The sequence below is a fragment of the Staurois parvus genome, unplaced genomic scaffold (assembly GCF_062004578.1).
Source record: "Staurois parvus isolate SC_StPar_1 unplaced genomic scaffold, SC_StPar_1.0 ptg001242l, whole genome shotgun sequence".
NCBI lineage: Eukaryota > Metazoa > Chordata > Amphibia > Anura > Ranidae > Staurois > Staurois parvus.
Window position 1 is genome coordinate 365220 of NW_028319038.1, and position 72089 is coordinate 437308.

Here is a 72089-nt window from a genome sequence, read left to right on the forward strand (position 1 = left end):
TACAACCAGCCTGTTCATGGATGGATCAAAATTTGTCCAGTTCCTGCTGATGTGTCTATGGCCAGCTCATTAACCATGTCCTGCTGCCAGCCTCTCGGCAGGCGGGCTTTAACCCCTCGCCCTCCAGAGGATTCCCCCCCTTCCTGACCAGGCCATTTTTTTGCGATACTGCGCTGCGTTTCTTTAACTGACAATTGCGCGGTCATGCAACACAGCACCCAAATTAAATTTATGTCCTTTTTCCCCACAAATAGAGCTTTCTTCCAGTGATATTTGATCACCTCTGCGTTTTTAATTTTTTTGCACAACAAAAGACCAACAATTTTGAGAAAAATTATGACCCGGTGATTGACAGCCAAGAACGCGAATGGCGGTGCGGGTAGGTTGAGTGCGCGCCCCCTACCAGGAACTTCAAAATCACATATATAGATATTTACACGTGGTTTTGCGCACCCATTGCGCCCTGTACCAGTATTTCTCCTGAAGCAGTTAAAGTGATAATAAAGTCTTTTTTTTTGTTTTGTTTTTTGTCATGTTATACTTTCCTGCTCTGTGTAATGGTTTTGCACAGAGCAGCCCGGTTCTTTCTCTTCTCGGGTCCCCCTGATGGCGCTCCTGTCTCCTCCCTCTTGCTTGGTGCCCCCAGAGCAAGCAGCTTGCTATGGGGGCACCCAAGCAGGCACACTTCACACACAGAGCCATGTCTCGCCCCCTCTCTCTCCTGATTGGCTCACTGGCTGTGATTGACAGCAGCCAAGGGCCAATCAGGAGTGGGAGTCCCCGGAAAGCCAAGACTGTCGTGAACATCGCTGGATCAAGAGGGGGATCAGGTAAGTATTGGGGGAGAGGGCTGAAGGTATTTTTACCTTCATGCATAGAATATTTGAGCCTTTAGAGCCACTTTCAGGCTCCATGCACAGTGGGGGGGGCGGGGGGGGTGGGGGGGTGGAGTTTTAATAATGCTGGTAACGTTAGCTGTGTGAAGTCATGTTAAAAACATGCGTTTTTTTAGTGCTTTTGTATTAGCGTTTTGCCGCGTTTTTTCGCGTTTGCGGTTTTTAGCATCTTTTAGAGTTTTTGTATTAGCGTTTTGCCGCGTTTTTTCGAGTTTGCGTTTTTTAGCGTTTTTTAGAGGTTTTTTTTACCATAAATTTTTTTTTGGTCAAAAAAGGTCCAAAAACTTTGGTTTGATGTGAGTAACCGCATTTTGCCGCGGTTTTCAGCAATAGAGTGTCTTTACAGCTAAAAAAGCTCACTAGTTTTGGGGCTTTTTTTCCAGCCAAAAAAAGTTGATTCCGGTCTATGTGTGTACGGACACCGAGGATAACATGCTGGGGGGGTTTACTGGCTGTAGAAAAAAATGCCAATCACCAAAAACGTCCCGCGTGCATGACAGCTAACGCCGAGCGACCACATATATGCATCTATTTATAAACAGTTTCCTGCGCTCAGAAGGCGCTCCCTGCACAATCCCAGCACAGCAACTAAACTGTAATGGAAAGCTCCCAAATTGGGAGGTGTCAATCATGTGACCGTTGTCACAGCCAATCCCTGCGGTCACATGATCGGAATTCCCGCCTCCGCCTCCCAGCATTTTAATCCACTTAAAGGGCTGGAAAGCAGCGGTGGGAAAATAATAGAGGTGTACCTCGATTTACGAATTTAATGCATTCTGCTGGATGTTTTGTTTGCATAAAATTCATAAACCAAAACGCGGTTTCCCATAGGAATGCATTGAAAACCAATTAATCCGTTCCGGAGGTAAAAAAAAAGTCGCTGTTACTATAGGTCAGTGTCGGTTTTTAAATGTAATTACTGGCTTTTTTTTTTCTTCAATATAGCTCAGAGAATCAGCTGTCACTTTCCCCCAGCTAAAAGAAACAGTTTCCTTTTAGTTTGTTTCCCAAGATAAAAGAAACAACATTTCTTTTTAGTTTGTTTACCCCGAGATAAAAGAAGTAAAGTTTCCTTTTAGTTTGTTTCCCCGAGATAAAAGAAGTAAAGTTTCCTTTTAGTTTGTTTCCCCGAGATAAAAGAAGTAAAGTTTCCTTTTAGTTTGTTTCCCCGAGATAAAAGAAGTAAAGTTTCCTTTTAGTTTGTTTCCCAAGATAAAAGAAACAATCTTCCTTTTAGTTTGTTTCTCTGAGTTAAAAGAAACAAAGATTCCTTTTAGTTTGTTTCCCCAAGATATAAGAAACAAAAAAAAAAGCTATCCATTGCATTTAAAAATCGGCACCGACATACACTTCGTATTGCGAAATAAATTTGTAAAAAAAAATGTGTAAACCGAGGCGTTATTTTCAATGGATTTTCATTCGCAAACCGAAAACGACGCTAATTGAGATGTTCGTAAACCGAGGTACGCCTGTAGTTACAAAAATGTGTGCAGATCAGGGGTAGTGAAGCCGGGCTCATCCGGGGAACAAACATTTTCCTTTTAGTTTTTTTCCCGAGATAAAAGAAACAAAGTTACCTATTAGTTTGTTCCCTGAGATAAAAGAAACAAAAAGTTTCCTTTAATTTGTTTCCCGAGATAAAGGAAACAATGGGGTTCATCGGTGGCCGCCGCCCTGTTTTTCTCCCGTTTTGGGTTTATTGAATAGCGGAGCTCTGACGAATGGAGATATTTTTGCACAGCGCCCCCCTCTGTTCCTGGGAAGCATTTCACCAGTCATCCCATCTCGTTATTATGTAACAAATTCTTCTTCTATAGGTTGACTTTTTTTGTGAACTAATTTGATTTCCGTTCTTTCTACAGCCCTGCAGTCATTCGGTGTCGATGGGCAATGTAAGTGTCTTGTTGTTAAGCCGGCCACACATGTCACAATCTGGTTGTAGAAAATCTCTACAAATCTCTAGGGTCTACCTAAGCTGGGCCAATCACAGATGCCGTACTACGGCTTCCACCAATGACACGGGATCTGTGAATGGAGGGTGGGTGAGTGGGGACACCTGATGCAAGGGGGCACTCTGATGGGGACACCTGATGTAAGGGGGCACTCTGATGGGGACACCTGATGTAAGGGGGCACTCTGATGGGGACACCTGATGTAAGGGGGCACTCTGATGGGGACACCTGATGTAAGGGGGCACTGTGATGGGGACACATGATGCAAGGGGGCACTGTGATGGGGACACTTGATGTAAGGGGGCACTGTGATGGGGACACCTGATGTAAGGGGGCACTCTGATGGGGACACCTGATGTAAGGGGGCACTCTGATGGGGACACCTGATGTAAGGGGGCACTGTGATGGAGACACATGATGCAAGGGGGCACTGTGATGGGGACACCTGATGTAAGGGGGCACTGTGATGGGGACACCTGATGTAAGGGGGCACTCTGATGGGGACACCTGATGTAAGGGGGCACTGTGATGGGGACACCTGATGTAATATATATTATAAAGTGCACTTTAAAAGGCATAAACACTGTACAGGGACATGATTAAAAAAAAAAATTCACAAATGCATTGAAAACCAATTAATCCGTTCCAGAGGTCAGAAAAAAAGTCTTTTATCTGTTTAAAACTCTTTATAAAGTGCATTTTAAAGGCATAAATACTGTACAGGGACATGACTTAAAAAAAAAATTTGTAAATGCATTGAAAACCAATGAATCCGTTCGTATTGCAAAAAAAATGTGTAAACCGAGCCATTATTGTCAGCGGATTTTCATTCGTAAACCGAAAATTACATTAACCGAGGTGTTTGTAAACCGAGGTGCGCCTGTATCTGTATTTACATGGAATTTAAATTTAAATGAAATTGAAATAAACAAATTGAAATGATTAAATTAAATAATTAAAATATTGCTAATTAAGCGTTATAATAATAGTAATAGTTGTTAAATTATTACTAATGACATACTTACAGAAAATGAACTCATTAAATCAAACAAAAACAAAATATATAGTCTCTGCCTTGCTTCAAGATCAGTGTGGGGCGATTAATTATTTGTTTCACTTTTTAACCTCTTGCCGTCCGCCTGCTGTTTATAAACGGCAGGGCGGTGGCAGTCCAGGGGCAGGTTGCCGTTCATAAACGGCACCTGCCTTTTCTAGCTCCCAGGGAGCGCGCACCACCGCGATTCGGTGCCCGCTGTGTCCTCCGGACACAGTGAAACACCGATCGTCGGACGGGACCTCTGTACGAGGTCCCGATCATGTGATCACTGATTGGCAAATCAGTGATCACATGCAAAGTAGTAAGCAAGATGTCACTTGTGACATCATTGCTTACTATGTGTGAAATCTGTGAATGATCACAGAGGTCACATGGTACAAGGCTATTCACAACAGCCTTGTACCGTGTGACAAGCTGTGACCAATCACAGCTCACTCAGTAATTCTCAATGACTGCAAGAATGCAGTCAGAGAGAAAGAGAAATGATTGCTTTTACATCCTACATGGGTGTAAAAGCAATCAGTGTAAAAAAAAAAAAAAAAATCTTTATCACCCCCCACAAGTAGTACAGTGTCACCATGGTGACACTGTACTGCTAGGGTGACAGTATGTAGAAAAAAAAATTAAAATAAAAAATAATAATATAAAAAAAATAAAATAAAATGTAAAAAAAAATGTTTAAAAATTATAATTTTTGGTTATAAACTAATTTGGATTTTTTTTTTTTACTAAAAAAATAATGGAATAAATTTTGGCCAAGATTTATGATTTATATCTATATTTATTTGCAAAATTTTATTAAAAAAAACACTTTTTTTCAAAATGTTTGGACTTTTTCATTTACATAGTAAAAAAAATAAAAATCCCAGCGGTGAATAAATACCACCAAAATAAAGCTTTATCTGTCTCAAAAAAATGGTAAAAAATTAATATGGGTACAGTGTTGCATGACCGCGCAATTGTCATTCAAAGTGTGATAGCGCTGAAAGCTAAAAATTGCCCTGGACAGGAAGGGGGGGGGGAGAGTGTCCGGACTGGAAGGGGGGGAAAGTGTCCGGACTGGAAGGGGGGGAAAGTGTCCGGACTGGAAGGGGGGGAAAGTGTCCGGACTGGAAGGGGGGGAAAGTGTCCGGACAGGAAGTGGTTAATGATGTTATAATTGCCGGGACGTGTGATACTTTATTACTGACCTTCCGCTGTCTATTTCTCCTCTCATTTTCTTCAGCCAAAAATGGTGGACTAAATAATTCCTACTCAGGGGCGGACTGACCATTTGGAAACTCGGGTACTACCCGAGGGCCCGGGGTCAGTGGGGGGCCCCATGAGATGCCCCTGGTACCTTTTTCATAGGCTTTTTTGAGTTTGGGCAAGGACACAGGGGCCCCATGATCCCCTATTGCCCGGGGGCCCCATGAGTTGTCAGTCCGCCCCTGCTCTTACTCTACGTGTGGAAGCCTCTGTCAGCCGACCTGCCAAAACCGTGAAAAGCCTAAAGTGTGCGCTTTAATGTGCGTTCCCGGGTGTGTCTGCAAACCACCGTACATCCTGCGCTCATTCAATGATAAGAGATGCATTCCGCAGAAGAATTGCCCAGATTAACTAAACCATGAACAATGGGACAAACATTAAAGGGGGAGAGGATGTGAAATGGAATTATGAATTGTTTCATGAATTTGCTTACCTTTAATTGAAACAATTGAGTACTGTCCGTGATACTTTTTTTATTTGCACTAACATACAATATATTGTATATTAGTGCAAATAAAAAAAGTATCACGGACAGTACTCAATTGTTTCTGTTGCAAATGCACTAATACGGCTACAATCACCTTACCTTTAATTAAATTTTAAAAAATTTCTTTTTTTATGATATACATATATATACTGCTCAAAAAAAAAATGAAAGGAAAGCTTTTTAATCAGAGTATAGTGTTGTCATATATCAATATATGGAGGAGGATGCCCATATGGAAGAAAAATAGATTTTCAAAATATTCTTCCCAAATATATTGACCTATAGTGGAAATACTATACTGCACTGCGGCCGGCCAGTTCTGAGTGGACGTCATATGACGTCCCCCCAGAACGCGCTCTCCTGCGGACACAGCTGATCACGTGATGTGGTAAAAGGCCAATCACAGCGGCCTTTTACCACCTGATCAGCGGTGTCCAATGACACGCTGATCAGAGGGAAATGCAAGTGCCGGTTCTCGGCTGCACTTTCCTCACGCTGTCAGATTGTGAGGAAAGTACTGCCGAGAACCGGCAGTTGTCAGAGCGGGGATCGGCACCGATCATCAGGGCACTGATGATCAGTGCCCTGATGATCGGTGCCCAGCAGTGCCACCCGCAAGTTCCGCCCACCTGTGCCCAGCAGTGTGCCCACTAGCTCCGCCCACCTGTGCCCAGCAGATCACCCACCTGTGCCCAGAAGTGCCACCTACCTGTGCCCAGCAGTGCCACCCACCTGTGACCACCCACCTGTGCCCACCAGTGCCACCCACCTGTGCCCACCCACCAGTGCTGCCCACCAGTGCCACCCACCAGTGCAGCCGAGCAGTGCTGCCAGTCAGTGCCACCAGTCAGTGCCCAGGGGTTGTGCCAGTCAGTGCCGCCAGTCAGTACCCAGCAGTGATGCCAGTCAGTGCCGTCTATCAGTACCCATCATCAGTGTCACCTATCAGTGCCGCCTATCAGTGCTGCATATTAGTGCCGCCTATCCGTGACACCTCATTAGTGCTGTCTATCAGTGCCGCCTATCCGTGCCACCTCATTAGTACTGCCTATCAGTGCCCTTTAGTGCTGCCTATCAGTGCCCATCAGTGCCGCCTATCAGTGCTTATCAGTGCTGCCTCATCAACGCACATCAGTGAAGGAGAAAAATTACCTGTTTAAAAAATTTTATAATAGAAACAAAGAAACTTTTTTTTTTTTTCAAATTTTTGGCAATTTTTTATTTATAGCGCAAAAAGTAAAGCGCCCAGTGGCGATTAAATACCACCAAAAGAAAGCTCTATTTGTGAGAAAAAAATGATCAAAATTTCATATGGGTACAATGTTGCATGACCGCGCAATTGTCAATCAAAGTGCGGCAGCGCTGAAAGCTGAAAATTGGCCTGGTAAGGAAGGGGGTATAAGTGCCTGGTAGGCGAGGGGTTAAAAAAAAAATATTATGTATATATATATATATATATATATATATATATATATATATATATATATATATAGCCTATCAGGAGTGAGAGTCCCTGGAGAACCAAGGCTTTTGTGGACATCACTAGATCAGGTATGTGTTGGGGGAGTGGGGGGGCTGCTACACACAGAAGGTGTTTTGCCTCCATGTATAAAATACATGAAGGTAAAAAACCTTGAGACTTTAGAACCACTTTAAACCCACTGCCAGGGTATTTTTTGCTGTCTGTGCCCACATGATAGAAAAATATATTTAAAAAATATTCTTCCCAAATATTTTGACATCTATTTGAAATACTAAAATTTTGGCCGTATTCAATACATTTCCAAGTATATTTCAACATATATATATACACACACACATACATACATATATATATATACACACACATACATACATATATATATACACACACACATACATACATATATATATACACACACACTGCATGTTGAAATGCGTTTTTATTAGAAAATATGTATATGCACATTAGGGACTGCCCACCTCTGGAGGGGTGACACCACGTGTTGCCGCAGATCCATGGTCTCTTGCGGGGATCGTCGGCTTGCTTTAAAACTTTTTGCAGTCACCCCATGCGATAGGTGTCACCCTAGTACAGTGACAGCGTACAGTATTAGCACTGATCACTTCATTAGTGTCACTGGTGATGTCAGTGACAGTCAGTTCCCCTCAGAATCAGTTAGTGTGAGATTGCCATCCGTACTATCACAGTCCAATTATAAGTCGATGATCCTCACCATTACTAGTTTAAAAAAAAAATCAAAAATTCCAATATATACTATATTGCCAAAAGTATTGGCTCCGCCCTCCAAATCGTGATTCAGGTGTTCCAATCCCCTCCATGGACACAGGTGTATACAATCCATCCCCTAGGCATGCAGACTGCTTCTACAAACATTGGTGAAAGAATGGGTCGCTCTCAGGAGCTCAGTGACTCCAAGCGTGGTCCCGTGATAGGTGGCCACCTGGGCAATAAGTCCATCCGTGACATAATTTATATAATACATTGTATACAGTCCGGGGGAGGGGTGGACTCACTTGTGGGAGATACTATATATATATATACATTGTATACAGTCCGGGGGAGGGGTGGACTCACTTGTGGGAGATACTATATATATATATACATTGTATACAGTCCGGGGGAGGGGTGGACTCACTTGTGGGAGATACTATATATATATATACATTGTATACAGTCCGGGGGAGGGGTGGACTCACTTGTGGGAGATACCGTAGATTTTCTGTACCGTTCCTATATACAGTACACAGTTACATCACACACCGTCCAGCTATACAAATTGCAATACGCATGAAAACCCTCAATAACCAATCACAACTCTGATTTTAGGAATAAATTACCAATTAGAAAAACTGTACCCTGTTCCTCACCGGTACACATAGCAATTCATCTGAGCCATAATATTTCCTGCAGCAACTGGAGCGAGACTGACACATCCTGGATCATAGGGAACATAGCTACACGTGACACAGAAGTCAGGTTTAACCACTTGTATACCAGCCTGTAATACCCCTTTGTTACCAATCATTATTCAGTTTTCAGTGCTGCAGTCATTTGATTGACAATTGCTCCATCATGCAACATTGTGTGCGAATTAAAGTGATATTCAACCCAGAAACAAAACATTTATTATATTGCAGCTTAACAATTCTGCATTTGTTTTCTTTTTTTTAGGCTTTCCTTCCTCTATTTTCATCTGTTGATCTGGCCGGTACTTCTGTTGACTTTCAAAAAAACAAGCTCCCCAGCAGATGTAGCAGTTACAGAGATGAGACAAACCATTTTCTACTGCCAGGCGTGCTTTTTTTTTGGAGTATCCCACAGCTCCCTGCACTCCATACAAATTCAATGTGCAATAAAGCACAAAAAAGACAAACCCCTAGACCAGAGGCGTAGCTTGAAGCTTGGAAGGCCCAGTGCAAAAGTTGACTTGGGGTCTTCTCACTGCCACCCGCCACTTCCACAGCACGCTAGCCCCATCACCCTCTGTAGGTAAAGCCAGAAATTCAGAGGGGTGGTCAGGGGCAGACTGACAACTCATGGGGCAACCAGGCAATAGGGGATCATGGGACCCCTGTGTCATCGCCCAAACTCAAAAAAGCCTATGAAAAAGGTACCAGGGGCATCTCATGGAACCCCCTACTGACCCCGGGCCCTCGGGCAGTGCCCGAGTGCTCAAATGGTCAGTCCGACTGGCCCAGGGCCTCTGAATTTACTGAATTACCTATGCAGGGTGACGCGGCCAATGCTTTTCTCCAGTGGCACACTGTAAAACTGGAATAGTCAACCTTTGAGAGGTGGAGATCTACCTGAACAACACGAAAAGAGATCAAAGATCACCAGAAAAGCAATGGGGACAGGAGGGGAAGTGGGGGCAGTATTTGCTAGACCGGGCCCCTCATGTGCTCTCCTGGTTCCCGAGCAGCGCTGCAGGATCCCTCCTCCCTCTCTTTCGCCAGCTGCTGAAGGGGATGCTTTCAAGATTGAGAGTGGGGGAAGGGGCCTGTAAACTGTGTTTACTTGTTTACTATGCTTCAGTTTGTGAATGAAATGGAAGACACTCAGTACAAAGCATTTCTCATTCATTCACTTCATTCATTCATTCATTCACCGATACTAAAGGCTCAGTTTTTTTTCTTACAATAACAAATATGTCTATACTTACCTGCTCTCTGCAGTAGTTTTGCACAGAGCAGCCCTGATCCTCCACTTCTCAGGTCCCCCGCCGGCTCTCCTGGCTCCTCCTTCCTGTTGGGTGCCGCCATAAAAAGCAGCTTGCTTTGGGGGCACCCAAGTAGGCGCTCTCCCACGATGCTGCTTCGTGTGTCCATGCACACATGGAGCTGCTGCTCGATCCCGCCCCCTCTATCTCCTCATTGGCTCACTGGTTGTGATTGACAGCAGCGGGAGCCAATGGCTTCCACTGCTGTCTCAGCCATTGAGGAGGCGGAGGCCCGGGACATCCAAGGTTCTCGTGCACATCGCTGGATTGTGATGGGGCCCAGGTAAGTACTAGGGGGGCTGGGGGCACTGCTGGACACAGAAGGTTTTCTACCTTCATGCAAAAAATGCATGAAAGTAAAAAAAACCTCAAGCCTTTACAACCACTTTCACTGTCCAGTGCAGTTGAGGCTGCAGAGAAGAGGATTGGGGAAGTTCCTTTTCCTGTCTCAAAAGAGTGACATCAGGGGTCTGTTTAGACCATAATGGGGCTCCTAAAAATGTAAAATAAAAGTGTAAAAAATAATTTAAAAAAATTAAAACTACCCACACCATCCACTGCCCCACTGACACCATCCACTGCTCTACTGACTGACTATTTCTTCCACTGACACCAGGAACAGGACACTATTCCTCCCACTGACATCAATGATGGGGACCTATTCTTCCCACTGACACTAATGATGGGGCAGTATTACTTCCACTGACACCAATAATGGGGCACCATTCCTTCCACTGACACCAATGGTGGGGTACTATTACTGCCACTGATGCCAACAATTGTGAAATTGGGCGCTATTTCTCCCAGTGGAATCAACAATGGGGCAATATTCTTCCCACTGACACCAATGATGGGGCACTATTCCTCCCAATGGAATCAACAATGGGGCACTATTCCTTCCACTGACACCAATGATGGGGCACTATTCCTTCCACTGACACCAATGATGGGGCACTATTCCTCCCACTGACATCAATGATGGGGACATATTCTTCCTACTGACACTAATGATATGGCAGTATTACTTCCGCTGACACCAATAATGGGGCACTATTCCTTCCACTGACACCAATGGTGGGGTACTATTACTGCCACTGATGCCAACAATGGTGCAATTGGGCACTATTCCTCCCAACTGAATCAACAATGGGGCAATATTCTTCCCACTGACACCAATGATGGGGCACTATTCCTTCCACTGACATCAATGATGGGACACTATTCCTCCTACTGACACCAATGATGGGGTACTAGTCCTTCCACTGACATCAATGATGGGGACATATTCTTCCTACTGAAACTAATGATAGGGCAGTATTACTTCCGCTGACACCAATAATGGGGCACTATTCCTTCCACTGACACCAATGGTGGGGTACTATTACTGCCACTGATGCCAACAATTGTGCAATTGGGCACTATTCCTCCCACTGGAATCAACAATGGGGCACTATTCTTCCCACTGACACCAATGATGAAGCAGTATTCCTTCCACTGATACCAACAATTGGGTACTATTCCTTCCACTGATGCCAACAATGGGGCACTATTCCTCCCTCTGGCACCAATGATGGGGCACTATTCCTCCCACTGGCAGCAACGAATGAGGCACTTTTTCCTTTCACTGACACCAACAATGGGGCACTATTTCTCCCTCTGGCACCAATGATGGGGCACTATTCCTCCCACTGGCAGCAACGAATGAGGCACTTTTTCCTTTCACTGACACCAACAATGGGGCACTATTCCTTCCACTAACACCAATGATGGGGCACTATTCTGCCCTCTGACACCAACGAATGGGCAGTATATCTCCCATTGACACCAGGAATAGGGCACCATTTTTTTCTTAGCTTCCTATGGGATAATTTGATAATGTTGACTGCTAAATATTTTTTTTACCTTGAAATTATATGAATCTGCACAAATTTTTGATTTGAAGTCCATTAAATACCAACATGAGCTGCGGGAAAAGTCCTTGGCGGAATCATTTTCCGGGTGTCTTTGAGCAGTAGGTCAGTAACGGAATCCAACTCTATCAAAGTAAACAACGTATCAGCTTTAACAAAACTTTTTTTTTTTTGGCCAAATATTTTTTATTGCTTCCTGTGGGACCATTTAATAATGTTGACTGCAAAATATTTTTTTTTTTACATTGCAGGTGAATCTCCACAAAATTTTGATTGCATATAAAAGCAGAAGCCCATTAAATAACAGCTTGAGTTGCGGGAATAGTCTTTGGCGGTATCATTTTCGGGGTGTCCTTCCATGTAGAGGAACTCTTCTACTTTAGCCTCTCCTCCACGGCTTTCCAGAATGGGTGAAAAAAAAGAAAGACATAAAATACATAAAAATAAAAAAACTCAAATAAATGAACTGGAATTGATGTAGACCTAAATCCCTGGTGCCCAACCTGCTGTCCGAGGGTGGCCCTTTGGTATAGGATGTGTGGCCCTTAGACCTCAGCAGTCTGTAGTGGGAACATTGATTAGGGCAATAGCATTGATCTCTTCTAGCCTCATGTTTCCTGTTGTCTTCTGCAGGATATCCCCAGCCAACAATGTATCCTGTCCAGGGGTGGACTGACAACTCATGGGGCCCCCGGGCAATAGGGGATCATGGGGCCACTGTGTCCTTGCCCAAACTCAAAAAAGCCTATGAAAAAGGTAACAGGGGCATCTCATGGGGCCCCCTACTGACCCCGGGCCCTCGGGCAGTGCCCGAGTTTCCAAATGGTCAGTCCGCCCCTGATCCTGTCCACACTCTCTGACCCTCATTTCCTCTATTAGGTGTACAGTCTCTGACAGTCATCTCAAACATTCCATATATTGAACAATTTGTGCGACCCTTTGGTGTCAGGGGCCACATTCGAGGTCCTCTACAGCTCATACAGTAGGTTGACCATGACTGACCTAAACCCAAACCAAATCTCTCAACCTTATTGTAATATCCTTTCAAACATTATTTTTGGTCATTAAAACTGTGGTCTCCAAACTGCTTCCCAAGGGCCCTCTGCTTGCCTTTATCTAACCCATGGGGCACTGATCCATCCATTGACATCAACAGTGGGGCACAATTCCTTCCACTAACACCAAGAAAGGGGCACAAATCCTACCACTGATACCAATAGTAATATACTATTCCATCCAATGACACCAATGATGGGGCACTATTCCTCCCACTGAAACCAACAATGGGGCACTTCCTTCCCACAGCCAACAGCTTGGAGTGCTCTTAAACATAAATCCTTTATAGGCTACATGTAAAAAAACACAATACTGTAGATCAGGGGTCTCCGAACTTTTCAAAGGGCCAGTTTACTGTCCTATAGATTTTAGGGGGGTTAGATTGTTGACAGTGGGGATCAGGGGTGGACTGACAACTCATGGGGCCCCCAAGCAATAGGGGATCATGGGGCCCCTGTGTCCTTGCCCAAACTCAAAACAGCCTATGAAAAAGGTACTGGGGGCATCTCATGGGGCCCCTACTGACCCCAGGCCCTCGGGCAGTGCCCGAGTTTCCAAATGGTCAGTCCGCTCCTGGTGGGGATAGAAAATTTTCCTGGGCCCAGCATTAGTGGGGGAAAACATGGCCTCAGGGTTGGGGGTCAGTTGGAGAAGGAATAATGCCCCATCATTGGTATCAGTGGGAGGAATAGTGCCCCATCATTGGTGTCAGTGGGAGGAATAGTGCCCCATCATTGGTGTCAGTGGGAGGAATAGTGCCCCATCATTGGTATCAGTGGGAGGAATAGTGCCCCATCATTGGTGTCAGTGGGAGGAATAGTGCCCCATCATTGGTATCAGTGGGAGGAATAGTGCCCCATCATTGGTGTCAGTGGGAGGAATAGTGCCCCATCATTGGTATCAGTGGGAGGAATAATGCCCTATCATTGGTATCAGTGGGAGGAATAGTGCCCCATCATTGGTATCAGTGGGAGGAATAGTACCCCATCATTGGTGTCAGTGGGAGGAATAGTGCCCCATCATTGGTATCAGTGGGAGAAATAGTGCCCCATCATTGGTGTCAGTGGGAGGAATAGTGCCCCATAACACTGGGAAGAATAGTGCCCCAAGGGTCGGATAAAGGCTAGCCAAGGGCCGCATTCAGCCCTCAGGCTGCAGTTTGGAGACCCCTGCTGTAGATGCTACAGTATTGTGTCTTGATACATGTAGACAATAAAGGAGCACTCCAAGCTGCTGGATGTACTTGACAAGGATTTGCTACAGTGGGAGTTGACTGCTCAATCGAGAGCACCGGTCTCCAGTTTCTGGACCTTGAATATAGTGGTAGAGCTTGGGTAAATCTATTCTTTAACAATAGGGCACTATTTCTCCTACTGACACCAATTGTTGGGCACCAGTCTTCCCACTGACATCAATGATGGGGCACTATTCCTCCCACTGACACCAATGATTCGGCACTATTCCTCCCACTGACATCAACAATGGGGCACTATTCCTTCCACTGACACCAATGATGGGGCACTATTCCTTCCACTGACACCAATGATGGGGCACTATTCCTCCCACTGACATCAACGATGGGGCACTATTCCTCCCACTGGCACCAATGATAGGGCACTATTCCTCCCACTGACACCAATGATTCGGCACTATTCCTCCCACTGACACCAATGATGGGGCACTATTCCTCCTACTGACACCAATGATGGGGCACTATTCCTCCCACTGACACCAATGATGGGGCACTATTCCTCCCACTGACACCAATGATGGGGCACTATTCCTCCCACTGACACCAATGATTCAGCACTATTCCTCCTACTGACACCAACGATGGGGCACTATTCCTCCCACTCACACCAATGATGGGGCACTATTCCTCCCACTGACATCAACAATTGGGCACTATTCCTCCCACTGACACAAACCATCAAACCATTGGGCACTATTCCTTCCACTGACACCAATGAGGGGGCACCATTGCTCCCACTGACACCAATGATGGGGCACTATTCCTCCCACTGACAACAATGATGGGGCACTATTCCTCCCACTGACACCGTCCATTGGGCACTATTCCTTCCACTGACACCAATGATGGGGCACTAATCCTCCCACTGACACCAATGATGGGGCACTATTCATCCCACTGACACAAATGATGGGGCACTATTCATCCCACTGACACCAATGATGGGGCACTATTCCTCCCACTGACACCAATGATGGGGCACTATTCCTCCTACTGATACCAAGCATGGGGCACTATTCCTCCCACTGACACCAATGATGGGGCACTATTCCTCCTACAGATACCAAGCATGGGGCACTATTCCTCCCACTGACACCAATGATGGGGCACTATTGCTCCCACTGACACCAATGATGGGGAACTATTCCTCCTACTGATACCAATGATGGGGCACTATTCCTCCCACTGACACCAATGATGGGGCACTATTCCTCCCACTGACACCAATGATGGGGCACTATTCCTCCCACTCACACCAATGATGGGGCACTAATCCTCCCACTGACACCAATGATGGGGCACTAATCCTCCCACTGATACCAATGATGGGGCACTATTCCTCCCGCTGACAACAATGATGGGGCACTATTCCTCCCACTGACACCAATGATGGGGCACTAATCCTCCCACTGACACCAATGATGGGGCACTAATCCTCCCACTGACACCAATGATGGGGCACTAATCCTCCCGCTGACAACAATGATGGGGCACTATTCCTCCCACTGATACCAAGCATGGGGCACTATTCCTTATGCTGACATCAAGCATGGGGCACTATTCTCCCCATTGACACCAAGACATTTTCTATTTCCACTGGCCACAGTCCAGCCCCCCTCAAGTGTAAAAGACAATAAACTGGCCCTTTGTTTTGGATACCCCTGCATTAAAAAAAAAATCCCTGTGGTCCCATCATGAAGATCCTTGTTCATTCACTTCCTGCTATTGAGTGACAACTGTCTCCCAATTGTGTTCCTCTGTTGTCACCCAGTTACATGCTCCCCTGGTGGGCACTACAAGTAGCAGTGCTTATTAAGTTACTTATTAATCTATTAGGTTGACTAAATTATTGATCACAACTATTTTTATTGATTGTTAACTCGTGTAATTGTTACAGCACACCAATGATGTTATTTTATAGTGCTGGTGTTATGTTGGTGTTCTTCGCAAGCGAATAACTTACCTGAATGCCAAACCTGGGGCAGAATTTTGGATTGATACACTTTCCCTTGTGTATGGCGAGCTTCCTATTCTGACACACACAGCCACGGGAACATTTGTTGGCGCAGTCACTGTCAGGGGAACAGAATTGCTTACATTTTGCACAGTCAGCCCATTTTGTGCCTTTGGGACACGATTTAACTATAAAGAGAAAAAAGAAAAAATAGTGAAAGGGATACTCCTCTCCTTTCTTTTCCTTTCCCTTTCCTCTTTCCTTTCCTTTCTTATTCCTTTTTCATTTTTCTTTCATTTCTTTAAGTTTTCCCTTTCTTTTTATTTCTTGCTCCTTTCCTTTTCTTTAACTTTTCTTTTCATTTGTTTTTTTCTTATCTTTTTCCCTTTCTTTTCCTTTTCATTTTTTGCTACTTTTCTTTTCTATTCCCTTCCATTTCCTTTTTGTTTAATTTTCCTTTCCTTTTTATTTTCTATTCCTTTCCTTTTTCATCTAATTTCCTTTCTTTTTCCTTTCCTTTTCCTATTCCGTTCTTTTTCTACTTTATTCTATTTTATTTGTCCTTTTCTTTTCATTTCCTTTATGTTTATTCTTTAGTTAATGAAATACCTGGGTTATCAGTCACATTTTCAGTATCTAAGCAGCTCAGATACAGCGGAGGGGAACAGAGAGCGGACGACTTGAACACCAGTTGATCAATTCTTTTTCTTTCTCTTTCCATTTCTATTCATTTTTCCTTCCTATTTCATTTTATTTTCCTTTATTTTCCCCTACTTTTCCTTTTAATTTTCTTATCCTTTTTTTCCATTTCCTTTTTTTTCCCTTACATTTTCCTTTCCCATTCCTTTTTCATTTTCCTTTCCTGTTTGCTTTCTTTTCCTTAACTTTTCCTTTGCTTTTTAGTTTGTGCTCCTTTCCTTTAACTTTTCTTTTCTTTTTATTTGCTTTCTTATCTTTTTCCCTTTCTTTTCTATTCTCTTTCATTTCCTTTTTGTTTTATTTTTCTTTCCTTATTATTTTCTATTGCTTTCCTTTTTTTTGTTTAATTTCCTTTCTTTTTCCTTTCCGTTTTAATTCCTTTTCCTAGCCATTCCTTTTTCTATTTCTTTTGTTGTCATTTTAATGTTCCTTTTCTCTTCATTTAGTTTATTTTTTATTTAATTAAATAACTGGGTTAACAGTCACATTTTCAGTATCTAAGCAGCTCAGATACAGCAGAGGAGAACAGAGAGCGGACGACTTGAACATCAGCTAATCAATTCTTTTTCTTTCTCTTTCCATTTCTATTCATTTTCCTTCCTTTTTCATTTTGTTTTCCTTTATTTTCCCCTACTTTTCCTTTTAATTTTCTTATCCTTTTTTCTTTTTTTCCATTTCCTTTTTTTTTTCCTTACATTTTCCTTTCCCATTCCTTTTTCATTTTTCTTTCCTGTTCACTTTCTTTTCCTTAACTTTTCCTTTGCTTTTTAGTTTGTGCTCCTTTCCTTTTTTTTAACTTTTCTTTTCCTTTTCTTTTTATTTGCTTTTCTTATCATTTTCCCTTTCTTTTCATTTTCTTGCTCCTTTTCTCTTCTATTCTCTTTCATTTCCTTTTTGTTTCATTTTCCTTTTCTTATTATTTTCTACTTTCCTTTTTTTGTTTTGTTTCCTTTATTTTTCCTTCCCTTTTTAATTACTTTTCCTATCCATTCCTTTTTCTATTTCTTTTGTTGTCATTTTAATGTTCCTTTTCTCTTCATTTCCTTTATTGTTATTCTTTATTTAATGAAATACCTGGGATAACAGTCACATTTTCAGTATCTAAGCAGCTCAGATACAGCGGAGGGGAACAGAAAGCGGACGACTTGAACACCAGTTGATCAATTCTTTTTCTTTCTCTTTCCATTTCTATTCATTTTCCTTCCTATTTCGTTTTATTTTCCTTTATTTTCCCCAACTTTTCCTTTTAATTTTCTTATTCTTTTTTCCATTTCCTTTTTTTTCCCTTACATTTTCCTTTCCCATTCCTTTTTCATTTTCCTTTCCTGTTCACTTTCTTTTCCTTAACTTTTCCTTTGCTTTTTAGTTTGTGCTCCTTTTCTTTTTTTATTTGCTTTTCTTATCTTTTTCCCTTTCTTTTTCTTTTCTTGCTCCTTTTTTTTCTTTTCTATTCACTTTCATTTCCTTTTTGTTTCATTTTCCTTTCCTTTTTAATTCCTTTTCCTATCCATTCCTTTTTCTATTTCTTTTGTTGTCATTTTAATGTTCCTTTTCTCTTCATTTCCTTTATTGTTATTCTTTATTTAATGAAATACCTGGGTTAACAGTCACATTTTCAGTATCTAAGCAGCTCAGATACAGCGGAGGGGAACAGAAAGCGGACGACTTGAACACCAGTTGATCAATTCTTTTTCTTTCTCTTTCCATTTCTATTCATTTTCCTTCCTTTTTCATTTTGTTTTCCTTTATTTTCCCCTACTTTTCCTTTTAATTTTCTTATCCTTTTTTCCCTTTCCTTTTTCATGCTTACATTTTCCTTTCCCATTTCTTTTTAATTTTCCTTTCCTGTTCACTTTCTTTTCCTTAACTTTTCTTTTGCTTTTTAGTTTGTGCTCCTTTCCTTTTTATTTGCTTTTCTTATTTTTTTCCCTTTCTTTTCCTTTTCTTGCTCATTTTCTTTTCTATTCTCTTTCATTTCCTTTTTGTTTCATTTTTCTTTCCTTATTAAATTCTATTGCTTTCCTTTTTTTTGTTTCATTTCCTTTCTTTTTCCTTTCCGTTTTAATTCCTTTTCCCATCCATTCCTTTTCTATTCCTTTTGTTGTCATTTTATTGTTCCTTTTCTCTTCATTTACTTTATTTTAATTTTTTATTTAATGAAATACCTGGGATAACAGTCACATTTTCAGTATCTAAGCAGCTCAGATACAGAGCAGGGGAGCAGAGAGCGGACGACTTGAACACCAGTTAATCAATTCTTTTTCTTTCTCTTTCCACTATTCATTTTCCTTTATGTTTCATTTTATCTTCCTTTCTTTTCCCCTACTTTTCCTTTTAATTTTCTTATCCTTTTTTTCCCTTTCCTTTTTCTTTTTTTTTCCCTTACATTTTCATTTCCCAGTCCTTTTTCATTTTCCTTTCCTGTTCACTTTCTTTTCCTTAACTTTTCCTTTGCTTTTTAATTTGTGCTCCTTTCCTTTTCTTTAACTTTTCTTTTTATTTGCTTTTCTTTTCTTTTTCCCTTTATTTTCCTTTTCATTTCTTGCTCCTTTTCTTTTCTATTCCCTTTCATTTCCTTTTTGTTTCATTTTCCTTTCCTTATTATTTTCTATTGATTTCCTTTTTTTGTTTTGTTTCCTTTCTTTTTTCTTTCCTTTTTAATTCCTTTTCCTATCCATTCCATTTGTTGGCATTTTAATGTTCCTTTTCTCTTCATTTACTTCATTTTTATTTTTTATTTAATGAAATACATGGGATAACAGTCACATTTTCAGTATCTAAGCAGCTCAGATACAGCGGAGGGGAGCAGAGAGCGGATGACTTGAACACCAGTTAATCATTTCTTTTTCTTTCTCTTTCTCCTTCCACTTCTACTCATTTTCCTTCCTTTTTTCATTTTATTTTCCTTTATTTTTCCCTACTTTTCCATTTAATTTTCTTATCCTTTTTTTCCCTTTCCTTTTTCTTTTTTTTTCATTACATTTTCCTTTCCCATTCCTTTTTCAGTATCTAAGCAGCTCAGATACAGCGGAGGGGAACAGTGAGAGGATGACTTGAACACCAGTCAATCATTTCTTTTTTAATTTCCTCTTTCTTTCTCTTTCTTCTTTTGTTCATTTTCCTTCCTTCTTTCATTTTCTTTTCCCCTATTTTCCTTTTAGTTTCCTTACCCTTTTTTTTTCTTTTATTCATTTTCCTTCCTTTTTCATTTTCTTTTCCCCTATTTTTCCTTTTAATTTCCTTACCCTTTTTTTTTTCTTTTATTCATTTTCTTTCCTTTTTTCATTTTCTTTTCCCCTATTTTTCCTTTTAGTTTCCTTACCCTTTTTTTTTCTTTTATTCATTTTCCTTCCTTTTTTCATTTTCTTTTCCCCTACTTTTCCTTTTAATTTCCTTACCCTTTTTTTTCTTTTATTCATTTTCCTTCCTTTTTCATTTTCTTTTCTCCTACTTTTCCTTTTAATTTCCTTACCCTTTTTTTTCTTTTTTCCCTTTCGTTTTTTTTTCTTTTTTCCTTCTATTTTCTATTTTTTTACCCTTCTTTTTGTTCTTTCCATTTCAATAAACCCAATTAACTTTTCTCCATCTCTTTATTTCTCTCTTCCTTCTTTCCTTCCTTATGACTAAACTGTTCGCTTTGCTACAAATGTATTCCATCATCTTGGTAAATAGTTCACATGTGCAGGGGAAAAATTGCTTGCATGTGATTGGCTAATTGAAGTAAATACAGACTTATCTGTCTTCAAAACCCTTTTTCTTTGGTAAATCAATCTCCATCTCTTCATTTACATTTTCTCTCTCTTCTCTCTATAAGTTACCTTTTTTATTAATTTAATTTAATTTGGCTAAAGAGGGCAAACCGGTGGGGGGGGGGGGGATTTAAAACCTTTCTATTCTTCAATTACTGTAAAGTGATGGCTTCTCTTTAGCCCCCTAGAAGGATTTGTATTACATGGGGCCGGAGCTTACACTGGGAGTGACGTCATCGTCTTTGAACCCAAAAGAAGGACTGGGTGAAGATGGAAGCCCTGTCAGCGGCATCAGCACACCACTGGAGGGCTTCATTTTAAAGTGTTACTAAACCCACAACAGTACAATCAGTCTGTAGATGCTGTAAATACTCCCTGTGGAACCTCTGCAGTGTGTAAAAAGGCTGTTTGATCCTGTCTTCTCTGCTCCTCCTCTTGTTCAAATGTCTACACTGATAAGACAGACAGATCCTATAGCCCTGTCTGTGCTCAGTCTGTAGATGTATTAAAGCATGCTTGTTATTCTCACTGTGGAACCTAAGGGGTTCATTCTTTACTGTGTAAAAAGGCTGTTTGATCCTGTCTTCTCTGATCCTCCCCTTGTTTAAATGTCCACATCTTATCTTCTGATAAGACAGACTGAACTCATAGCCATTCTGCACATGCTCAGTTTAGTGTGTTTTGCTAGAGAGGGTTTTTTTTTTCCTTGGGAGAGTGTATGTGATCAGCACAGGGCCAATCAGCAGTGTCCAGACTGAGGTCAGGGGTTCTGCATCCTCCTAAAGCAGAAAGAAAACTCTTCCTACAAGATTAACCAGTGCTCTGCTGGACTCTGATAGAAGTCACAAGACTGCTCTATACTGCTGATGAGAAAAGGAATTTAGCAGTTTATATTTACTGAAATAATTGCACTTCCATGTTCTGTGTACCGTGGGAGACCAGATATAGTGAATGCAGGGTCCGGGGAGAGCGGATATAGTGAATGCGGGGTCTGGGGAGACCGGATATAGTGAATGCGGGGTCCAGGGAGAGCAGATATAGTGAATGCAGGGTTTGGAGAGAGGGGATATAGGGAATGCAGGGTCCGGGGAGAGCGGATATAGGGAATGCAGGGTCCGGGGAGAGCGGATATAGTGAATGCAGGGTCCGGGGAGAGCGGATATAGTGAATGCAGGGTCCAGGGAGAGCGGATATAGTGAATGCGGGGTCCGGGGAGAGCGGATATAGGGAATGCAGGGTCCGGGGAGAGCGGATATAGTGAATGCAGGGTCCGGGGAGAGCGGATATAGTGAATGCGGGGTCCGGGGAGAGCGGATATAGTGAATGCAGGGTCCGGGGAGAGCGGATATAGTGAATGCGGGGTCCGGGGAGAGCGGATATAGTGAATGCGGGGTCCAGGGAGAGCGGATATAGTGAATGCGGGGTCCGGGGAGAGCGGATATAGTGAATGCAGGGTCCGGGGAGACCAGATATAGTGAATGCAGGGTCCGGGGAGAGCGGATATAGTGAATGCGGGGTCCGGGGAGAGCGGATATAGTGAATGCGGGGTCCGGGGAGAGCGGATATAGTGAATGCGGGGTCCGGGGAGAGCGGATATAGTGAATGCGGGGTCCGGGGAGAGCGGATATAGTGAATGTGGGGTCCGGGGAGAGCGGATATAGTGAATGCAGGGTCCGGGGAGAGCGGATATAGTGAATGCGGGGTCCGGGGAGAGCGGATATAGTGAATGCGGGGTCTAGGGAGAGCAGATATAGTGAATGCAGGGTCCGGGGTACAGATAACAAAATGATTGGTTTGCCTCCACAAGACCCGCCCACTTACCTAAGCCGTACTCTTGCAGACATTCGTATTTGCTCCGGCATTTCCTGTAATACATGCGCTGATCTTTCCTCTCACAAACGCAGCCAATCCTGCAGCCCTGGATGCATTCATGCCCAAAGACTTTGCAGTAGTCATTGCAGCCTGAGCAGAAGCTCCACACCAAGCCCTTCGGACATTTGTCACCTGAAAGTTATCATTGGAGGAAAAAAAATATATTAATGATTCCTAATTCCTACTGTGTGCAGGAAAAGGGCTCTTCGGAGATGTAGTTCTGGGGGCGTGTCTATGTCATTAGGAAATGACCTCCCAGTAGCTGCCCCTGAAAACAATTTATCGAGCTTGTTCGAAGTCACAGGAAGTAATATAAGCTGTTTCTTGGTTTAGGAACAAGGTAGGAGAAAACAAACGATCCTGGGACACGATCTAGAGTCGAATAGGTAGGTTTCGGGGTAAGTCCGGGTAATACCTGGACATGCACTTTAATAGATGGATCTCTCACCTTTTTTGGGAATGAAGGGGCACTGATATGCTGGAATGCACATTCCATTGTGCCTCAGATATCCGTCCTCTTTACAAGCGCAGCCCTCTTTGCAGTCTTTTTTCTCACAAACAGTTCCTTCCGCTTGGCATAGGGACCAGCATCCTGCACAGATTGACATTTCCATGCCAGGGGGACACTCTGGGTTCAAAAACAGCCCAGTTATCATACATTATATATACAGCATTATACATCATCCTCATTATATACAGGTTGAGAGTTGGCTGTGCTCACAACTGTTTGACACAGATCAGCCGCTGCTCATGTCCTACGACTTGTTATAATGTAGATTCTGAGTGATCCCTAAAGAGGAGACTGAGGAAATTCCTCAGAATGTTTCCTCCTGACTTCCAATATCTGCTTCCTGGTCTGAGATGCTGGTTTAGAGGTGACACCATCATGGCGCCCAGGGCCGTGGATAAGGGGGTATCAACAGTCCTCCTGTATGGGGCCCAGGCAGCTGGGTGAATCATATCTGACAGGGAGGGTGATGGGTGTGATAAGGGGGGGGGGAATTACTGGAATTGATTCCCTGTATGTCTGCAGCAGCTGAAAGCCATCAGGAGGGAGAGGAGAAGAAGCCAGCTTCCCCCTGCTGCACCCATCACCCTCCCTGTGCACCATACGCTTCTCCCTGCTGCACCCATCCTCCTTCCTGTGCACCATACGCTTCCCCTAGCTGCACCCATCACCCTCCCTGTGCACCATACGCTTCCCCCTGCTGAACCATCGCCCTCCCTGTGCACCATAAGCTTCCCCCTGCTGAACCATTGCCCTCCCTGTGCACCATATGCTTCCCCCTGCTGAACCATCGCCCTCCCTGTGCACCATATGCTTCCCCCTGCTGAACCATCGCCCTCCCTGTGCACCATACGCTCCCCCCAGCTGCACCCATCCCCCTCCCTGTGCACCATGTGCTTCCCCCTGCTGCACCCATCACCCTCCCTGTGCACCATACGCTTCCCCCTGCTGCATCCATCACCCTCCCTGTGCACCATACGCTTCCCCCTGCTGCACCCATCACCCTCCCTGTGCACCATACGCTTCCCCCAGCTGCACCCATCACCCTCCCTGTGCACCATACGCTTCCCCCAGCTGCACCCATCACACTCCCTGTGCACCATACGCTTCCCCCTGCTGCACCCATCACCCTCCCTGTGCATCATACGCTTCCCCCTGCTGCACCCATCCCCCTCCCTGTGCACCATAAGCTTCCCCCTGCTGCACCCATCCCCCTCCCTGTGCACCATAAGCTTCCCCCTGCTGCACCCATCACCCTCCCTGTGCACCATATGCTCCCCCCAGCTGCGCCCATCACCCTCCCTGTGTACCATATGCTTCCCCCTGCTGCACCCATCACCCTCCCTGTGTACCATATGCTTCCCCCTGCTGCACCCATCACCCTCCCTGTGCACCATATGCTTCCCCCTGCTGAACCATCGCCCTCCCTGTGCACCATACGCTTTCCCCAGCTGAACCATCGCCCTCCCTGTGCACCATACGCTTTCCCCAGCTGAACCATCGCCCTCCCTGTGCACCATACGCTTCCCCCAGCTGCACCCATCCCCCTCCCTGTGCACCATGCGCTTCCCCCTGCTGCACCCATCACCCTCCCTGTGCACCATACGCTTCCCCCTGCTGCACCCATCCCCCTCCCTGTGCACCATACGCTTCCCCCTGCTGCACCCATCACCCTCCCTGTGCACCATACGCTTCCCCCTGCTGAACCATTGCCCTCCCTGTGCACCATATGCTTCCCCCTGCTGCTCAGGATCCCCTGTGTGCTCCCACCCCTGCAGTACTGCCAGCTTCCCACCAGCAGCTGCAAGCACACAATAGGATCCTAAAGGATGGAGAGTAGAGGAAGGGTCCAATAAATATGTCATTTTTACCAGCCCTTCTATTCTTGAATGAACACAATGAGTGATTGCTAATATCACTCAATGTGTTAATTCATAAGTGAAGCATAGTAAACTGTGTTGTTGTTTTTTTTTTGGGGGGGAGGCCTTTCGGGTTGGCTGTACGAGGCCCCATGGTTTTTAACAGCAGCCCTGATGGTGCCTGAGCAGTTCTTGTCTTGTTCTGGCCCAAACCCAGAAGGGAAATGCCGGATCACTCAGCTGCAGGTGGAGAACACCCACCCACATACACAAAAATAAAAAAAACGCACAGGCAATCAAAGAGTACCAAAAAAAGCTAAATTTGTGGAAAAAAAGGACGTACATTTTGTTTGGGTGCAGCGTTGCATGACCGCACAATTGCCAGTTAAAGTAATGCAACGTAATGCAAAATATGGTCGAGGGGAATCCTCCGGAATGCAAATGACCTTCTCTGCTTGGACAGAAATTGCAACTCATTCCACCCCACCTAAAGCCATAATAAAACAAACTCAGTGTCAGTCTTCTGGGCAGCGCAGTATCCATAATAGACAATACCTTTGCTGCTGCCTTTCGAAGGAGAACTTTGGCCTTGGCAGCTCGCCAGAACTGTAAATCAAAAATCAAAACAGTAATTGTTATTGCAACTGTATTATTTTTATTGAGCAAGCATTGTGAACGCGTATTTGAAAGATAAACATTCTATGAACAATGTTATCAGACATCAGTCTGCTTTATTGCCAACATGTAAATGTAAAAAAAAAAAAAAAAAAAGACCAAAAACAATTATACTTCATCTTTAAGTTGATCGGATTTACAAATAATACCCAAAAATAAATGAAAAATAGATTAAAAAAAGGCCAAAAACAATTATACTTCATCTTTAAGTTGATTGGATTTACATACCCAAAAGTAAATGAAAAATATATTAAAAAAAAGGCCAAAACCAATTATACTTCATCTTTAAGTTGATCAGATTTACATACTACTCAAAAATAAATGAAAAATAGATATAAAAACAAAAAGACCAAAAACAATTATACTTCATTTTTATGTTGATTGGATTTACATACTACCCAAAAATAAATGAAAAATATATTAAAAAAAAGACCAAAAACAATTATACTTCATCTTTAAGTTGATCGGATTTCATACTACTCAAAAGTGAATGAAAAATAGATAAAAAAAAAAAAGACCAAAAACAAATATACTTCATCTTTAAGTTGATTGGATTTACATACCAAAAAATAAATGAAAAATAGATAAAAAAAAAAAAAAGGCCAAAAACAGTTATACTTCATCTTTAAGTTGATTGGATTTACATACCCAAAAGTAAATGAAAAATATATTAAAAAAAGGCCAAAACCAATTATACTTCATCTTTAAGTTGATCGGAATTACATACTACTCAAAAATAAATGAAAAATAGATATAAAAACAAAAAGACCAAAAACAATTATACTTCATTTTTATGTTGATTGGATTTACATACTACCCAAAAATAAATGAAAAATATATTAAAAAAAAGACCAAAAACAATTATACTTCATCTTTAAGTTGATCGGATTTCATACTACTCAAAAGTGAATGAAAAATAGATAAAAAAAAAAAAGACCAAAAACAAATATACTTCATCTTTAAGTTGATTGGATTTACATACCAAAAAATAAATGAAAAATAGATAAAAAAAAAAAAAAGGCCAAAAACAGTTATACTTCATCTTTAAGTTGATTGGATTTACATACCCAAAAGTAAATGAAAAATATATTAAAAAAAGGCCAAAAACAATTATACTTCATCTTTAAGTTGATCGGATTTACATACTACTCAAAAATAAATGAAAAATAAATTTAAAAAAAAAGACCAAAAACAATTATACTTCATCTTTTAGTTGATTGGATTTACATACTACCCAAAAATAAATGAAAAATAGATTAAAAAAAGGCCAAAAACAATTATACTTCATCTTTTAGTTGATTGGATTTACATACTACTCAAAAATAAATGAAAAATAAATTAAAAAAAGAAGACCAAAAACAATTATACTTCATCTTTAAATTGATCGGATTTACATACTACCAGGGGCGGACTGACCATTTGGAAACTCGGGCACTGCCCGAGGGCCCGGGGTCAGTAGGGGGCCCCATGAGATGCCCCTGGTACCTTTTTCATAGGCTTTTTTGAGTTTGGGCAAGGACACAGGGGCCCCATGATCCCCTATTGCCCGGGGGCCCCATGAGTTGTCAGTCCACCCCTATATACTACCCAAAAATAAATGAAAAATATATTTAAAAACAGGCCAAAAACAATTATACTTCATCTTTAAGTTGACTGGATTTACATACCCAAAAATAAATGAAAAATAGATTAAAAAAAATGCCAAAAACAATTATACTTCATCTTTAATCGGATTTCATACTACTCAAAAATGAATGAAAAATAGATAAAAAAAAAACCAAACACAATTATACTTCATCTTTAAGTTGATCGGATTTACATACTACTCAAAAATAAATAAAAAATAGATTTTAAAAAAGGCCAAACACAATTATACTTCATCTTTAAGTTGATCGGATTTACATACTACAGGGGCGGACTGACCATTTGGAAACTCAGGCACTGCCTGAGGGCCTGGGGTCAGTAGGGGGCCCCATGAGATGCCCCTGGTACCTTTTTCATAGGCTTTTTTGAGTTTGGGCAAGGACACAGGGGCCCCATGATCCCCTATTGCCCAGGGTCCCATGAGTTAACATCGCTTTAACTGCTTGCCCACAGCTGAAGCCAACAATGCTGGCGCGGGTAGGGGAGCGCGCCCCCTACCTGAAAATGCAAAATCTCATATATATATATATATATATATATATACACGTAATTTTGTGCAGTCGTGCTGCCCTCTAGCAGTATTTCTGCTAGAGGGTGGCACGACTGCGCAAAATCACGTATATATACGTGATTTCACATTTCCAGGTAGGGGGCGCACGCCCCTGCCCGCGCCAACATTGTCGGCTTCAGCTGTCGATCGGCCGGTGATTTCCCACCAGTACCCAAGTGATCTCCAAGTATCACTGCCGGTGGAGAGGTCTGTATGTAGAAAATACAGATCTCTCCCCTGTCAGCTCCGACACGCTGCTTTGTATGGCTATGCATAGCAGCATGTCTCCCTAGTAAAACACACACAGCACACAGTTAACCCTTTGATGGCCCCAGATGTTAACCCCTTCCTGCCCAGTGCCGTTAGTACAGTGTCAGTGCTTTTTATTAGCACTGATCACTGTATTGGTGTCACTGGGGATGTCAGTGACACCAAGTCAGTTCCCCCCCAGTGTCAGAATGCCGCCGCAGTCCCGCTATAAGTCGCCCAGATGTAAACCCTTTCCTGCCCAGTGCCATTAGTACGGTGTCAGTGCTTTTTATTAGCACCGATCACTGTATTGGTGTCAATGGGGATGTCGTAGATTAAATGGCCGGCCAAGGAAACGTAATACAGCAGATGAAAGACACATCATGCTCACTTTGTGTCTAGATAGGAAGATGTCCAGCACAGAACTGAAGGAAACCAGTGGGACCCAGATACATCCATCTATTCAGAGAAATCTGGCCAGAAGTGGTCTTCATGGAAGAATTGCAGCCAAACCTCCGACCGACATAGAAACAAGGCTAAGTGTCTCAACTACGCACAAAAACATAGGAACTGGGGGGGGGTAAAAAAATGGCAGCAGGTGCTCTAGACTGTCCAAATGTGAAATATTTAGCTGTAGCAGGAGGCAATTTCGTGAAGGGCTGGAAGGCGGTACAATAATGAGTGTCTGCAGCCAACTGTGAAGCATGGTGGAGCTTCCTTGCAAGTTTGGGGCTGCAAATGGAGTGGGAGATTTGGTCAGGATCAATGGTGAGAATCACAGGCAGATACTTCTTCATCATGCCATACCACCAGGGAGGCGTGTGATTGACCCCAAATTTATTCTGCAGCAGGACAACCACCCCAAACATACAACCAATGGCATTAAGAACCATCTTCAGTGTGAAGAAGAACAAGGAGTCCTAGATGGGATGGTTCGGCCCCCACAGAGCCCTGATCTCCCCATCATGCAGTCTGCCTGGGAAGACATGAAGAGACAGAAGGATCGGCATCCACAAAAGATCTGGGCTTAGTTCTCCGAGATGTACAAAGAACGATCTACCTGCCGAGTTCCTTCAAAAACCGTGCGCAAGTCTACCTAGAAGAAGGCAAAGGGGGGGGGGGGGGGTCACCCCAAATATTGGTTGGATTTAGATTTCTCTTCTGTTCATTTACCTTCCATTTTGTTAACTGATACAAATAAACTCTTAACTTTTCCATTTTCAGAAGCCAAACTTTTCAACACTGAATTATTTCTAAAAATTGCATAATTGTTTATATTTGTGTCTTTTATTTTTTTTACTTGTTTTATCACCATTTTGTTACATCGTGGCGATGACAGTAATATTTTATGCACGTAGAATTACTGCAGACACAAAATAATCACCTAATTATTCTATAAATTAAATGTTAGGACTTTTTCACTAATAGTCAAAATAATTGAAATAAATATTAAAAATATATCTTACCTGTTATAAATAGATAGCAGAAGATTTTCCATTTCATTGCTATTTTTTTTTAATAATCTAGAAATTGAACACAGCAAATGTTTTTTTTTTTGCAAATGCCATTTTCCTTTTGTTTACTTCAGTTAAAGTTTTTACATAATTACTTTGAAAAAGTGGATGCAAAGATAGAAAAAAAAAAACTGGAATTACGAATGTTCAGTAATTTATAAACTAGCAAAATCCCCACTTACTAAGAACCGGTGAGAAAAATAAAAATATTTAAAAAAAATAACACTGTTTTGTATTTTGTATGCGGTCAATAAAAATCAATAAAAATATATTTTTTTTTAATGTCGACATCACTTTTCTTTCTTTTTACTTGATTACAATGGACAGATCTGCCCTTACTTATTTTATTATATACTTTCTATTTTGTATACGGTCAATAAAATATTTTTTTCTAATGTTGACATTATTTTCTTTTTACTTGATTACAATGGACAGATCTGCTCTTACTTATTTTATTATATACTTTCTATTTTGTATACGGTCAATAAAATATTTTTTTCTAATGTTGACATTATTTTCTTTTTACTTGATTACAATGGACAGATCTGCCCTTACTTATTTTATTATATACTTTGTATTTTGTATACAGTCAATAAAAAAATCAATAAATTTTTTTTTTCTAATGTTGACATTATATACTTTGTATTTTGTATATGGTTGTGTTTTTTCTAATGTCATTACTTTTCTTTCTTTTTTACTTTTATTATACAGGATTTATATAGCACCAACAGTTTGCTCAGCGCTGTACATTATAATGGGATAATGTAATGCATTTACTTGATTAAAATGGACAGATCTGTTCTTACTTATTTTATTATATACTTTGTATTTTGTATACGGTCAATAAAAAAATCAATAAAATTTTTTTCTAATGTTGACATTATTTTCTTTTTACTTGATTACAATGGACAGATCTGCCCTTACTTATTTTATTATATACTTTCTATTTTGGATATGGTTGTTTTTTTTCTAATGTCATTACTTTTCTTTCTTTTTTACTTTTATTATACAGGATTTATATAGCGCCAACAGTTTGCTCAGCTCTGTACATTATAATGGGATAATGTAATGCATTTACTTGATTACAATGGACAGATCTGCCCTTACTTTTTTTATTATATACTTTGTATTTTGTATACGGTCAATAAAAAATCAATAAAAATGTTTTTTCTAATGTTGACATTATTTTCTTTTTACTTGATTACAATGGACAGATCTGTTCTTACTTTTTTTATTATATATTTTGTAGGCGGTTAATAAAAATCAATAAAATTATATTGTTTAAAAAAAAAAAAATAAATACAAAAGAAAAAAACAAATAAATTCAATTTTTTTTGCATAATAAATTTTGCAAAAATTGTTTCAAACAAAAAGTCTTGAGCCGATTCAGCGGTTGATACTTTAATACCTCCTGCGGTGTCTTTTGAGTCTCCGGCTCGGGGTTAAAAACTATTTTCAAAGTCATTTTAAATTGATAACATTGAAAATGTAACAATTTCCTTTTTTGAAAAAAAGTATCCTTTGGAATCACAAAATACAATAAGTATCTTTTTTTTTGGTAAAAAAACACAAAAGGATGAGAGGAATAGATAGCACTCACCTGTTACTTTCTGAAGTTAAACTGATACATTTTAAGAGCGGCCAGCTGCATCCTATCAGGGGAGCTGATCGATTTTTCACCTGTAAGGTTGTTGTGCTCCTGCATTGTGTGCGGCAGCTACTATGTCAGGTTCACCCCTGTGTAACAATGAGGTGTACCATCTGATGGATGGTGTGCCGTGATGCACATTTACAAAAGGCAGTGGATTTTAAAAGTTAAGCTGAAAAGAGATACACACTTATTGAGCCTAAACTCCAAAAGAAATAACCAAAACCCAAAAACTTTTATAAATAAATAAAGAAAAAATTTTTTAATTTTTTTTTAAAAACGTTACACTTATACATCACGGCCTAATTTTGCCTTAATAATTGAAATCATACACAAATCCTGATCAGCATTGTATTGTGATTTTTTTTTTTTTTTTTTTAATGAAGGTTCAGTTAGGGAAATCAAATTTGTTACATTTCATCCCACATCCTTGCTAAGGTGCTTCACCAAATATAATGTGCGATTAACCGTTTTGTGGACCCCTGACCAGCGCAGTTATATGAGCTTGGTTGGACATCCCATTCCAAAACCATAGCCAACATGATGGAGTTGCCACCTATTTTGGCAATAATATCCTCTATTCATCTGGGAAGGCTTTCCATAAGGTTGTGGAGTGTGTTTCTGTGGGAATGTCTATTCGTTCAACCAAAAGAGAATCCGATAGGTCAAGTGTTGGTGTCAGCTGAGAAGACCTGGATCACAATCAGCATTCCAATTCACCACAAAGGTGATCAGTAGGGTTGAAGTCAGGTCTCTGTACAGGACACTCAGGGTCCTTCACACAAAACTGGTCATGCTGTGTCTTTATGAAGCTGGCTTTGACCACAGGGGCACGGTCATGCTGGAACAGAAAAGGGCCTTCACCAAACTGTTACCACAAGGCTGGAGGAGCACAATTGTCTACAATGTCTTTGTATGCTGTAGTTTTAACAGTATCTTTCACGGAAAACACCTGACCTGACCTGACTTTTAAGCACCATCATTTGAAGGGGTTCCACATACTTATGAAAACACCTGACCACCATCATTTGGAGTAGTCTCCATATACTTTTGGAAACGCCTGACCACCATCATTTGAAGGGGTTCCACATACTTATGAAAACACCTGACCACCATCATTTGGGTAGTCTCCATATACTTTTGGAAATGCCTAGCCACCATCATTTGAAGGGGTTCCACGTACTTATGACAACACCTGACCACCATCATTTGGAGTAGTCTCCATATACTTTTGGAAACGCCTAACCACCATCATTTGAAAGGGTTCCACATACTTATGAAAACACCTGATCACCATCATTTGGAGTAGTCTCCATATACTTTTGGAAACGCCTAACCACCATCATTTGAAAAGCTTCCACATACTTACGAAAACACCTGACCACCATCATTTGGAGTAGTCTCCATATACTTTTGGAAATGCCTAACCACCATCATTTGAAAAGCTTCCACATACTTACGAAAACACCTGACCACCATCATTTGGAGTAGTCTCCATATACTTTTGGAAATGCCTAACCACCATCATTTGGTGTAGTCTCCATATACTTTTGGAAACTCCTAGACACCATCATTTGAAGGAGTTCCACGTACTTATGACAACACCTGACCACCATCATTTGGAGTAGTCTCCATATACTTTTGGAAACTCCTAGACACCATCATTTGAAGGAGTTCCACGTACTTATGACAACACCTGACCACCATCATTTGGAGTAGTCTCCATATACTTTTGGAAACGCCTAGCCACCATCATTTGAAGGGGTTCCATGTACTTATGACAACACCTGACCACCATCATTTGGAGTAGTCTCCATATACTTTTGGAAACGCCTGACCACCATCATTTGAAGGGGTTCCACGTACTTATGACAACACCTGACCACCATCATTTGGAGTAGTCTCCATATACTTTTGGAAACGCCTAGCCACCATCATTTGAAGGGGTTCCACATACTTATGAATACACCTGACCACCATCATTTGGAGTAGTCTCCATATACTTTTGGAAACGCCTAACCACCGTCATTTGAAGGGGTTCCACATAGTTATGAAAAAACCTGACCACTATCATTTGGAGTAGTCTCCATATACTTTTGGAAACGCCTAACCACCATCATTTGAAGGGGTTCCACATACTTATGAAAACCCCTGACCACCATCATTTGGAGTAGTCTCCATATACTTTTGGAAACGCCTGACCACCATCATTTGAAGGGGTTCCACATACTTATGAAAACCCCTGACCACCATCATTTGGAGTAGTCTCCATATACCTTTGGAATCACCTGACCACCATGATTTGAAGGGGTCTCCACATAATTTTAGGAATATCATTGTATGCTGTAGCATTAACAGTACCCTTCATTGGAAACTCCTGACCACCATCATTTGGAGGAATCTCCATATACTTTTGGAAATGCCTCACCATCATCATTTGAATGCTGTTTACATACTTATGGAAACACCCAACCAACATGATTTGAAAGGGTTTCCACATAATTTTGGAAATATCTTTGTATGCTGTGGAATTAACAGTACCCTTCACTGGAAACACCTTACCACCATGATTTGAAGGGGGTCTCCACATATTTTTGGAAATATCATTGTATGCTGTAGTATTGACAGTACCCTTCATTGGAAACACCTGGCCACCATCATTTGGAGGGGGATCCACATACTTATGGAAATGCCTGACAACCATAATTTGAAGGAATTGCCAAACCTATGGAAACATCTGACCACCATGACTTGAATGGTTCTCCACATAATTCTGGAAATATCTTTGTATGCTGTAGTATTAACAGTACCCTTCATTGGAAACACCTGACCACCATCATTTGGAGGGGCCTCTACATATTTTTAGAAATGCTTCCCCATCATCATTTGAATGTTGCCCACATACTTATGGAAACACTCAAACAACATGATTTGGAAGGGTTTCCACATAATTTTGGAAGTATCTTTGTATGCTGTGGAATTAAAAGTACCCTTCACTGGAAATACCTGATCACCATCATTTGAAGGGGGAACTACATACTTACGGAAACACCTGATCACCATAATTTGGAGAGGGATCCACATACCCATGGAAACACCTGATCACCATCATTTGGAGAGGGATCCACATACTTACGGAAACACCTGATCACCATCATTTGGAGAGGGATCCACATACTCATGGAAACCCCCGATCACCATCATTTGGAGAGGGATCCACATACTTACGGAAACACCTGATCACCATCATTTGGAGAGGGATCCACATACTCATGGAAACACCTGATCACCATCATTTGGAGAGGGATCCACATACTTACGGAAACACCTGATCACCATCATTTGGAGAGGGATCCATATACTTACGGAAACACCTGACCACCATCATTTGGAGAGGGATCCACATACTTATGGAAACACCTGACCACCATCATTTGGAGAGGGATCCACATACTTATGGAAACACCTGACCACCTCCATTTGTAGGAGTCTCCATATACTTTTGGAAAAGCCTGATCGCCATAATTTGAAGGAAATCACCATACTTCTGGAAACACTTGACTACCATGACTTGAAAGGGTCTCCATATAGTTCTGGAAATATCTTTGTATGCTGTAGTATTAACAGTACCCTTCAATGGAAACACGTGACCACCATCATTTGGAGGAATCTCCATATACTTTTGGAAAAGCCTGATCGCCATGATTTGAAGGAGATCTACATACTTATGGAAACACTTGACTACCAAGACTTGTATTATAGTATTAACAGTACCCTTCAGTGGAAACACCTACAATCCATCATTTAGAAGGGAAGAGTGGGAGAGATGCCTGTACCTTTGGCCATATAATGGTAGGAGTAATGGTCAGGTGTCCACCAATTCTGGCCATATAGTGCATGCCCACAGGCACAAAGGGCGTCCTCTAGTGGTTGTAAGTATGTATGAGGCTATCACAGAGCAAGCAATAGAGTAACCATATTAAAAATGGTGTCAGGATAATTATTAATATATAAATATATATTATTAAAATTAAAATGATTAGCATTTACTAAATTCAGGCAAAAGGAAATGAATTCTTTTTGAAAGAAACACAATTTGCAGAGGACTGAGAATACAATATGAAACTTGCTTGGGTGGTTATGATCCAATAACCAGATAGTACACCATAATAAAGAACACAGCTTGATTATAAAAATATTTTATTTCTTCTTGAGCGATGGGATGTCAAACAAATCAGTGCTCGATGTGTAGCCTTTACTCCATCAATCACTACAGTACATTTCTTTAAAAATGGAAAAAAAATTCAAGCACAGACTATTTTTTTTTTATTTCCTGCTTGGTTCCAACATCATTGCCTTTTTTATTGTTTTTTTTTTCCTGAAGGGTAAGGCTACCTTTCAGTTCTACATGATCAGAGAATACCTGGCTTTGCCGCACTTGTTACCATTGGCAGAGTCTTCCCCAACCACAGATCTATTGGTTATTTGTCCATTGAAGCACAGTGAAAATTCTCAAGCCTTGACAAAGGAGGGGGGGGGAGCCTATTTTGGCCCCTGAAACATGTTGGATATTTTGCAGTCTTTCAGTAAATATATATATATAGTTTTTTACTGGAATGGAGGTGTGAAGGGGCTAAGATCTCCGGAGATGGACTTGTAACCTTGAGTTGGTTCATGCTTTTCCACCATTTTTGTTCTCAATCCTCAGCAAATTCTTTTTTTACCATTTTAACTGGTTGCTGGTGTGATTTCTATATTGTCAGAACCTGTTAATTGCTACAGGATATCGAGTGCAGAGGTATCTGGGAGGATATCAAGTGCAGAGGAATCTGGGGAGGATATCAGGTGCAGAGGTATCTGGGGAGGATATCAAGTGCAGAGGTATCTGGGGAGGATATCAAGTGCAGAGGTATCTGGGGAGGATATCAACTGCAGAGGTATCTGGGGAGGATATCAAGTGCAGAGGTATCTGGGGAGATATCAAGTGCAGAGGTATCTGGGAGGATATCAAGTGCAGAGGAATCTGGGGAGGATATCAGGTGCAGAGGTATCTGGGGAGGATATCAAGTGCAGAGGTATCTGGGGAGGATATCAAGTGCAGCGGTATCTGGAGAGGATATCAAGTGCAGCGGTATCTGGAGAGGATATCAAGTGCAGAGGTATCTGGGGAGATATCAAGTGCAGAGGTATCTGGGGAGATATCAAGTGCAGAGGTATCTGGGGAGGATATCAAGTGCAGAGGTATCTGGGGAGATATCAAGTGCAGAGGTATCTGGGGAGGATATCAAGTGCAGAGGTATCTGGGGGAGGATATCAAGTGCAGAGGTATCTGGGGAGGATATCAAGTGCAGAGGAATCTGGGGAGGATATCAGGTGCAGAGGTATCTGGGGAGGATATCAAGTGCAGAGGTATCTGGGGAGGATATCAAGTGCAGCGGTATCTGGAGAGGATATCAAGTGCAGCGGTATCTGGAGAGGATATCAAGTGCAGAGGTATCTGGGGAGATATCAAGTGCAGAGGTATCTGGGGAGATATCAAGTGCAGAGGTATCTGGGGAGATATCAAGTGCAGAGGTATCTGGGGAGATATCAAGTGCAGAGGTATCTGGGGAGGATATCAAGTGCAGAGGTATCTGGGGGAGGATATCAAGTGCAGAGGTATCTGGGGAGGATATCAAGTGCAGAGGTATCTGGGGAGATATCAAGTGCAGAGGTATCTGGGGAGATATCAAGTGCAGAGGTATCTGGGGGAGGATATCAAGCGCAGAGGTATCTGGGGAGATATCAAGTGCAGAGGTATCTGGGGAGGATATCAAGTGCAGAGGTATCTGGGGGAGGATATCAAGTGCAGAGGTATCTGGGGGAGGATATCAAGTGCAGAGGTATCTGGGGGAGGATATCAAGCGCAGAGGTATCTGGGGAGATATCAAGTGCAGAGGTATCTGGGGAGATATCAAGTGCAGAGGTATCTGGGGGAGGATATCAAGCGCAGAGGTATCTGGGGAGGATATCAAGCGCAGAGGTATCTGGGGAGGATATCAAGTGCAGAGGTATCTGGGGAGGATATCAAGTGCAGAGGTATCTGGGGAGGATATCAAATGCAGAGGTATCTGGGGAGATTATCAAGCGCAGAGGTATCTGGGGAGGATATCAAGTGCAGAGGTATCTGGGGGAGGATATCATGCGCAGAGGTATTTGGGAGGATATCAAGCGCAGAAGTATCTGGGGAGGATATCAAGCGCAGAGGTATCTGGGGAGGTTTATGCCTCATCTATAAAGCTTGGTTGACTCTTTAGCCATACCAACAAAGAGTCCATTCCATCTGGTGAGTGGGGATTGGAGTAGTAATCATGGATGGTGTGAGAACCTTTTGGTTGAATATTTTTTTTGAGCACTATTTTTGGGATTGAGCACAATTTATATATTTTTTATATATCTTTGGGACTTTATTTAGACTTTTTTACACATTAATAATTCACAGTTGGCACTTCTTCTTCTTTATACACTGAGGATTGGGCTCGTTGGACAGGACGTACCCGTCATTGCACACGCAGCGGGGTAAGCAGTGCCTAGATCGTTCATAGCGGATGTCCAGGTTGGAGCAGGTCAGCAGGGGTGTCCTGTAACACGAAATAAATTGTGCGTTTTCCTGGCAGGTCACTTGGCAAGAGCCAACGGGCACGCAGATGTCAGAATCTGCTGACTGGAAGACGAAGCCTTCGTTGCACATACAAGCCGGAGTACACTTCCCAGTGCAGGAGGTGAGGTTGAGGGTTTCGCAGCTACTGTAGCAAGGAGATCTGCACCCATAGGACGAGTTAGGAGGGCACGGAACTTCTGCAGAGGTAAAAGCAAGATGTTATGTAGAGAATGACAGGGAACATAAACAAAATGTACCGAGCCAAGGGGAGGATGAACGAGTAGGATGCAAAGTGTATAGACACAATAGTACGTATCTAAACTAAAGAACTAAAATGATATATTTTGCAAATTACCAGTCTTTAAATGTGGCGGCTGCATTAGTTTTCCTTTTCCAGTCTTTTTTTTTTCACCTGGTGATCCAGGCAGTAGGGGCATCCCTAGGGTTGGTGTCACCCGGTGTCCAATCCATTATGCTCCCCAATCCGCAGATCCGATCCATCTTGCGGGGATCGCAGACTTGCAACCTATACGGGGTTAACTGATCTTGCAACACCAGTCCGGGAGGGTGCGACGGGGACACAGGGAGGGAAGGAGCCAGGCTGTTTGTGCACGACAGGGACCGCCCACCTCTGGAGGGGTGACACCACGTGTTACCGCAGACCCGATCCATCTTGCGGGGATCGTCGGCTTGCAACCTATACGGGGTAACTGATGTTGCAACACCGGTCCGGAGGGGTGCGACGGGGACACAGGGAGGGAAAGATCCAGGCCATGTGGATCTTTCCAGGCCCAACGCATCAAATTCAAACTACTCACTCTGACCTACAAAGCCATTCACAACACTGCCCCTAACTACCTCACCGACCTGATTCCCAAGTACCACCCTACCCGTACCCTTCGCTCTTCACAGGACCTCCTTCTATCTTGCTCCCTGGTCTCCTCCTCACACGCACGTCTGCAAGACTTCTCCAGGTCCTCCCCCATCCTCTGGAACTCACTACCCCAATCCATCAGACTGTCACCTTCCCTCCTCACCTTCAGGCGCTCCCTGAAAACCCACCTCTTCAGGGAAGCCTACCCCACCCTCACCTAACTGCTGCTCTCCTTCATTCCTCCTACCACTCCATCCCCCACAGCCACTTCCTCCTGTACCACTACCCCCTCCCTCCCAGATTGTAAGCTCGAAAGAGTAGGGCCCTCTTACCCCTCGTGTGCTGTTCGTAGCTGCTGTAATGTTTCATGTATTGTCCCCCCCTCTATTGTACAGCGCTGAGCAAACCCTTTGGCGCTATATAAACTCAATGTAATGTAATGTAATGTAATGTGTGCATGATAGGGACCGCCCACTTCTGGAGGGGTGACACCATGTGTTACCGCAGACCCGATCCATCTTGCGGGGATCGTTGGCTTGCAACCTATACGGGGTTAACTGATATTGCAACACCGGTCCGGAGGGGTGCGACGGGGGCACAGGGAGGGAAAGATCCAGGCCGTGTGTGCATGATAGGGACCGCCCACTTCTGGAGGGGTGACACCACGTGTTACCGCAGATCCGATCCATCTTGCGGGGATCGTCGGCTTGCCTTAAAACTTTTTGGTGTCACCCCATGTGATAGGTGTCACCCAGTGCGGCGCACACACCCCTCGCACCCACCTAGGGACGCCACTGCCTGGCAGTAGCACACTCCCTGTCCTAGGGTGACAACGCTCACTCGTACTATATTTATGGAGGAACAATGTTCTCACCCTAGGACAGGAAGTATCTTAGGAATACAGATAAACTCCTTCTTTATATATCATAGTGGGGGGTGTTTTGTAGTTCAGAGAGAATACTTGGCTGCGTTTTTAGACAGATTGGTGGTTTTCTTGGCTTTTGGTAACTATCTTGCTTCGGCCACAGGATGAAATAACAGTAGCTTTGCTGGGGTTAGTTCTGTGTTGGACGTGTGTGTCTTTTTGTAGCCCTGATGAAGGGGGGTGGTTTGGTCCTCGAAATATGTTGGCTTCTTGTGGTTATAGATCAATAAAATACATACATGGACTCTCGTCATGTGTTTGGCAATCCTTCTGGTTTGAATATGCATAGACTACTCAAGCTTGGTGACCCCTTGATTTGGAAATGAAAGTGTAATATTCCCGACATACAGGTTCCTGAATCTAGCAGCAGATGAAGATGGCTATTGCAGTGACCACTGGCTGGAACAGAGAACTTCCATAGCGAGAAGTGTGTCAGCAGCACACCAGGATCGCCAAAACAGGTCCAAAGAGATGGCCTTGGTTTGGAAGCCTCCAAAAAGGTCTTCCAAATCAAGGAGAGAATTATGTCACTAGCACAACAGGTCCAAAGCAGTTTTGGAGATGGACTTGGTTTGGAAGCCCCCACAAAGGTCTTCAAAATCAAGAAGATAAGCATGGCCATGGTTTAGAAGCACCACAAACGTCTTCCAAATCAAGTATGTCACCAGCACACCAGGATCTCTGAAGCAGGTCCAAAGCTGTTCTGGAGATGACCTTGGTTTGGAAGCCCCCACAAAGGTCTTCAAAATCAAAAAGATAAGCATGGTCTTGTTTTAGAAGCCCCCACAAAAGTCTTCCATATCAAGTATGTCACCAGCACACCAGGATCTCTGAAGCAGGTCCAAAGCTGTTCTGGAGATGGCCTTGGTTTGGAAGCCCCCACAAAGGTCTTCAAAATCAAGAAGATAAGCATGGTCTTGGCTTGGAAGCCCCCACAAAAGTCTTCCAAGTCAAGTATGTCACCAGCACACCAGGATCTCTGAAGCAGGTCCAAAGCTGTTCTGGACATGGCCTTTGTTTGGAAGCCACCACAAAGGTCTTCCAAATCAAGAAGATAAGCATGGTCTTGGTTTGGAAGCCCCTACAAAAGACTTCCAAATCAAGTATGTCACCTACACATGTCCAAAGCTGTTTTGGAGATGGATTTGGTTTGGAAGCCACCACAAAGGTCTTACAAATCAAGGAAAGAAGTATGTCACCAGCACAACATGCCCAAAGCTGTTTGAGAGGTGGGCTTGCTTTGGAAGCCCCCACAAAGGTTTTTCAAATCAAGGAAAAGACTATGGCCTTGGTTTAGAAGCCCCCACAAAGGTCTTCCAAATCACGGAGAGAAGTATGTCACCAGCACAACATGTCCAAAGCTGTTTTGGAGATGGGCTTGATTTGGAAGCCCCCACAAAGGTCTTCCAAATCAAGGAAAGAAGTATGTCACCAGCACAACAAGTACAAAGCTGTTTTGGAGATGGGCTTGATTTGGAAGCCCCCACAAAGGTCTTCCAAATCGAGAGAAGTATGTCACCAGAACACCAGGATTTCCAAACAGGTCCAAAGCTTTATTCAGTGATCACATCATGGCCCACAAAGGTCTTCCAAATCAAGGAGAGAAGTATGTCACCAGCACATCAAGATTTCCAACACAGGCCCAAAGCTTTATTCAGTGATCACATCATGGTTATAATAGCAACATTTCAGAGCCATGTAAGACCCCTTCATGGAGCATGTGACCTGATGATCATCTCATGCCCAATGAAGGAGTCCTGTATGGCTCCATATCATCGTTATTATAACCATGATGGGATCACTGAAGAAAGCTTTGGACCTCTTTTGGAGATCCTGGTGTGCTGGTAATATACTTCTCCCCTTGATTTGGAACACCCCTACTTTGTGGGCCCAACTAAGGATCTTCTAAAAACCAAAAAACGTGGCAACACATGTATCTTCAGTTGGATCTATGTTGGGCGTTTGGAAGGGTTACCATTAGGTCTCGTTCACATGTGTGGCTAGGCGGGGGCTGGAAAACCAGACGGTTGAGCCATGGTTTTACAGTCACTCCACCACCCACCTGAATGAGGGTATGCAGCCGCCTACGGCCCACGAACCACGGCCCACGGCCACAATGCTGTGCTTTGCAGAAAAAATGAAACAGCATATTGCATTTAGCAGACATTAATGCAGCCCCACAGGACCCATGCAAGTCTGTGGGGTGCAATGGTGGCATGGTGATGTGGCATTTACTGGATTAAATCAGGTGGCGAGGAGGCAATATTTTGCCCAGGATGCCAAGGATGCAGCTCAATAACATTTAGGACCAAAAAACGAATGTCATCAGGCCTTTTTTTTATTGTAAATAATCGATTTCAAAGTGAGGAAAGGTTACAATCTCTGCTAAGTATTACTAAGCCCTATTGGGAAGATTGCCTGGTGACACCGGGCGTGTCATGGTGTCATTGGGGGTAATCTCTTTCCAACTGGACCCCAGATAGCATTGAAGACCTATCACCTGCCCGGAGGCTGTTTAGCAATTTGAAGGAAGCGAATATAAAGACAGATTCATGTATATTACCCTGGTTGTATTTAGAGTTGAACTCTAGGAAGATGTAAAAGAAAAACTAATGCAGCCGTGTGATCATTATTCTTTTTTAAGTTTGAAGCGTTGGCAAGTGCTGATGCTGAATGCCCTACGGAAGGTCAAATGTGGTTACTTACGTGTGGTGGCAGCCCGGCTTTCCCCAATCAGAAGCAGGCTGGGAGCTGGGAACAAAAAAAAACAAAACAGAATTTATATTAGACGAAGAGCACAACATATACAACAATTATCCTGAAAGTCCTCTATACAGTCTGATAGAGCCGACTTACCCAACACCAACAGCTGGACCACCACCTGACACCATGACACGGCCATGGCTGATCTGTGTCTGCAGGGAAAACAAATCACAATTATTTTACTTTAAGAAAAGCAAATAAAAAGTCAGCACAGTATACTAAAATAATAAAGCGGGAAAATGAGCAGAATAATTCGGCTGGGGCTGGGTTGATGTTAGGAAATTAAAATCGTCTGTAAAAAAAAAAAAAAAGGCTTCTAAGCTGACAGTACTGATATTATCATTATTACGCTCGGATTTTCACCACTGTGAACACATTTAATAATAATAATAATAATAAAAAAATACACCACTACCAAAACTAATAATAATAATAATATATCACTGCGAACACTAATAATAATAATAATAATAATAATAATACACTGCCAATACTAATACAAATATTACAAATAATAATGATTGTTTTAATAATGTTAATACTACTAATAATAAACCACCATTGCTAATACTAATACATATAATGCAAATAATAATAATAATAATAATAACAACAATATTAATAATAATAGTAATAATACACCACTGTGAACACTAATAAAAATAATAAAAGTAATAAAAAAAATAATACACCACTGCTAACAGTAATAATAATACACAGCTGCCAACACTAATAATAGTAATAATAATAATACACTGCTGCTAACACTAATAATAATAATACACTGCTGCTAACACTAATAATAGTAACAGTAATAATAATAATAATAACTATAATAATAATACACCGCTGCCAACACTAATAATAATAGTAATAATAATAATGATAGTAATATTAATAATAATAATAGTAATAATAATACACAGCTGCTAACACTAATAATAGTAATAATAATAATAATAATAACAATAATAATAATACACCGCTGCCAACACTAATAATAATAGTAATAAGAATAAGAATAATAATAGTAATAGTAATAATAATAATAATAATAATAATACACTGCTGCTAACACTAATAATAATAATAGTAATAAAAAAATAATACACCACTGCTAACACTAATAATAATAATAATAATACACCACTGCTAACAGTAATAGTAATAATAATACACAGCTGCCAACACTAATAATAGTGATAATAATAATAATAATAATAATACACTGCTGCTAACACTAATAATAGTAACAGTAATAATAATAATAATAACAATAATAATAATACACCGCTGCCAACACTAATAATAATAGTAATAAGAATAATAATAATAGTAATATTAATAATAATAGTAATAATAATACACAGCTGCCAACACTAATAATAGTAATAATAATAATAATGATAACACTAATAACAACAGTAATAATAATAATAATAATAATAACAGTAATAATAGTAATAATAATAATAATAATAATAGTAATAATAATAATAATAATAATACACTGCTGCCAACAATAATAATAGTAATAATAATAATAATACACCGCTGCTAACACTAATAATAATTATAGTAATAATAATAATACACCACTGCAAACACTAATAATAATTATAGTAATAATAATAATACACCACTGCAAACACTAATAATAATAATAATAACAATAATAATAATAGTAATATTAATAATAATAGTAATAATAATACACAGCTGCCAACACTAATAATAGTAATAATAATAATAATGATAACACTAATAACAACAGTAATAATAATAATAATAATAATAACAGTAATAATAATAATAATAATACACTGCTGCCAACACTAATAATAGTAATAATAATAATAATACACCGCTGCTAACACTAATAATAATAATAATAATAACAGTAATAATAATAATAATATTAATAATACACTGCCAATACTAATACAAATATTACAAATAATAATGATTGTTTTAATAATGTTAATACTAATAATAATACACCACCATTGCTAATACTAATACATATAATACAAATAATAATAATAATATTGATAATACATAATTATTATAGGAAAATAACTTTCTTGGCTTTACCTTGTTCTGTAGCTCACAGTCTCTGTCAGGATCGCTCTTCCATCCCTTCCTATAAAGTGGATCTGTGAGCTAATATTACATAGTTGGGTATTTTGCAATCACTAGTTGCTCCATCATTTGCCGGCATTCTCTTTTGCACATACAGTACTCTTTGAGGATGGTGTTGCAGTCATACAGGGGATTGCAATCCCATCATTGCCATTGTATTGTGTGTGTTGATTCACTGTGTATACAGAGCTGACGCAGGATGCTGCAAATCACAAACACCCCCTCATGTCCCCGTCCCATGTCCCCGTCCCATTTCCCTGTCCCATGTCCCCGTCCCATTTCCCTGTCTGTTTCTCAGCTGTCAGATGTTGTAATATGTACCAGTGACACCCTGAATTCTGGCCGCACTCCATATGACTCATTATATATGCTCTGGAAGGTTTTACTTTTGGATACAGAAAATATATGAACGTGATTGTCTTGGGCGGCTGCCATTGGCCCGGATTCCACCCCTTGGGCTATTGTACCAATGTGATTATATTCTGATTTTCTTGGCAGGACACAGATATATATAACTACACAGCCAGGAGCCTCACTCCGGGGACAAATTAATTCCGGGGACATTACTATGACATTCATACTGGTGTTTTTCCTACTATCGGGTATAAAACCATTGACAGTCTAAAGTGGAGCTCTGAGTTACTTTATAGGTCTGTGTTAATATATTCCCGACCAGGGGCGGACTGACCATTTGGAAACTCAGGCACTGCCCGAGGGCCCGGGGTCAGTAGGGAGCCCCATGAGATGCTCCTGGTACCTTTTTCATAGGCTTTTTTGAATTTGGCCAAGGACACAGGGGCCCCATGATCCTCTATTGCCTGGGGCCCCCATGAGTTGTCAGTCCGCCCCTGTTCCCGACATGTCACAGTTTAAAGCAACAGAATCAGTTTTGGGAAAGTCATCCCTGAACTCTAGTCCGGTGACTTTGCCTAGGCTGAAATGATGTCACCAGTCTGCTTCAGGCCAGAGAATGCATTTTCTCAGTCTCTTTTCCAATGACAATGTAACTTTAAAGCCAGCATAGAAAGTAGCAGGGGCTGGTCTGTGTCTTACATTTGTAAACACAGTCAAGAACTGCACAAGCACCAGGATTTTTATGTTTGTGTCATCTCAGGGCTGGAATCTCACTCCAGGAAGTAGAAGGCCATCTACAAGGTTTAGGAGGGTGTCTATGGGAAGGTTGGACCATTCTTCCAGAAGCACATTTGTCAGGTCAGGCACTGATGTCGGGGGAGGGGACCTGGCTCGCAGTCTCCGCTCTAATTCATCCCAAAGGTGTTCTATGGGGTTGAGGTCAGGACTCTGTGCAGGACAGTCAAGTTCCTCCACCCCAAACTGGCTCCTCCATGTCTTTATGGACCTTTCTTTGTGCACTGGTGCTCAGTCATGTTGGAACAGGAAGGGGCCATCCCCAAACTCTTCCCACAAAGTTGGGATCATGAAATTGTCCAAAATGTCGCCTTAAGAGTTCCCTTCACTGGAACTAGGGGGCCAAGCCCAACCTCTGGAAAACAACCCCACACCATAATCCCCCCTCCACCAAACTTTACACTTGGCACAATGCATTCAGGCAAGCACTGTTCTCCTGGCCACTGCCAAACCCAGACATTGCCTTCAGATTGCCAGAGAATCGTGATTGGTAACTCCAGACAACACGCCTCCACTGCTCTAGAGTCCAGTGGCGGAGTGCTTTACACCACGGCATCTGACGCTTTGCATTGCACTTGGTGATGGAAGGCTTGGATGCAGCTGCTCGGCCATGGAAACCCATTCCATGAAGCTCTCTACGCACTGTTGTTGGGCTCATCTGAAGGCCACACCAAGTTTGGAGGTCTTTAGCTATTGACTCTGCAGACAGTTGGCGACTTCTGAGCACTGTGCACTTCAGCATGCGCTGAACCCGCCCTGTCATGTGACGTGGCCTACCACTTGGTGGCTGAGTTGCTGTTGTTCCCAGTTGCTTCCACTTTGTTATAATCCCACTAACAGTTGAGCGTGGAATATTTAGTAGCCAGGAAATGTCACGGATGGACTTATTGCCCAGGTGGCCACCTATCACGGGACTACGCTTGGAGTCACTGAGCTCCTGGACAGTCTGAGGTGCAACCTGGCGGCGTCGGATGGACCAAAACATGACATCCCAGAGGGGTTCTATTGGATTTAGGTCAAGCGAGCGTGAGGCCCATTCAATGGTATCAATTCCTTCATCCTCCAGGAACTGCCTGCATACTCTCCCCACATGAGGCCGGGCATTGTCGTGCACCAGGAGGAACCCAGGACCCCCTGCACCAGGAGGAACCCAGGACCCACTGCACCAGGAGGAACCCAGGACCCCCTGCACCAACGCAGGGTCTGACAATGGGTCCAAGGATTTTATCCCGATACCTAATGGCAGTCAGGGTGCCATTGTCTAGCCTGTAGAGGTCTGTGTGTCCCTCCATGGATATGCCTCCCCAGACCATCACTGACCCACCACCAAAATGGTCATGCTGAACCATGTTACAGACAGCAGAACGTTCTCCATGGCTTCTCCAGACCCTTTCACGTCTGTCACATGTGCTCAGGGGGAACCTGCTCTCATCTGTGAAAAGCACAGGGTGCCAGTGGTGGACCTGCCAATTCTGGTGTTCAATGGCAAATGCCAATCCAGCTCTATTGTGCCGGGCAGTGAGCACAGAGCCCACTAGAGGACGTCGGGCCCTCAGACCACCCTCATGAAGTCTATTTCTGATTGTTTGTTCAGAGACATTCACACCAGTGGCCTGCTGGAGGTCATTTTGTAGGGCTCTGGCAGTGCTCATCCTGTTCCTCCTTGCACAAAGGAGCAGATAGAGGTCCTGTGATGGGTTAAGGACCTTCTACGGCCCTGTCCAGCTCTCCTAGAGGAACTGCCTGTCTCCTGGAATCTCCTCCATGCTCTTGAGACTGTGCTGGGAGACACAGTAAACCTTCTGGCCATGGCATGTATTGATGTGCCATCCTGGAGGAGTTGGACTGCCTGTGCAACCTCTGTAGGGTCCAGGTATGGCCTCATGCTACCAGTAGTGACACCAATCCTAGCCAAATGCAAAACTAGTGAAAACCAGTCAGAAAAGATGAGTAGAGAAAAAATGTCAGTGGCCTCCAACTGTAAAACCATTCCTGTTTTGGGGGTTGTCTCATTTTTGCCCATCTAGTGCACCTGTTGTCAAATTTATATATATACCAAAGCAGCTGAAACTGATGAACAACCCCCTCTGCTACTTACCTGACCAGATCAATATCCCAGGAGTTTCATCGACTTGATTCTAGACTCGGAATACAAAGTGTTCTTTGAATTTTCTGAGCCGTGTATGATATAACTGATGTCTCTTACACCGTTTATATTTGGAAAGCAGAGATCTCATTCCAGTAAAATAAAATAGATATCTGCCAACTGACTTTTTTTTCTCTTTCAATATCTTTATTAAGAAAGTTTTTGTTTTAAAAATACAACAAGCTCAAGATACGCCCACGCAGGGGCAGAGCAGAACAATAACACGTAAACAGAGACATCCTGCTGACTTGTATTAGCCAAATAATGAAATGTCCAATGCAGGGGCGGACTGACAACTCATGGGGCCCCCGGGCAATAGGGGACCATGGGGCCCCCGTGTCCTCGCCCACACTCAAACCACACCCAAAAAAGCCTATGGAAGGTACCAGGGGCATCTCATGGGGCCCCCTACTGACCAAGGGCCCTCGGGCAGTGCCCAAGTGTCCGAATGGTCAGTCCGCCCCTGGTTCAATGACATCAAGGAGGGACGGCAAAAATCCAAACCAAATATTAGCAGCAGTAATCCAACATATTACTGCAAAAAGAAGAGGAAAGAAAAAAGGTTAGAAGAAAGTTAAAAGAAAAAAAAAAAAAGGAATCACAAAGAAAACATGGAGGAAAGGAAAACTAGAAGAATCAGGGATAGAGGGCTAGCACAGGCAGAGACTATAAGAGGCCATAACTAGTAGGAGGCAGGGATGGCAAGGAATAACGTATCCAAGGTTCCCAAACCTTAAGGAATCTCGGATGAGAATCATGAAGAATGCTAGACATCTGTTCATTGATCAACATAGCATTACTGACTTTTTTTTAAAATCAAAGCCTCTTTTTTCCTCGCTGTCCCTATTTTTGTTGCAATATTTAACAAAATTGTTCCATGACGCTAATCCAACCTCTAAATGATTGTATTTGTTACTTTATGTGTATTAATGATTAGATGTACAGTATATATACAGTATATGTACGAATATCTGGAGGTCACAACTGGATTTTTCTTCAAAGTCTCACATAATCCAGAATATAACCAGTAGGAAGGTGGAAGGAATGCAGTTGAAGATCTGCCTAACCAGTTTCTCCGGTCTTCCACCAGCTACACCGGAGACAAAATATAACGACCTTTCACCGCTGACACATCTGGTGGAATACCGGAGAAACCGGTTAGGCAGAGCTTCTCCCACGTTCCTTCTGGAGCTTGGACTCCCAATGGATTTCATGATGTTTGGACATTGATAGGTATATGGCGCTATGATTAGGTGGGATCTTGGAGATTTGTCTAAAATTGATACTATCAGCATTTCAGTGACACCAACCTTCCATTATTGTTTGAAAACAAATTTGCAACTTTGGGATAAGGAGCATTGGCCTTTGCCTCGATCAGGTATCAGGAACACACCTGGGAGAGCACCCCCCCGCTCCTCTTTAACCACTTCATGTCCGGACACTTTCCCCCCCTTCCAGTCCGGACACTTTCCCCCCCCTTCCAGTCCGGACACTTTCCCCCCCTTCCAGTCCGGACACTTTCCCCCCTTCCAGTCCGGACACTTTCCCCCCCTTCAAGTCCGGACACTTTCCCCCCTTCCAGTCCGGACACTTTCCCCCCCTTCCAGTCCGGACACTTTCCCCCCTTCCAGTCCGGACACTTTCCCTCCCTTCCAGTCCGGACACTTTCCCCTCTTCCAGTCCGGACACTTTCCCCCCCTTCCAGTCCGGACACTTTCCCCCCCTTCCAGTCCGAACACTTTCCCCCCTTCAAGTCCGGACACTTTCCCCCCTTCCAGTCCGGACACTTTCCCCCCCTTCCAGTCCGGACACTTTCCCCCCCTTCCAGTCCGGACACTTTCCCCCCTTCCAGTCCGGACACTTCCCCCCCCCCTTCCAGTCCGGACACTTTCCCCCCCTTCCAGTCCGGACGCTTTCCCCCCCTTCCAGTCCGGACGCTTTCCCCCCTTTCCAGTCCGGACGCTTTCATCCCCTTCCAGTCCGGACGCTTTCATCCCCTTCCAGTCCGGACGCTTTCATCCCCTTCCAGTCCGGACGCTTTCACCCCCTTCCAGTCCGGACGCTTTCACCCCCCTTCCAGTCCGGACGCTTTCACCCCCTTCCTGTCCGGACGCTTTCCCCCCTTTCCTGTCCGGACGCTTTCCCCCCCTTCCTGTCCGGACGCTTTCCCCCCCTTCCTGTCCGGACACTTTCCCCCCTTCCAGTCCAGGCCAATTTTCAGCTTTCAGCGCTATCACACTTTGAATGACAATTGCGCAGTCATGCAACACTGTACCCATATGAATTCTTTAGCATTTTTTTGCGACAGATAAAGCTTTATTTTGGTGGTATTTATTCACCGCTGGTATTTTTATTTTTTTGCTATGTAAATGAAAAAGTCCAAAAATTTTGAAAAAAAGTGTTTTTCTTATAACATTTTGCAAATAAATAATCTTTCTTCACAAATCTTGGCCAAAATTTATTCTGTTATCTTTTTAGTAAAAAAACAAACAAAAAAATCCCCAAATTAGTTTATACCAAAAATTATCATTTTGTTTTACATTTTTATTTTATTTTTTTTATATTATTTATGTGTTTTCTTTTTTACATACTGTCACCCTAGCAGTGTGGGGTCACCATGGTGACACTGTACTACTTGTGGGGGGTGATGAAGATTTTTTTTTTTTTTACACTGATTGCTTTTACACCCATAAAGGCTGTAAGAGGAATCATTTCTCCTTCTCCAAATTAGTTTATAGCCACAAATTAAAATTTTTAAACATTTTTTTTTTTATTTTTTGTATTTTTTTATATTATGTTTTCTTTTTTTTTACATACTGTCACCCTACTTGTGGGGGGGCGATGAAGATTTTTTTTTTTTTTTTTACACTGATTGCTTTTACACCCATAAAGGCTGTAAAATCAATCATTTCTCCTCTTTGGCTGCATTCTTGCAGCCATTGAGAAATACTGTGTGAGCTGTAATTGGTAACAGCTTGTCAGATGGTACAAGGCTGTTGTGAATAGCCCTGTACCAACTGACCTCTGTGATCATTCACAGATTTCACACGTAGTAAGCATTGATGTCAGAAGTGACATCTTGCTTACTACTCTGCATGTGATCACTGATTGGCCAATCAGTGATCACATGACCAGGACCTCGCTCAGAGGTCCCATACAGCGATTGGTGTTCCCCTGTGTCCAGAGGACACAGCGGGCACTGGATCACGGTGATGCACGCTCCAAGGGGAGCGCGCACAAGCAGGGCGCGGGGTTAGGGCAGTATAGTGGCAGGTTAGGGTAGTATAGTGACAGGTTAGGGTAGTATAGTGGCAGGTTAGGGCAGTATAGTGGCAGGTTAGGGTAATATAGTTGCAGGTTACTACCCTTTTGTCCAATAATTTACATGTTGCAATAAATAATATTAATGATTTAATAATAATGATAATAGCAACAATGTTTCCTTTTTTACAGCTTTTTATGTAATAATATGCATTACTTAATAAGGATGATGACAATGATGGTTATATTTTTTTATTGGTTTTGTGTAATAATCACAAAGAAAAAAAATAATAATGATAGCCACAATGTTTCCTTTTTTTAAATATTTTTATATAACATTATGCGTTACATAATAATAATAATAATGATGACAATATTGGTAATATTTTTTTATATAGTAATAATAATAATAGCAATAGCAACAATGCTTCTTTTTTTAAAGTTTTTGTCCAATAATTTGCATGTTGTTAACTGCGGATCTGTCATTTGCCTGACTTCAAACCCTGTCTCCCAGCTCCTTAGTGTGCACAGCCGTACCAGAGTCTGTGTGCTCCAGTTTTAGTACATCCCCCTCAATTAGTGCACATCCGAACATTCCAGGTAAACACCAATGAGCTAAACAGATTGAAAACCAGGACTTTAATTGACTTTCTTGAATATACGCAGAATATTTTGGCCAGTAAAGGACCACAGAAATTATGTATCATCCTTGCCTAGATTCCTGAATTGTGTGATTCTCTATTGCAGGGGTGGGCAACTGTGGCCCTCCAGCTGTTGGTGAATCACAAGTCCCATCATGCCTCTGCCTTTGGGAGTCATGCTGGTAACTGTCAGTTTTGCAATGCCTCATGGGATTGTAGTGCTACAACGGCTGGAGGGCCACAGTTGCCCACCCCTGCTGTATAGAGATCAGTACAGTGATGTTCAGGAGGATCTAAAAGTGATTTTCCTGTTCTGATCCGCTAGATGGCGCCATAACACTCCTAGAATTAAAATGTTTTGCTGCCATCTATTGTTCACTATATGATGTTGCAGCTTTTTTTTCTAATTTTCTGGATGTTTGCTCAGTGCTTTATAAACACATGAAATCAATGATATATACAATATATATCCAATGATGGTCATCAATCATGACACATTCCCCAGCCTACTTGTGTACTCTCTCCCAGACACTCCACAAGAAACATGTGGAGAAGAGCTGGCCAACTATTCCCATGTCGGTACCATCTGATTTGTGCTGCTTTGCTGTACCACCTATTGATAATAATAGTCCAGCAGTGAGAGAGTCATTTTCCAGATACTATATTTGCTTGTAAAAAAAAATGTTTTTTTTTTAAAGAATTATTTGCAATACAATATACTGCTTTTAATCAGTTATATGTTGTTGTACATCTATGGTGGTACCGTGAAAGTACGTATTGCCTCAACCACAACCCTTTCTCTCTTTTAGAATTCTGTAAACAAGCAACATTTTCTGCAGGGTACTCACCAGGGCTATTTTATCAGAGAATAGGTACAGGTACTCCTCCCTTTCCAGTCACCCCTTGTCTCCGCCCCCTACCCACCTCTGAGCACCATCCCTTGGTTCTATCCCCTACCCACCTCTGAGCAGCATCCCTTGTCTCCGCCCCCCTACCCACCTCTGAGCAGCAAGCCCTTGGTTCCACCACCTATCCACCTCTGAGCACCAGTCCTTGGTTCCACCCCCTACCCACCTCTGAGCACCAGTCTTTGGTTCCACCACCTACCCACCTCTGAGCACCAGTCCTTGGTTCCACCCCCAACCCACCTCTGAGCAACGTTCCTTCATTCTACACCCTACCCACCTCTGAGCACCATCCCTTGGTTCCACCCCCTACCCACCTCTGAGCAACGTTCATTGGTTCCACACCCTGGCCACCTCTGAGCACCATCCTTTGGTTCCACCCGCTACCCACCTCTGAGCAATGTTCCTTGGTTCCACCCCCTACCCACCTCTGAGCAACATCCCTTGGTTCCACCCCATACCCACCTCTGAGCACCATCCCTTGTTTCCACCCCCTAGCCACCTCTGAGCTCCATCCCTTGGTTCTACCCTATACCCACCTCTGAGCACCAGTCCTTTGTTCCACCCCCTACCCACCTCTGAGCAACGTTCCTTGGTTCCACCCCCTACCCACCTCTGAGCACCATCCCTTGGCTCCACCCGCTACCCACCTCTGAGCAACGTTCCTTGATTCCACCCCTACCCACCTCTGAGCAACATCCCTTGGCTCCACCTCCTACCCATCTCTGAGCACCATCCCTTGGTTCCGCCCCTTACCCACCTCTGAGCCCAACTCTTGGTTCTACGCCCTACCCACCTCTGAGCACCATCCCTTGGTTCCACCCCCTACCCACCTCTGAGCAACGTTCCTTGATTCCACCCCCTACCCACCTCTGAGCACCATCCCTTGGTTCCACCCCTTACCCACCTCTGAGCACCATCCCTTGGTTCCACCCCTTACCCACCTCTGAGCACCATCCCTTGGTTCCACCCCTTACCCACCTCTGAGCACCATCCCTTGGTTCCACCTACCTCCCAGTGTTGCACCTTTTAGAGAATACAGAACCATTCATTTTGTGGTGCTCATTAATTTGTACAGAATGTAATAATGATAACAAGAAAAGCAGTAACATAGAGATCCCCTGCAGCCAGTAACAATAGATTTTCCCAGCAATAATAGACCCCCACAACAAAATACCCCCCCAGTAATGATAGCTCTACACCAGCAACAATAGACCCCCATCAGCAATGATAGATCTACCAGCAACAAGCATCAATAGACCCCTCTCTCAACAGAAGATGTCTCCCAGCAATATAAGACCCCCCAGAAACAACAGATCCCCTACCAGCAACAATAGATCCCTCCCAATGACAATAGAACCCCCAGTAGCTGGCAACACTAGACCCTCCAGCATATCCAATCATCCCCTTTCATTATATACATTAAGTGCTGGAGTTGCCGGAACTGCGTTCCCCCGCATTCCCCTGAAATTGGTACTCACCCAATGAGAAGAGGGGAAGTACTGCGATAGGTGTCATCATTTTCCTTTTGACCTATGAAATAAAAAATACAAATAACAAACACCATTTGATATTTACCGTAGACCTAATGCTTGATATACTGAGGTCATGTTGTCCTCTCCTCTCCCCTCTTCTCTTCCCTCCCCTCTCCTCTTCCATCTCCTCTCCTCTTCCCTCTCCTTTTCCAACTCCTCTCCCCTCTCCACTTCCCTCTCCTCTTCTTTCTCCTCTCTCCCTCTCCTTTCCCTCTCCACTTCCCTCTCCTCTTTTTTCTCTTCTCCCCTCTCTACTTCCCTCTCCACTTCCTTCTCCTCTCCTCACCTCTTCCCTCTCCTCTCCTCTCCTCTTCCTTCTTCTCTTCCCTCTTCTCTTCCCTTCCCTCTCCTCTCCTCTCCTCTTCCTTCTTCTCTTCCCTCTCCTCTTCCCTCTCCACTTCCCTCTCCTCTCCTCACCTCTCCTCTCCTCTTCTTTCTTTTCCCTCTACTCTTCCCTCTTCTCTCCTCCTCACCTCTCCTCTACCCTCTCCTCTCCTCCTCACATTTCCTCTTCCCTGTCTACTTCCCTTTCCTCTCCTCACCTTTTCCCTCTCCTCTCCTTATCTCTCCTCTTCCTTCTTCTCTTCCCTCTCCTCTTCCCTTCCCTCTCCTCTTCCTTCTTCTCTTTCCTCTCCTCTTCCCTCTCCACTTCCCTCTCCTCTCCTCACCTCTCCTCTTCTTTCTTTTCCCTCTCCTCTTCCCTCTCCTCTCCTCCTCACCTCTCCTCTTCCCTCTCCTCTCCTCCTCACCTCTCCTCTTCCCTCTCTACTTCCCTCTCCTCTCCTCACCTCTTCCCTCTCCTTATCTCTCCTCTTCCTTCTTCTCTTCCCTCTCCTCTTCCCTTCCCTCTCCTCTCCTCTTCCTTCTTCTCTTTCCTCTCCTCTCCTCTCCTCTTCCTTCTTATTTTCCCTCTCCTCTTCCCTCTCCTCTCCTCTTCCTTCTTCTCTTTCCTCTCCTCTTCCCTCTCCTCTCCTCTTCCTTCTTCTTTTCCCTCTCCTCTTCCCTCTCCTCTTCCTTCTTCTCTTTCCTCTCCTCTTCCCTCTCCTCTCCTCTCCTCTTCCTTCTTCTTTTCCCTCTCCTCTTCCCTCTCCTCTCCTCCTCACCTCTCCTCTTCCCTCTCCTCTCCTCCTCACCTCTCCTCTTCCCTCTCTACTTCCCTCTCCTCTCCTCACCTCTTCCCTCTCCTCCCCTTATCTCTCCTCTTTCTTCTTCTCTTCCCTCTCCTCTTCCCTTCCCTCTTCTCCCCTCCCTTCCCCTCTCCTCTCCATTAAGTCATATGATACAGTAAATAATGTAAATAAATATATATTCATCTATTTATGACACCTGTGTGTTTATATACATAGGGATTGATTTATTAGACAGGAGAGTGCAGAATCTGGTGCAGCTCTACATGGCAGCCAATCAGCTTCCAACTTCAGCTTGTTCAGTTAATCTCGAAAAATAAAACTGACACTGACCAGAGCCAAATGCAAAACGAGTGAAAAACAGAAAAGATGAGCAGGGAAGAAAATGTCAGTGGCCTCCACCTGTAAAACCATTCCTGTTTTGGGGGTCGTCTCATTGCTGCCCATCTAGTGCACCTGTTGTTCATTTCATTAACACCAAAGCAGCTGAAACTGATGAACAACCCCCTCTGCGACTTACCTGACCGGATCCATATCCCAGGAGTGTCATGGATTCGATGCGACTCGGATTACAAAGTCTTCCTTTTCATTTTTTTGAGCCGTCTACATGGAGCACTAGATCCACTCACATGATGCTGGAAGGAATGACACATTCAGAGCCAACATGTACAGTATGTAATCATGGGTGATGACCATTTGGAAATCCGGTCACTGCCCGAGGGCCCAGGGTCAGTAGGGGGCCCCATGAGATGCCCCTGGTACCTTTTTCATAGGCTTTTTTGAGTTTGGGTGAGGACATAGGGGCCCCATGATTCCCTATTGCCTGGGGGCCCCATGATCCCCTATTGCCCGGGGGCCCCATGATTTGTCAGTCCGCCCCTGGGTGAAACATATCAAGAAGGCTTTAGCAACATAACTATCATTCACACATTACTAACATTGCATGGTGCAAAATCTGGTGCAGCTCTAAAACCACCAGCATCCTGTCAGCCAATCACATGATTGCCACGGTATTAAAAGGATGACATGACTTCCACCTTCCAGGCCTGCACTGCTTCCGCCGGCTGCTAAAGCCACGCACCCAGGCTCCCAGCCATGCTGAAAGTGTATGAGGTAGGGGTGGACTTTGATGGGTGCACCTGTGCGCAGAATCACATATATATATATGATGTTGCATTTCTAGGTAGGGGGCACGCAAGTTGCATGCGTGCCCTACCTGTGCCGCCATTCGCGGACACGGATGTCAATCAGTGGGTCCCGGCTGATAATTATCCGCCAGCGCCCGGTGATTACCGAGCATCTCAGATGGGGAGCAAGATTGTTTTGTTTCCTCCCTGTCAGCTCAAGCACACTGCACAGCACAGCCATCCCAATCAGTGTGGTTATAGTGAAGCACATAGACCCCGCCCCCTAGTTAAACACTGCCAGCACACAGTTAACCCTTTGATCGCCCTAGATGTTAACCCCTTCCTGCCAAGTGCCATTAGTACAACGTCAGTGCTTTTTAGTAGCACAGAGCACTGTATCGATGTCACTGGGGATGTCAGTGACACCAAGTCAGTTCCCACCCAGTGTCAGAATGTCCACCGAAGTCCCGCTAAAAGTCGCTGATCGCCGCCATTACTAGTAGAAAATAACCAAAAAAATCCCAGTATCTATCCCGCCATTTGTAGATGCTATAACTTTCACGTAAACCAATTCATTTACACATATTGGGATTTTTTTTAGCAAAGACACGGAGCAGAATACATTTTGGCTGAAATTTATGATGAAATTTGATTTTTAAAATTTTTTTACTGGACATGTTTAATAGCAAAACGTCCAAAATATAGCTTTTTTTCTGAAAATTGTTGGTCTTTTTTTGCTTATAACGCAAAGAATAAAAAACGCAGAGGAGATCAAATACCACCGAAAGAAAACTCTATTTGTAGGAAAAAAAGTGTATGTATTTATTTAAACATTATTCATTCATTTATAAAAGTGTGTTGTTTTTTTTTGGGGGGGGGGTGGTTGGGTGGCCTATAAAAACATCTGTATAATATAAGACCCCGGTTTCGGATGAAATGCATCAAAGATCACACAGTGACCAGAATGTTGGCAGGAGCTTTCAGGTCAGGCTATCGTGACTCCAGCACACAGGTCAGTTCATTAATCATTTGTGAAATGTTTGCTCAGATAATGGACAACAGTCAATGAAATATTTTACCAACGAATCTAATTTATGGTTGAAATAACTTTAAAGTTAACCAAAATATTCATCTTCGAAAATGAAATAATAATAATTATAATACTATTATTAATATAATAATAATAATAATAATAATAATAATAATATAATATAATAATGATAATAATAATAATAATAATAATAATATAATAATATAATAATAATAATATAATAATAATAATAATAATATAATAATATAATAATAATAATATAATAATAATAATAATAATCATAATATAATAATATAATATAATAATAATAATATTAATCATCATAATATAATAATAATATAATAATAATAATAATATAATAATAATAATAATATAATAATAATAATAATAATATAATAATAATTTGTATAATGATGATGGTACCAACAAAGATTTTTTTAAGCGTTTGAACTAATAATATGCAAATAATAATACACTTTTTAATTTGTATTTATATTATTATTAATAATAATTTTATACAACTATTTTTATGTAATAATATGCATTGGATGAGGATGATGGTAATTTTTTTTATGTTTTGTATAATAATAATAATATTAATAATGATAGCAACAATGTTTCTTTTTGAAAGTTATTTTTTTCTAATAATGCATTCAATATTTATTTATTTCAGGTACTTATATAGCGCCGTCAATTTACGCAGCGCTTTACATATATATATTGTACATTCACATCAGTCCCTAACCCTCAAGGGGTGTACAATCTAAGGTCCCTAACCCTCAAAAGGTATACAATATAAGGTCCCTAACCCTCAAGGGGTGTACAATCTAAGGTCCCTAACCCTCAAAAGGTATACAATATAAGGTCCCTAACCCTCAAGGGGTGTACAATCTAAGGTCCCTAACCCTCAAGGGGCGTACAATCTAAGGTCCCTAACCCTCAAGGGGCGTACAATCTAAGGTCCCTAACCCTCAAGGGGTGTACAATCTAAGGTCCCTAACCCTCAAGGGGCGTACAATCTAAGGTCCCTAACCCTCAAGGGGCGTACAATCTAAGGTCCCTAACCCTCAAGGGGCGTACAATCTAAGGTCCCTAACCCTCAAGGGGCGCACAATCTAAGGTCCCTAACCCTCAAGGGGTGTACAATCTAAGGTCCCTAACCCTCAAGGGGCGTACAATCTAAGGACCCTAACTCACATTCATACATACACATATTAGTGCCAATTTAGACAGGAGCCAATAAACCTACCAGCATGTCTTTGGATTGTGGGAGGAAACCGGAGGACCCGGAGGAAACCCACGCAAGCAAAGGGAGAACATGCAAACTCCATGCAGGAGGCACCATGGTCGGGAATCAAACCCATGACCCATTTTCTGCAAGGCAGACGTGCTAACCACTAAGATAATAATAATATTAATAATAATAATTTACTATTAATGATAACAGCAACAATGATTCCTTTTTTCAAAGATTTTTATATAATAATATGCATTACCTAATAATAATAATGATGTCAATGATGATGACGGTAATAATTTTGGGGGTTTTGTATTATAATAATAAGGATAGCAACAATGTTCCTTTTTCTCTAATAATATGCATTAAATAATAATATTAATAATGATAATAGTAACAGTTTTTCTTTTTTTAAAACTGTGTTTATCCTAATATGCATAATAATAATGATGATGATGATGATAATAATTGTTTGAGGTTTTGTATTGTGATGACAATAATATTGATAGCAACAATGCTCCTTTTATCAAGTTATTTTTTTCTAATAAAATGCAATAAATAATAATGATTTAATAATTATGATAATAGCAACAATGTTTCCTTTTTTTTTTACAGCTTTTTATGTAATAATATGCCTTGCAGAATAATAATGACGATGACAATAATGGTAATATTTTTTAATGGTTTTGTATAATAATCATAAGAAAAAAAATAATAAAAATGATAGCAACAATGTTTCCTTTTTTAAATCTTTTTATATAATATGCATTACATAATAATAATAATGATGATGATGACGATAATAGTATTTTTTTAAATATAGTAATAATAATAATATTAACCATTTGCCGCCCGCCCTATGGCCGAATGGCGGCCGGCAAATGTCATCAGCATTCCGGGTGGACGCCATGTGGCGTCCTCCCGCACATGTGCAGATTGCGCTCCTGCAGAGCCACGCAGCTGCGCGATCTGTCACCGGCTGTGTACCTCAGGCACGGCAGATGACAGATCTGAGTATCGGCCCCCGTTGCTGGTACCATGTGACCTGATCACCGCCATGCCAGTTATATGATGATGCTGTACTGCACTGGTGACAATATGTAAAAACAGCAACAATGCTAGCTGTGGCCAAATCACAGCTAAGCACAAAAAAAAAAACCTGAATGAATCGATGTCATTCAGGGAAATGCTTGCTTGTAGCAAAGTAATTCTTTGCTATAAGCAAGTTGTGTAAAAAAAAAAAATAAAAAATACTGATCACTTCCCCAAAGTAGTACAATGTTAATATGTAACAAAAAAATAGTGAAACTAATTTTTTTAATTTTTTCATTTTCCGAAAAATTATGACAAAAAAAATACAACTTCAAAAAACTCGCCATGCCTCTTATGAAGTACGTCAGACTGTCTACTTTGCAAAAAGGGGTCATTTGGGGGATATCTGTACTGTCCTGACATTTGGGGGATATCTGTACTGTTCTGACATTTGGGGGGATATCTGTACTGTCCTGACATTTGGGGGATATCTGTACTGTTCTGACATTTGGGGGGATATCTGTACTGTCCTGACATTTGGGGGATATCTGTACTGTCCTGACATTTGGGAGATATATGTACTGTCCTGACATTTGGGAGATATATGTACTGTCCTGACATTTGGGGGATATCTGTCCTGACATTTGGGGGATATCTGTACCATCCTGACATTTGGGGGATATCTGTACCGTCCTGACATTTGGGGGATATCTGTACTGTTATGACATTTGGGGGATATCTGTACTGTCCTGTCATTTGGAGGATATCTGTCCTGTCCTGACATTTGGGGGATATCTGTACTGTCCTGACATTTGGGGGATATCTGTACTGTTCTGACATTTGGGGGATATCTGTCCTGTTCTGACATTTGGGGATATCTGTACTGTCCTGACATTTGGGGGATATCTGTACCGTTCTGACATTTGGGGGATATCTGTACCGTCCTGACATTTGGGGGATATCTGTACCGTCCTGACATTTGGGGGATATCTGTACCGTCCTGACATTTGGGGGATATCTGTACCGTCCTGACATTGGGGGGATATCTGTACTGTTCTGACAATTGGGGGGATATCTGTACTGTTCTGACATTTGGGGGATATCTGTACCGTCCTGACATTTGGGGGATATCTGTACTGTCCTGACATTTGGGGGATATATGTACCGTTCTGACATTTGGGGGATATCTGTACTGTTCTGACATTTGGGGGATATCTGTACTGTTCTGACATTTGGGGGGATATCTGTACTGTCCTGACATTTGGGGGATATCTGTACTGTCCTGACATTTGGAGGATATCTGTACTGTCCTGACATTTGGAGGATATCTGTACTGTTCTGACATTTGGGGGGATATCTGTACTGTCCTGACATTTGGGGGATATCTGTACTGTCCTGACATTTGGGGGATATCTGTACTGTCCTGACATTTGGGGGATATCTGTACCGTCCTGACATTTGGGGGATATCTGTACTGTTCTGACATTCTTGGACCTCAAGAAATTAGATTGGCCGTCAGTACTTCAGGATTGATCAATTTTCAGATCTATACCATAGTTTGTGAACTCTAGTAATTCTTTGCTATAAGCAAGTTGTGTAAAAAAAAAAAAAAATACTGATCACTTCCCCAAAGTAGTACAATGTTAATATGTAAAAAAAAAAATAGTGAAACAAATTTTTTTAATTTTTTCATTTTCCGAAAAATTATGGCAAAAAAATACAACTTCAAAAAACTCGCCATGCCTCTTATGAAGTACGTCAGACTGTCTACTTTGCAAAAAGGGGTCATTTGGGGGATATCTGTACTGTTCTGACATTTGGGGGACATCTGTACTGTTCTGACATTTGGGGGATATCTGTACTGTCCTGACATTTGGGGGATATCTGTACTGTCCTGACATTTGGGGGATATCTGTACTGTCCTGACATTTGGGGGATATCTGTACCGTCCTGACATTTGGGGGATATCTGTATGTTCTGACATTTGGGGATATCTGTACCGTCCTGACATTTGGGGGATATCTGTACTGTTCTGACATTTGGGGGATATCTGTACCATTCTGACATTTGGGGGATATCTGTACTGTTCTGACAATTGGGGGGATATCTGTACTGTTCTGACAATTGGGGGGATATCTGTACTGTTCTGACATTTGGGGGATATCTGTACCGTCCTGACATTTGGGGGATATCTGTACTGTTCTGACAATTGGGGGGATATCTGTACTGTTCTGACATTTGGGGGATATCTGTACCGTCCTGACATTTGGGGGATATCTGTACTGTCCTGACATTTGGGGGATATCTGTACCGTCCTGACATTTGGGGGATATCTGTACTGTTCTGACATTCTTGGACCTCAAGAAATTAGATTGGCCGTCAGTACTTCAGGATTGATCAATTTTCAGATCTATACCATAGTTTGTGAACTCTATAACTTTCCTACAAACTAAATAATACATCTTAATTTGGGTTATTTTCACCAAAGACATGTAGCAGAATACATCTCGGCCTAAACTTATGAAGAACAATTATTTATTTGCAAACTTTTATAACAGAAACAAAGAAAAACGTGTGTTTTTTTTCAAAATGTTTTGTCTTTTTTTGTTAATTTAGCAAAAAATAAAAACCCCGGCGGTGATTAAATACCACCAAAAGAAAGCTCTAGTTGTGTGAAGAAAATGATAAAATTTTAGTTTGGGTACAATGTTGTATGACCGCGCAATTGTCATTCGAAGTGTGAGAGCGCTGAAACCTGAAAACTGGCCTGGGCATGAAGGGGTAAAATTGCCTGGTATTGAATTGGTTAATAGCAACAATGCTTCTTTTTTTAAAGTTTTTGTCCAATAATTTGCATGTTGTTATTAAAATTTCATATTAAAAAAAGACCTGTCAGGATAAAAATATAGGAATTTTACAAGGCCACCCACATGAAGCTTGCAAGCTGTGGATCTGTCAATTGCCTGACTCCAAACCGTGTCTCCCAGCTCCTTGGTGTGCAGGGTGTCAGGCAGCAGCTACTTGGAATAGTAGATTGATGACTTTGTTTTTTTTTACTAAAACTGGAGAGTGAAAAATCTGGTGCAGCTCTGCCTAGGAACCAATCAGCTTCCAGGTTTTATTGCCAGAGATAATTTGAACAAGCTGAAGGTAGAAGCTGATTGGACGCCATGCAGAGCTGCACCAGATTCTGAGTGCTCCAGTTTTAGTAAACCTCACCCTTTGCTACTCAGAATTTATTGTATCAATGATGTGCTATAGATTTCCCTATGGGGCATCTGGGTGATAAGTGGGCATCTTCTGAGAACCTACCACTACCACCTTGGGATGTGAAGATAGTATACACTATATTGCCCCAAGTATTGGGTCGGCCGGCCTTTCCACGCTCATGACTGTTAATGGCCCCCATGGATCAATCGTGGATTTAATGTAATCTTGCGAGATTATAGTAAAATCAGCCGTTCTCCAGCGTTTGTAGATCATTCTCCCTTCGTTTGGAGAACAGATCTAGACTGCTTCATAAACTGCATTCACAGGAAAACTGTGTTCCCCGAGAATGCCGGAGAACTGAGCAGAAATCTATTAAAGCTGGTTCATAAACGGACACCTATCGCTCTATCCATCTATCTATCTATCTATTATCTATCTATCTATTATCTATCTATCTATCTATCTATCTATCTATCTATCTATCTATCATCTATCTATCTATCTATTATCTATCTATCTATTATCTATCTATCTATCTATCTATCTATCTATTATCTATCTATATATCATCTATCTATCTATCTATCTATATATCTATATATCTATATATCATCTATCTATCTATCTATTATCTATCTATTATCTATCTATTATCTATCTATCTATCTATTATCTATCTATTATCTATCTATCTATCTATCTATTATCTATCTATCTATCTATCTATCTATCTATCTATCTATTATCTATCTATCTATTATCTCTCTCTCTATCTATCTATCTATCTATCTATCTATCTATCTATTATCTATCTATTATCTATCTATCTATCTATCTATCTATCTATCTATCTATCTATTATCTATCTATCTATTATCTATCTATCTATCTATCTATCTATCTATCTATCATCTATCTATCTATCTATCTATCTATCTATTATCTATCTAATTATCTATCTATTATCTATCTATCTATCTATCTATCTATCTATCTATCTATTATCTATCTATCTATCTATCTATCTATCTATCTATCTATCATCTATCTATCTATCTATCTATCTATCTATCTATCATCTATCTATCTATCTATCTATCTATTATCTATCTATCTATCTATCTATCTATCTATCTATTATCTATCTATCTGTCTATCTATCTATCTATCTATCTATCTATCTATCTATTATCTATCTATTATCTATCTATCTATCTATCTATCTATCTATCTATCTATTATCTATCTATCTATTATCTCTCTCTCTATCTATCTATCTATCTATCTATCTATCTATCTATTATCTATCTAATTATCTATCTATCTATCTATCTATCTATCTATCTATCTATCTATTATCTATCTATCTATTATCTATCTATCTATCTATCTATCTATCTATCTATCTATCATCTATCTATCTATCTATCTATCTATCTATCTATCTATTATCTATCTAATTATCTATCTATTATCTATCTATCTATCTATCTATCTATCTATCTATCTATCTATCTATTATCTATCTATCTATTATCTATCTATCTATCTATCTATCTATCTATCTATCATCTATCTATCTATCTATCTATCTATCTATCTATCTATCATCTATCTATCTATCTATCTATCTATCTATTATCTATCTATCTATCTATCTATCTATCTATCTATCTATCTATTATCTATCTATCTGTCTATCTATCTATCTATCTATCTATCTATTATCTATCTATTATCTATCTATCTATCTATCTATCTATCTATCTATTATCTATCTATCTATCTATTATCTATCTATCTATCTATCTATCTATCTATCTATCTATCTATCTATTATCTATCTATCTATTATCTATCTATTATCTATCTATCTATCTATCTATCTATCTATCTATCTATCTATCTATCTATTATCTATCTATCTATTATCTATCTATCTATCTATCTATCTATCTATCTATCTATCTATTATCTATCTATCTATCTATCTATCTATCTATCTATCTATTATCTATCTATCTATCTATCTATCTATCTATCTATTATCTATCTATCTATCTATTATCTATCTATCTATCTATCTATCTATCTATCTATCTATCTATTATCTATCTATCTATCTATCTATCTATCTATCTATTATCTATCTATTATCTATCTATCTATTATCTATCTATCTATCTATCTATCTATCTATCATCTATCTATGTATCTATCTATGTATCTATGTATCTATTATCTATCTATTTTCTATCTATCTATCTATCTATCTATCTATCTATCTATCTATCTATTATCTATCTATCTATCTATCTATTATCTATCTATCTATCTATCTATCTATCTATCTATTATCTATCTATCTATCTATCTATCTATTTTCTTTCTATCTATCTATCTATCTATCTATCTATCTATCTATTATCTATCTATCTATCTATCTATCTATCTATCTATCTATCTATTATCTATCTATCTATCTATCTATCTATCTATCTATTATCTATCTATCTATCTATCTATCTATCTATCTATCTATCTATTATCTATCTATCTATCTATCTATCTATCTATCTATCTATCTATCATCTATCTATCTATCTATCTATCTATCTATTCTGTCTGTCTGTCTATCTATATACAAAAAGTGACTCAGTCCCAAAAACTATATATATATATATATATATATATATATATATATATATATATATTGCATGTTGAAATGCATTTTTTATATATTAAAAAATATATTAGAAATATTTTTAACATACTTTTTAAAATATAAAAAAGTGATTTTAATATATATTTTGACATATATTTGTAAATACATTGCAGAAAATGTAGATTTATATTTTTAAAGACAAAGGCAAAATTGACGTTTTTCAGTAAAATTAATTTTGGCAAGATCACCCAACTCACCCCTACTTATTAACCATGTACTGTATCTGTGTTACCTCTTCATTTTCCATCTCAGACACCATGGACTAGTCCAGAAAGAAGAAATCATATTTTCTACAAAGTTAATAGAATTGCTTTCAAGTGATTTTTAGATGAAATATATTTAAAAAAATATTCTTCCCAAATCTATTGCCATATATTTGAAATACTTACAATTTTGGCCATATTTTTCATGAATTTTGTAATATATAAAAAACACATTTCAACATGCAGCATATATATATATATATATATATATATATATATATATATATATACTGAAATATATTTTTAAATATGTTGAAAATGGCCAAAATTGTAGTATTCCAAATATATGTCAATATATTTGGGAAGAATATTTTTAAAATATATTTCAAATATATTTTTCTTCCATGTGGGCTGACACCAGTCTCATGGGGACAACGTGTGTAATAATTATTGAGGTAAGGAAATAAAATATTATAAAATAAAGAGTACAAAAAATAAACCAATCAATAAATCGTGAATTTAGTCATCTTAAAAATGCATTGAAAAGTCAGGACACATTTCAGTAGGATGCACGGATCTTTATTAGCAGCCAGCCGGTATGGACAATGCTTGCTCATGTGTCATGCTCGGGATTGCACCTCTGTTGGGCGTGGCGTTAGACGCAAATTATCCGCGGTATTCAGTAAATTACACTGGACAATTCTCCGGGAGGATGCAGGGGCCGCACTGGCCGTATCGGAAGATGTATGGTTTCACGCAGAAGCAGCCGTGTAGAAGTATCTTGCTGCAACTTCGGGGTGTATTTTTATAGTTCTCACAATTGTCTTCGCAGGCGGAAGCAGAAGTATAAATCTGGTGATCATATATGCATTCTTTCTCTGCGGACAAAAGATCGTCTGTTATACAACCGCTAAAGCAGAACATTCACCTAATGTGAAACAGTTTATAATAAGATTCACAAACCTATACATAAAAGCCTCCCAAACCTCCAAAGACATGCTGGTAGGTGAATTGGCTCCTGTCTAAATTGTCCCTAGTAGGTGTATGTATGAATGTGAGTTAGGGACCTTAGATGGTACGCTCCTCGGGGGCGGGGACTGATGTGAATGTACAATATATATGTAAAGTGCTGCGTAAATTGACGGCACCATATAAGTACCTGAAATACATAATTATTATTTATTAATTAGTAACACATCATTTTTGTATAACTCTCCATTAAGGGGGCGTGGCAGAGGGGGGGTGTCCTGTACCTATATATACTTGCTAATAATAGGTGTCCCTCATTGTGAAAAGTATACCCTATGGCGCCGCTCCAAGCTATGGATGGAAGGGAAAAGATCACCCCACCGGCAAATGAGAAGAGGGAAGCGTGAATCTGAGCGATACAAGTGAAGGGATAGACGTTGCTCAACCGACCCCAGGAGTCCAATGTAAGGAATGGCCTCAGCTGCCATTCTGGCCATGACCACTGACACATTTCACCCCATCCACTGTATTATACATGGAGATCATATCCCCCCTTATGTATTATACATGGAGATCATACCCCCCCTTATGTATTATACATGGAGATCATACCCCCCCTTATGTATTATACATGGAGATCATATCCCCCCCTTATGTATTATACATGGAGATCATATCCCCCTTATGTATTATACATGGTGATCATATCCCCCCTTATGTATTATACATGGTGATCATATCCCCCCTTATGTATTATACATGGCGATCATATCCCCCCCTTATGTATTATACATGGTGATCATACCCCCCCTTATGTATTATACATGGAGATCATATCCCCCCCTTATGTATTATACATGGAGATCATATCCCCCTTATGTATTATACATGGAGATCATATCCCCCCTTATGTATTATACATGGAGATCATATCCCCCCTTATGTATTATACATGGAGATCATATCCCCCCCTTATGTATTATACATGGAGATCATATCCCCCCTTATGTATTATACATGGTGATCATATCCCCCCTTATGTATTATACATGGAGATCATATCCCCCCCTTATGTATTATACATGGAGATCATATCCCCCCTTATGTATTATACATGGAGATCATATCCCCCCCTTATGTATTATACATGGAGATCATATCCCCCCTTATGTATTATACATGGAGATCATATCCCCCCTTATGTATTATACATGGAGATCATATCACCCCTTATGTATTATACATGGAGATCATATCCTCCCTTATGTATTATACATGGAGATCATATCCCCCCCTTATGTATTATACATGGAGATCATATCCCCCCTTATGTATTATACATGGAGATCATATCCCCCCTTATGTATTATACATGGTTATCATATCCCCCCCTTATGTATTATACATGGTGATCATATCCCCCTTATGTATTATACATGGAGATCATATCCCCCCTTATGTATTATACATGGAGATCATATCCCCCCTTATGTATTATACATGGTGATCATATCCCCCCCTTATGTATTATACATGGAGATCATATCCCCCCTTATGTATTATACATGGAGATCATATCCCCCCCTTATGTATTATACATGGTGATCATATCCCCCCTTATGTATTATACATGGAGATAATATCCCCCTTATGTATTATACATGGAGATCATATCCCCCCTTATGTATTATACATGGAGATCATATCCCCCCGCAATCTCCTCTTCTAACAAGGCTTTGCACACGTTTTGTGTTGATGATCCTGGAATGTATTTATCTGATTTAATCTGAGATTTGAGTTGGACTTTTATAGAGTCTTTAGTCGTATTTGGTGATTGCAGAAGATTCCTATTGGGACTCCAGTCACTGACTTACCATGCGGTGGTCTGGCCTGGCACACTGCAAGCAGCGCTGTGATGGGAGACAGAAGAGAAGAGATTCATTAGCTCTGAATAAACACAATGGGGCTGATTTACTAAAACTGGAGCACTCAGAGTCTGGGCAGCCAATCAGCTTCTAACTTCAGCTCGTTTAATTAAGTTTTGACAATAAAACCTGGAAGCTGATTGGTTGCTCTGCAGAGCTGCACCAGATGCCACACTCTCACGTTTTAGTAAATAACCTCCAATATGGACAACCAATTTATTTAGCATCCTTGGGAATTGTTTTTGGCTGTGCAATAGATATGTGTGATATTTGGGTAGTATGGGGGCTACACGAGCTACAGTTCCTCATGGAAGAAAAATATATTTGAAATATATATATATATATATATTATTGAAATGTGTTTTTTTTACAAAATATATGAGAAATATTTTTAAAAATACAGTTCAAATATACTGTCTTTAAAAATACAAATCTTCATTTTTGGAATGCATTTACAAATATATGTAAAAATGGCTTTTTTATATGTTGAAAAAAATCTGAAGAATATATTTTAAAAATATTATGTAATATGTAATGAACGCATTTCAATGTGCAGTATATATATATATATATATATATATATATATATATATATTGAATATGGCTGAAATTGTAGTATTTCAAATATATGGAAAAAAAATCTGAAGGCTATATTTAAAAAATATATATTTTTAAAAATATATTTCATGTATTTTGTAATATGTAAAAAATGCATTTCAACATGCAGTATATATATATATATATATATATATATATATATATATATATATTGAAATATATTGAATACGGCCAAAATTGTAGTATTTCAAATATATGTCCATATATTTGGGAAGAATATTTTTTAAATATATTTCAAATATATTTTTCTTCCATGTGGGCTGACACCAGTCTCATGGGGACACCATGTGTATTAATTATTTAGATTAAGAAATAAAATATTATAAAATGTTTCTGTTAAAGTGACTTTATATTTAAAATAAATATATTTTTAAAAATATATTTTTAAAAATATATATTTTTTAAAATTATTCTTCAGATTTTTTTAACACATAAAAAAGTAATTTCAGCATCTATTTTTACATATATTTGTAATATGAGCAGTGTACGGTAATTAGGCATTTTCAGGGCTCAGATACACAATATCGTTTTAAACGGTAAAATGAATAATTGCCTGAGGGCTCACTCACCCAATGTGACAATGAGAAGCATGCTGGTGATTTTCATCTTTCTGCTTTGAGGTTTCTAAAATGAAAAACAAAAAAATTAAATATTCAATCTTCCTCTGGAAACAGGTACAAGTTGTCCTTTGATAAACTTGCCATTTGCAATTTAATCTTGTTTGTGCTAAAGACCACGCAAAGGAAGACTTTGAAAACCCATCAGATCTCAATGGGGAGGAATCTCCTGCTGGATCTCTATACTGACATGGACGGGGGATGGGTGAGGAACATAAGGACGCCCCATCGTTTGATGGAAATGATCGACCTACAGAGGACTGAATTCAAAGACCCCGCCCAAGGTCAGTAGGGGGTCCCATGAGATGCCCCTAGTACCTTTCATAGGCTTTTTTGGGTGTGGTTTGAGTATGGGTGAGGACACAGGGGCCCCATGATCCCCTATTGTCCGGGGGCCCCATGAGTCCGCCCCTGCCCCAGACCATCACTGACCCACCACAAAAACGGTCATGCTGAACCATGTTACAGGCAGCAGAACGTTCTCCACGGCTTATCCAGACCCTTTCACGTCTGTCACATGTGCTCAGGGTGAACCTGCTCTCATCTGTGAAAAGCACAGGGTGCCAGTGGTGGACCTGCCAATTCTGGGGTTCAATGGCAAATGCCAATCGAGATCTATGGTGCCAGGCAGTGAGCACAGGGCCCACTAGAGGATGTCGGGCCCTCAGGCCACCCTCATGAAGTCTGTTTCTGATTGTTTGGTCAGAGACATTCCCACCAGTGGCCTGCTGGAGGACATTTTGTAGGGCTCTGGCAGTGCTCATCCTGTTCCTCCTTGCACAAAGGAGCAGATACCGGTCCTGCTGATGGGTTAAGAACCTTCTACGGCCCTGTCCAGCTCTCCTAGAGGAACTGCCTGTCTCCTGGAATCTCCTCCATGCTCTTGAGACTGTGCTGGGAGACACAGCAAACCTTCTGGCAATGGCACGTATTGATGTGCCATCCTGGAGGAGGTGGACTGCCTGTGCAACCTCTGTAGGGTCCAGGTATGGCCTCATGCTACCAGTAGTGACACTGACCCTAGCCAAACGCGTGAAAAACAGTCAGAAAAGATGAATAGGGAAAAAAATGTCAGTGGCCTCCACCTGCAAACCATTCCTGTTTTGGGGGTCGTCTCATTGTTGCCCATCTATTGCACCTGTTGTTAATTTCATTAACACCAAAGCCACTGAAACTGATGAACAGCCCCTTCTGCTACTTACCTGACCAGATCCATATCCCAGGAGTTTCATCGACTTGATGCCAGACTCGGATTACAAAGCCTTCTTTTCATTTTTTTGAGCAGTGTATTATTCATTTTTTCATCTGCTGATCCACCCAGTAAGTCTGTTGTTTTTCAACAGAACAAGTACTGCAAATGTATCAGTTTAGAGTGTTGAGACAAACCACTTACCACTGACGGGAGTGCTTACATTGATCAGGTTTTATTTATTCATGTAAAACCTTTATCCCACCTTTAGCTGGAGTTTTTCAATTTGTTAGTGTATTTAAATCTGCTAGTCCAGCTAACACTCCCCTCACCTCAGACTGACAATTCTGCTATCCAAAGCTACCCCCTGCGCTCCTTCATCCAGAGTGGGGGCACTCTAATACCGGAGGTGTGTTGCTGGGCAGATCACCAGGTGAAATCAGAAGGGAAAAAAGCCTAAAACATGAAAATGTAGCCAATTAAAAAAAAAAAAAAAAAGAACAGAAGCAGAAGTCTGACAAAAACATGGAAAACTCTTAGAAGCGCTTTCACCTGTTTCCAGAAACATTATTAAAAACAGTTGGAAAATAAATTGTAAAATTGATGAGCTATGACTGTGAATTGTTACAAATCGCTGAGTTTCTTCTGTCAATACTTTCTTATAAATAAAGTTACTTAAAACTCTCTTTTCTGTCTTTTAAAAATAACAGAATTATACTCGTCTCTGCGCCTTCCTGTGACACGTTACTTTGTATCCAGTTATTGAGAATCAAATGTCCTCCAGACAGGGAAATATATTGTCATAGAGAGCCATGGAAAGACGAGTAAAAACGTTAAACAATTATTTGCCTTTGTGCCTGAAGGTGAGTGTGTACTTACCTCCCCGAGTGGTGATCTCTGTCCCTCTAGTAGGAGAACGAAAATCACAAATTCTGCTTTTACGTAATTTTATATTAGAGGTGGGGGGAGGGGTCCAGTCCAATTGGGGTGTGAAGGACTGTTTGCAAGTTCATTGGGCAATATCTGTATCTGAACATGGGGAGGGACATCGAATGTAAATCTATCATCTATCATCT

The 72089-nt window shown here is 41.2% G+C and overlaps 1 protein-coding gene and 1 long non-coding RNA gene across 2 annotated transcripts; both read right to left on the reverse strand.

Annotated features, from left to right (window-relative positions):
- Nucleotides 1-35185: 35185 nt before the first annotated feature.
- Nucleotides 35186-44469, reverse strand: LOC149437940 (zonadhesin-like). Its single transcript, XM_089660432.1, has 4 exons — nucleotides 44299-44469; nucleotides 42298-42356; nucleotides 42148-42192; nucleotides 35186-37839 (listed from the first exon to the last, which is right to left on the reverse strand). The coding sequence occupies exons 2-4, from the start codon at nucleotides 42341-42343 to the stop codon at nucleotides 37478-37480; spliced, it is 453 nt and encodes a 150-aa protein (XP_089516558.1). The 5' UTR covers nucleotides 42344-42356; nucleotides 44299-44469; the 3' UTR covers nucleotides 35186-37477.
- A 21806-nt stretch (nucleotides 44470-66275) lies between these two features.
- LOC149437941 (uncharacterized) lies at nucleotides 66276-71945 on the reverse strand. The gene is made up of 4 exons (XR_016307978.1): nucleotides 71893-71945; nucleotides 69777-69831; nucleotides 68539-68574; nucleotides 66276-66573 (listed from the first exon to the last, which is right to left on the reverse strand). It is a non-coding gene; the product is annotated as an uncharacterized LOC149437941 (long non-coding RNA).
- Nucleotides 71946-72089: the final 144 nt, after the last annotated feature.

Excerpts from the sequence above, each read along its gene's own strand:
- LOC149437940 (XM_089660432.1), bottom strand. The coding sequence starts at position 42,343 with ATGGCCGTGTCATGGTGTCAGGTGGTGGTCCAGCTGTTGGTGTTGG. Across the intron at positions 42,193-42,297 it reads GGTCCAGCTGTTGGTGTTGG|CTCCCAGCCTGCTTCTGATT; the intron begins GTAAGTCGGCTC and ends TTTTGTTCCCAG. Across the intron at positions 37,840-42,147 it reads AAGCCGGGCTGCCACCACAC|AAGTTCCGTGCCCTCCTAAC; the intron begins GTAAGTAACCAC and ends TTACCTCTGCAG.